The sequence below is a fragment of the Panthera pardus genome, unplaced genomic scaffold, assembly GCF_024362965.1.
Source record: "Panthera pardus isolate Hobbes unplaced genomic scaffold, ASM2436296v1 HiC_scaffold_25, whole genome shotgun sequence".
Classification (NCBI taxonomy): Eukaryota; Metazoa; Chordata; class Mammalia; order Carnivora; family Felidae; genus Panthera; species Panthera pardus.
The window spans coordinates 1,361,284-1,427,735 of record NW_026526821.1 but is presented as its reverse complement, the minus strand read 5'-3'; the positions used below and the strand labels follow the sequence as shown (position 1 = coordinate 1,427,735).

The 66,452-nt window shown below is 61.3% G+C and overlaps 4 protein-coding genes and 2 long non-coding RNA genes across 10 annotated transcripts; 3 read left to right on the top strand and 3 right to left on the bottom strand.

Moving 5' to 3' along the window:
* Positions 1-12,007: 12,007 nt before the first annotated feature.
* Positions 12,008-16,795, top strand: MRGBP (MRG domain binding protein). The gene is made up of 5 exons (XM_053890058.1): positions 12,008-12,217; positions 12,834-12,955; positions 14,922-15,003; positions 15,317-15,391; positions 15,822-16,795. Exons 1-5 carry the CDS (start codon positions 12,070-12,072, stop codon positions 16,001-16,003), a joined length of 609 nt encoding a protein of 202 aa, XP_053746033.1. The 5' UTR covers positions 12,008-12,069; the 3' UTR covers positions 16,004-16,795.
* Positions 16,796-16,829: 34 nt separating this feature from the next.
* On the bottom strand, positions 16,830-17,966 carry LOC128773434 (uncharacterized). Its single transcript, XR_008417668.1, has 2 exons — positions 17,294-17,966; positions 16,830-17,171 (listed from the first exon to the last, which is right to left on the bottom strand). It is a non-coding gene; the product is annotated as an uncharacterized LOC128773434 (long non-coding RNA).
* Positions 17,967-18,592: 626 nt separating this feature from the next.
* Positions 18,593-19,763, bottom strand: LOC128773432 (uncharacterized). Its single transcript, XR_008417664.1, has 3 exons — positions 19,696-19,763; positions 18,974-19,491; positions 18,593-18,846 (listed from the first exon to the last, which is right to left on the bottom strand). It is a non-coding gene; the product is annotated as an uncharacterized LOC128773432 (long non-coding RNA).
* Positions 19,764-20,432: 669 nt separating this feature from the next.
* On the top strand, positions 20,433-28,299 carry OGFR (opioid growth factor receptor). Its single transcript, XM_053890047.1, has 7 exons — positions 20,433-20,692; positions 23,114-23,182; positions 23,808-23,886; positions 24,713-24,791; positions 25,603-25,669; positions 26,191-26,339; positions 27,049-28,299. The coding sequence occupies exons 1-7, from the start codon at positions 20,519-20,521 to the stop codon at positions 27,971-27,973; spliced, it is 1,542 nt and encodes a 513-aa protein (XP_053746022.1). The 5' UTR covers positions 20,433-20,518; the 3' UTR covers positions 27,974-28,299.
* Positions 28,300-32,531: 4,232 nt separating this feature from the next.
* COL9A3 (collagen type IX alpha 3 chain) lies at positions 32,532-50,194 on the top strand. Its single transcript, XM_053890046.1, has 32 exons — positions 32,532-32,662; positions 33,205-33,273; positions 34,381-34,416; positions 35,018-35,089; positions 35,678-35,731; positions 36,429-36,464; positions 36,772-36,795; positions 36,991-37,044; positions 37,393-37,446; positions 37,777-37,818; positions 38,954-39,010; positions 39,398-39,451; positions 40,087-40,140; positions 40,428-40,481; positions 40,707-40,760; positions 41,144-41,197; positions 41,819-41,872; positions 42,609-42,662; positions 42,748-42,801; positions 42,965-43,009; positions 43,110-43,163; positions 43,251-43,304; positions 43,763-43,816; positions 43,926-43,997; positions 44,946-44,981; positions 45,432-45,476; positions 46,568-46,600; positions 46,745-46,891; positions 47,026-47,080; positions 47,522-47,704; positions 48,647-48,724; positions 49,426-50,194. Exons 1-32 carry the CDS (start codon positions 32,591-32,593, stop codon positions 49,614-49,616), a joined length of 2,049 nt encoding a protein of 682 aa, XP_053746021.1. The 5' UTR covers positions 32,532-32,590; the 3' UTR covers positions 49,617-50,194.
* On the bottom strand, positions 50,192-66,202 carry TCFL5 (transcription factor like 5). Of its 5 annotated transcripts, none has more exons than XM_053890050.1 (6): positions 65,436-66,200; positions 64,205-64,391; positions 63,777-63,852; positions 62,159-62,405; positions 59,914-60,055; positions 50,192-50,961 (listed from the first exon to the last, which is right to left on the bottom strand). In XM_053890050.1, the coding sequence occupies exons 1-6, from the start codon at positions 66,110-66,112 to the stop codon at positions 50,839-50,841; spliced, it is 1,452 nt and encodes a 483-aa protein (XP_053746025.1). In that variant the 5' UTR covers positions 66,113-66,200; the 3' UTR covers positions 50,192-50,838. The 5 variants fall into 5 exon arrangements, with proteins under 5 accessions (XP_053746025.1, XP_053746026.1, XP_053746023.1 ...); XM_053890051.1 differs by having other exon boundaries at positions 62,159-62,402; XM_053890048.1 differs by having other exon boundaries at positions 63,777-63,939; positions 65,436-66,198.
* Positions 66,203-66,452: the final 250 nt, after the last annotated feature.

Below are 66,452 nucleotides of genomic sequence, written 5' to 3'. Positions count from 1 at the left end.
CCAACACGCCGTGAGTGACACCGGCTCCGCGTGCCTGGCGCCCCGTCCCTCCCCACGGTCCCTGGCCCGTTTCCGGTTGAAGCTACTGAGTGGTTGATTCTCGACTTCCTCCCACACCCGCGACGCGGCATCTTCTCAGCGAAGAGCCCACGTGCCACTGGGGGGGGGAGTGATATGTGCTGCACCCCAAGATGCGGACGCCCCCAAAATTAACGGGGAGCCCGGCACAGCCCCCCTGCCCCAGGCCCGCCCCGGCACACCTCCCAGGCGGCAGGAGAGGCGAGCCGGCACGTAATAAAGCCACGCCGTGCGGAACCGGAGGGACGGTGACGATGGCCTCACGGCTGGCCACCCCGAACACCAGGCTGAATTCCCGTTCTTCAAAGGCAAGTGGCTGTAGGTGACTTTAAGTGACTTTCCGTTAATGACGTGCCAGGGAGCCCAGCGTTGCTTCCCAATCGGCGGGTCTGCGTGTGAGCCCTAACCCGTACTGACGGCACCAGAGAGGCCCTTGCTGCCCCTCAGGGTCTCCCCCAAAGGGCCCCGGGGCGGGGGCGCCTCAGCTCTGTGGGCGGGATAAGCCAGGAGCACAGGAACTCGGGCCAGCGGGTCCCCCTTCTGTCCGCACTCGGTCCTCCTCCGCATCCACTCGCAGCAGCGGGCCCTCTGTCATCACACCGCAGACGTGCTCATTCTGGGGAGGGCTGCTTGGTGCCTGTGGGAGGCGGCACGTCCACTCCCCTACCTCCAGAACCTGTGAGCGCGTGTCCGCGGCCTGTGGCAGGGCGCGGGACTTTGCCGATGTGTTTAAGGCCGTAAACGTCAAGGTGGGGAGACTATCCTGGATTTCCAGGGAGGCCCCAAATAGTCACACGACCTTTTAAAAGCACAGCGCTTTCTGCTTTCCGCTCTCTTGGGCATTTCCAGAGGCAGGCTGGGAAGTCACAGAGACTCGTGTGTGGGAAAGACCCAGCCGCTTTTGCTGGCTTCCAAGATGGAAACAGAGGCCCCCAGCCAGCGATGCTGGGGGCAACCCCCGACCACGGCCGGCGAGGAAAGGACACTCGGCCCTACGGCCGCAAGGACCTGGACCCTGAGCACAGCCTGGACGAGCAGGCAGCGCCTGCTTCCCGGAACCTCCGGGGACAAGCCCAGCTGGGGACACCGCAGCTTCAGCACGTGGGACCCCGAGCGGAGGACCCGGCCGGGCCCCCAGAACACGGGGTGCGAGTGGGTGGTACCGGACGATGTGCTGAGGCAGGAAAGCGTGGAGTGCCTGCCGTGCGGCTTTGCAGTACGTCCTCAGTGCCCCGGCCATACAGATGCAAGTTCTTGTCAGTCTTTCGCTTTGTCCCAGCACGTCTGTCTGTGTGCACGTGTGGCAGAGGGTAGCCCTGCTCAGGGACCCTGAGTCAAGCACCCCCCGCCCCGGCCGGGCACAGAGGCTGTGTCTGCACGCGGTCCTCTCCCACGGTGCTGCAGGACCTGGCTCGGCCAGGAATGCCCGGGGCCCTCCCGGCAGGCGCACTCCAGTCCCGGGAGTTCTGCAGCCGTCACCAGCCTGGTCCCGAGCAACTACATCCTGGACCTGAGCTGCGGGCCGTGGGTCACATGGGGCAGGGGTCTTGGATCCCTGTCGCCAAGGCATGGACAGGTCTGAGCTCCCAAACCAAAAGGCCTTGCTCTCCATGGCATTCTGAGCACTGCTCTTAGGAAGAAGGCCATAGGGCAAGATGGGCCAGCATAGCGTGGTCGCTGGTGAGTGGACAGAGAAGGCACGGGGCAGATATGGGAGGATATGCACTCTAGCCTGGCTGAGACCCCAGTGGGGGCCCCTGCCTTGCCATCCCCTTCCTTCTGCTGCTTCATACTGTGGCTGCTGGCTCACCAGTGCCCACCTGTTCTGGTGGCCGCCCCCGTGGAGCCTTCGGCTTCCCTGGAAGGGACCACTGTGACCCCAGGGTCCGGCTCTGACACAGGCTCGGGCCTGGGGTCACCAGAAGGATTGTGTACAGATGAGTTGAACGTCCCGCGTCTTTCTTACTCAAGTCCGGGAGGAAGGGTTTGCTTTGCGGAAAAACACTCCAGGTGATTTCTCATCAACACGGAGGGAGACTCCTCTGGTGAATACGCCAGGTCTCCGAGTCTTGGAACTGAGAGGTTATGTCAAAAACGTTAAGGAAACCATTCAGTCCAATGTCCCGGCGTGGCCTGTGCCCACCACGCCGTGAGGTTGGATTCCTTCCCTCCTTTGCTCAGGGTTTCCTGGACGCAGCATATGAAGACTGCTGGGCTGTCTGATTTAGACAAGGGTATGGCCCCAGACTCCACAGAGGAACAATCCCCAACTCTGCAAGCAGGCGGAAGAAAGAGAAGGCTTCGGGAGACGTCAAGCGTCGATTTCTATGGGAAACAGAATTCTCAGCGGCTGAGAGGGTGGTTGGGAAACAACGGCACACAGAAAAATATTAACGTCACTCACCATGCTGCTGCACTGAGACAGGCGAGCTGGGTCGTCCTGGACAGTACAGTCCCGACCAGGAGAAATAGCTGGCAGAGGTGCAGAACGGTGACACTGAAGAAGGACCCCACGGGAGTCCTGTATGGCCTCAGGGCAATGGGGCCTCCTACTGTTGCTAACACACCTGCCTCAACCAGAAAAGTCTCGTTACGCTTTTCTTCATTACCAGTGTATTATGTTCTCTGATCACCTGTCTCTCTTCTCTCTGGTGTGAGTTGTGTTCACTCCTCAGGGCCTGGTACATAGAGAGCAGGCACCCCGTAAATGTTCATGGGATGGATGATGGATGGGTGGATGGTGGGTCAATGGATGGATGGATGAATGGATGGATGGGGGGATGGATGAATCGATGGGTGGCTGGGTGGGTGGGTGGATGTGTGAATGGATGGGTGAGTTGATGGGCAGGTGGGTGGGTGGATGGATGATGGATGGTGGATGGATGGATGGATGGACGAATGGAGGGATGGATGGATGAATGGAGGGATGGATGGTGGATGGACAGATGGATGGATGGATGGATGGATGAACGGTGGATGGATGGATGGATGGATGGGTGGATGGATGGATGGTGGATGGACAGATGGATGGACAGATGGATGGATGGATGGATGAATGGTGGATGGATGGATGGATAGATGGATGGATGGATGGGTGGATGGATGGATGGATGGTGGATGGACAGATGGATGGACAGATGGATGGTGGATGGATGGTGGATGGATAGATGGATGGTGGATGGACAGATGGATGGTGAATGGATGGATGGATGGACGAATGGAGGGATGGATAGATGGATGGTGGATGGACAGATGGATGGTGAATGGATGGATGGATGGACGAATGGAGGGATGGATGGATGAATGGAGGGATGGATGGATGGATGGTGGATGGATGGATGGACAGATGGATGGATGGATGGATGAACGGTGGATGGATGGATGGTGGATGGATGGATGGATGGATGGATGGGTGGATGGATGGATGGATGGTGGATGGATGGATGGACAGGTGGATGGACGGTGGATGGATGGATGGATGGATGAACGGTGGATGGATGGATGGTGGATGGATGGATGGATGGATGGGTGGATGGATGGATGGATGGTGGATGGATGGATGGACAGGTGGATGGACGGTGGATGGGTGGATGGCGGATGGATGGCGAAGGAGACGTGCAGCACACTTCAGAAAGAAAACGATGCTCTTCTCATTGATCATCCTGTCCCTCTATCTGCAGAGAGGCAACCCGAGGAAACTTCCTGCCTGTAGAACCACAAAAGCAGCTAATAGCAAGCTCAGTGCCTGCCAAACTGCCAAGGAAATTTCCATTTGGAAATGAGGCTGCTGCTCAGTTTGGCGGCTGCATCGTGGAAATGGATTGAACAGCTGTGCCACGGAGCACACTGACAGGATGCGGTACCTGAGTGCACACCCCACAACCAGACTTCCTGCCGGCAGCCTCAAGTGAGGGTGGGACCGTGATATGGCCACAGAACGTGAGGGTGGAAAGTCAGCCACGGGCCAAGCCCCAGACTCCACGCGGTCCGCCATGACAGGGAGCCCCGAACGGGCCCAGCCCAGAGGCTGGAGGTCCAAGCCCTTCCCAGCACCCCATCTGCCTGCCGCTTCTAAATGGTTCCTCCCCCACTCAGAGGCTTCGCACGGGAGGGACCTCCCTCCCACAGGCCACCCGAGTGTGGAGAGAGTACGCACCTCAGGACCATGACGGGCAAGGAACGGGCACGAGCTCAGAGGACAAGCACGTACCCCTCAGCACTTGCGGAAGGAGGGGGTCGCGGGGAAGGGGAGAGGTGGGGTGGGGGGGGAGGTTGGCAGCAGCCCCGGCACCCCAACCCGGGACCAGGTGAGGAAGCAAGCAGCCCGCGCCCAGCTCTGGGCAGCACTGTCCTCGCTTCCTCTGGGGAAGCTCCTGAACTAGAAAATGAGGGACGCCGCCCCCCCAACTGAAGCCCAGGGGTGACCATGTGTCTGGCGATGACTTCATGGGGCCGCGTGATGTGTCAAGGTCATGTGCTTATAATCTCTCCCTGACACGGAGGAGGGAAAGGGCCCCGTGTCCCACACCGGGAATTTCGGGATCGGGAGACCCTGCGAGTAACCAAGCGAAGCCCGTGAGGGCAGCGGCCGGGAGTGGGCTACCCCGAATCCTCCCCTCTGGCCCAGACAGAGGCCCAGAGGCCCAGCACGCTGCAGGGGGGTTATCGGCAATCAAGTTCTGGCCCAGGGACGTCCGCCACGCTCAGACCGCGGAGGCTCCATGGGAGAGGCCGGCGCCGAGCCCCAGAGGAAGCACTTTCCAGACTTCCTGTCCACCTGCCCGGCCCCGTAGAGCAAAGCCAGGCCGCTTTACCAAAGCCAGAGGCATCAGCAACGCCGACGAGGCTCCCCAGGCTGAATTACCGGGAAACGGACCCTGCTCAGGTACCTGGCCGTGGACACGCAGTGCCTTCCCGCAGCTCCGCAGAGAGCAGATTGGCGCGGGGCTCGCGGGGCCTGTGCACCGCAGCTCGCGGCCCCAGGACAACCGCGGGGCTCTGGGAATCAGCTCGCCGGGCAGCGGCGGGCCGGGCCCCGACTGGCATTTCTGGGCTTGGGGTCGAACAGCCTGCTGTTCTGCTCCGGCTCGCAGCCCTCCACCCTGCCTGGAGCTCTGCTGGCTGAGGACAGCTCTTGGCTCTGGCCACCCGCTCCTCAGAGCCACAAGAGGCTCTGGGCTCGGAGCCCCGCTTGCCCCGCTCGCTGCACGGCTGGATTTGTCTCGGGAAGGGCCAGCGTGAGCATGAGCCCCACTGGCCCCGGGGACCCAGCCAGACCCACCGGCCTCAGCGATTAGCTAACCAGGGGCACTTGGCCCGGGCCCCCGCGGGCGCCTTCCAACCCGGGACCCGGTGCACAGACTTCAGGACAGGGAGCCCAGGTGGGAGGGCTCTCAGAGACGCCTGCTTCACGTGGGGACTATAGGGCCCTCCTGGGCTCCCCGGAGTGGTCCTGCTTCCCCTGCCCTTCAAGCCCACGTGAGGGCGGTGGGGAGACTCCTTCTCACGTGACCCGGAGTCATGTGGGTGCAGCAGGGCCCTCGGCCTCTCTCCCAACACCTCAGTTTTCCTTGAGGAAAGAGCTTCTTCCCACCAAGACCCAAGCAGCTGGGTGCTCATTCGCCCCCTTCTGAGCCCAGACCAGAGGGACAGAGTCAGAGAACGGGGACCTCACCTGTCCCAGGGTACCCCCGCTTGCCATCAGCATTGTGGGCACCAGGGCCCTCCAGTCATTCTCCACCCCCTAAGCCAGCCAGGGTCCCCTCCGCTGCTTGCCCCCCAGAGCCTGCCCGTACGGAAACCAAGGGAGAACGATTGGAAAGGGGGGCACATCCTTCCAGCCAGCGACAGGACAGGAGCCCGGTGCACACACGGGGCATTTTCAGAGCAGTGACGGCCATCGAAGAGGACTCTGGTCAGAACCTGTCCTGCCGGGGCCGTCCTTCGTCATCGCCTCCCCTGCCTCTCCCGGCCCGTCTTGGGCAAGAGCGGCCCCACGGATGCCAGTGGGGGCTGAGTGCCCAGAGCTGGACAAGAGTGACGGCCAGGTCTCCTGACGCGGCGGAAAGCGTGTCACCGTTGGGGGACAGCTCTCTGCAAATACTCCCTCCTGGGACAGACCGCAGTAGCGGCCAGGACTGAGGTGGCCCCAGGGGAGGACCTTCTGCCACTGCCAGAAGCTGTAGGGGGTCCTCAGCTGCCCCTGTCACGGGGCGACGGGGTCTTTCCCCTCCTGCTGGCTCTCTGTGAGTGCCTTCCTTCCGACCAGGGCGGAGCTTTTCTCTACACCAGTCCCCAGGAAGCCAGAGCCACACCCTGCCCCCAAAGGCCCCCAAGCCCCATCTCTGGGTCTATGTGGTCCCGGCAGAGACACCACGTCGCTCGGAGAAGAGCACGGAGGCGCGCGCACACCCTGACCACCACCTCCGTCTACCGGCTCTGCGGACCTCAAGTGAGATGAGGCTGACTTCATTTTCAGAAGAAGGTTTGGGAATTCGTTTAATCGGAAATGCTTGCTCTGGAGCAGCGAGAGAGGCCGGGACCCGGGAATTAATCCTATATGAAATTACACAAGTGCTGCCGGGAAAAAGCCACCGCTGTGGTGGGTTCCCTGACGCACCTGTCTTCCTCTGCAGTCTTTATGTATATCTTTAAGTTTTCACTTTTAAATAATTTGTGGTAGGACTTACACAGGAGCCCCGCGTACCATCAGGCTTATCTCTCGCTCACCTTACTTGCTTTCCAATCCCTCCCTCCACGAATACTTTCTCTGGATCCCTGGAGATAATCCCCTTTCTGTATTTTCAGGGAGTTTTTTGTTTTGTTTTTTCTTTTAATGTTTATTTATTTTTGAGAGAGAGAGAGGGAGAAAGCATGAGCAAGGGAGGGGCAGAGAGAGAGGGAGACACAGAACCCGAAGCAGCTCCAGGGTCCAAGCGGTCAGCACAGGGCCCGAAGCGGGGCTCGAACCCACGGGCCGTGAGATCATGACCTGAGCCGAAGTCAGATGCTTCACCGACTGAGCTACCCAGGCGCCCCTGTATTTTCCTCCTCTTCTTTTTTTTTTTTTTTAATAAAAGTAAAAGCGTCGGGAAGGGTTAGAGGGGGAGAAGGCACAGGGTAATGGTCTCCTGGCCGTGCACCGGGCTGCATCCTGAACCTCGTGTTCCATTCATGCCGGTGCCCTCGCAGCACCTGGTCCCCACACTGGATGAGGCCGTGGCCTGGCCGGGGGCTCTGGGCCCAGCACTGCTTTCCTCGTGACCTTTGCTGGTCTGAGCCCTTTGCCGGTCGGAGCCCGCCATCATTCTGGCCCAGAGTTGTCCTGGGGCCACTCCACTGTTTCTCCCGGAAGTTCGTGCCTTTTCTCCTTATCTCCAGGGCCTGAGACATCACCCGCAGGTGCACCCTCCCGCTTCAGTGCTGCTAGGCACACGGAGAGCCCAGGGGCTCACTTCCTGGTCCCCTCTCTGGTTCGTCCCCCCCAGGCTTCCAGCTGACAAGCCCCGCGTCTAACCTCCCCATGGGGGACAGAAACACACCGAGGCCAGAATGCAGCAGAGCCTGGCTCAGGGGAAGTGTGGGCCGTGGGGGGTTTCTTTCAGGATGACTTTTCCCATGAGCGCCCAGGAGGCTCAGTCGGTGAAGCATCCGACTGTTGATTTCGGCTCAGGTCGTGATCTCACGAATCATGAGCTTGATCCCCACGTCGGGCTCTGTTGCTGGCAGCGTGGAGCCTGCTTGGGATTCTCAATCTCTCTCTCTCTCTCTCTCTCTCTGCCCTTCCCCCACTCGTGCTCTCTCTCTGTCTCTCTCTCACACACACACACACACACACACACGCGCGCGATAAGTAAATAAACTTTTTTTAAAAAAGAATTATTCCCTTTTACAAAGAGAACATTCTCCACATTGACCCGATGAATCATTTCCTTCTGTTGTTGCCCAAGGAAGCCATGCTGGCCACTGGGAGCTGAACTGATGGGGAAAGATTCTATGTTTTAAAAATAAACTCAGCCCCTCATTGGTCCCCTTGAAACTGGCTCGAGGGCTGCCACGACCAGCAGCCCAGGCGCAGCCTTCGTGGCACTCGGCGACTGCCACGGCACGGTCCTCCGTCTTGAAAAGTACAGGGGTTGGGGCTGCAGGGGGCAGGGGCCGTGCTGGGTCGGCCCAGAGCCTTCTCGGGGGTGGGAGTCTGCTACCAGCCTCGGGAGCCAAGGGTCTGCTCCTTGTCCCCTTGGGGCTGGGCCACGTCTAGCCAAGAAGCTGAGAATAAACCCAGAACGTCCTGCCTGCGGTAGGGCCCCCTTCCCTGCGCCCCTGCCCACACTCCCCACTGCCCTCAGTGGTGACGCCCGTCCTGGGCGGGGGGAGGTTCCTGCAAACTGGTCCTCAGGCTCCCTCGGGGCCGTGGGAAGAGGAGGAGGGGCAGACTGGTCAGTCCCCGAAGGGGGAGAAAGAAATGAGTGTCCTCCCCCGGGACCCCCGCTCTCGGGGAAGGCGAGGACACAGGGTCAAAGCCAGCTTCCCAGCTGCTATAGCAGATCACTTACCCGGCGCTCCTGTGCCTCAGTTTCCGCGCCCACAAGGGGGATGATGATAGCCAGGGTACTTCCTGACTGCTTGGTCCCTGCAGTCACAGGTGAAGCCATCGGTTGTCACAGCCATGCTCAGGGCCTGGCTCTGATGCCCAAGGGCTGGGAAGGCCTCTTGTCCCCTGACAGGCAGTAAACTTGAGGCTCCTCTCCCCCAGGAAATCAGAACAAGAAAACACAATAGAGAGCAGCTCAGCCTGACCCCACCCCTCGTCAAGGCCACTTGAGAACTTGGAGAGAGGCTGCTGGGCGGAACCCCTCTGTGGTCCTCACGTGAACACCCTGGAGGGCTGCCCCCCACCCCTGGCTGACTCGGCAGAGCTAGCTGGGTGTCACGGACGTGTGCGTGGGCCCACCCTGCGGATTCTGCCGTTCTGATGAGCCCCCGTGTGACAGGAGCTGCTGGGAGGGGCCACGCCCTGACAAGGCCAGGCCGCCAGAGCTGACCCCTCCTCTTTGTGGCCCAGCGCCGAGCGCAGGGACATGAAGTGCACACACGCACAAGGGGCCTATCCCTCAAGGCAGAGGTGGTGAAATCGATTGTCGTGTGCTCTTACCTGGGGGCCCTCTGCACCCACAAAATCAGCGCCTGGGAAGCCAGGGCCTGGGGTCTGCCCTTGGCCATCACAGCCCAAATGGCTCACTCTGCCTACAAATCCTAATGAGCTCCCAGCGGTGACAGGACCTCCCTGTCTCGAATTCACAAGGCTCACTCCAGGGAGAGACGGACAGAACACTATGGCCCCAGCAGTCCCCATATTTCAAGACCAATCAAGCTGCTGACCAGGGGCGCCTGGGTGGCTCAGTCGGTTAAACATCCGACTTCGGCTCAGGTCATGATCTCGTGGTTTGTGGGTTCGAGCCCCGTATCGGGCTCTGTGCTGACAGCTCAGAGCCTGGAGCCTACTTCGGATTCTGTGTCTCCCTCTCTCTCTGTCCCTCCCCTGAACACACTCTCTCCTCCTTAAAAATAAACAAACACTAAAAAAAAAAAAAATCTGCAGACCAGAAAGTAATTCAGGCAAAAGGAGCGCGATCATCAGATACAATACAGAACATCCAGTTAAATTTGTGCTTTAAATAAACAAAGAGTAACTTTGAATGTAGGTACATCCCACACAATATTTGACACATACCTTCACTGCAAAATTACTCATTATTTATCTGAAATTCAAATGTAACTGAGCATCATCCTTTATTTTTTTATTTTAGGGAGAAAGCACGTGCGAGTAGGGGGGAGGGGCAGAGAGAATCTTCTTTTTTTAAGTTTATTTATTTATTTTGAGAGACAGAGAGGGAGAGTGGGAGAGGGGCAGAGAGAGGGGGGAGAGAGAATCCTAAGCAGGCTCCTGACTGTCAGCGCAGCCCCGATGTGGGGCTCGATCACAAACCATGAGATCATGACCTGAGCCGAAACCAAGAGGCAGACACTCAACCGACTGAGCCACCCAGGTGCCCCTAGTTTTATATGTCAAATCTGGCAACCCGACAGAGAAGGCGACACCCCCCTGACCAATCAGGAGTGACTGGCAGCTGAGCCTGGCACCCCACGGCTCCCCTCCTCCCCTGGACCAGGCTTAGCCCTGCAGGTGACATGATGGGGGCGGTAATGGTACCAGGACAGGATCTGTGAGGATCCACGGAGCTGACCACAGAGCCATGCGCCGTGGGCAGGATAAACGTCCTTGGGGTCATCACGGCGATGATGCCCATCGGAAGAATTAGACTTTCTTTTCAAAAGGCCGTGACTGGCCCTCTGGGCCAGCTGCCAAGGGAAGACGAAGTGCTTCCGTGTGGTTCCTGCCTGCAGGGTTCTGAGACAGGAGCCCCGGTCTGAGTCCAAACAATGGGTGGGAGACGCCCTCTAGAGGTGTGAGGCTTGGGAGGCCAAATGCATCTTTTTAAGATATGGACATCACAAGTGGCAGTGGGCAGTAGGGGGGGATCATTTAGCACTAGTGATCAAGAAAGTGAGTTGGTCAGTTGGTCATTGGGTCCACAAACGGTCACTGTCCACCTGCTCTGTGCCAGGTCAGCCCTGGTCCCCTGGGTCTGACTGATAATCTGGCAGGGAAGACCGACGCTGTCACCAATGGTTTGCAATGACAAGTAGGCAGGGAGCACGGCAGAACACCTGCTGAGGGGTATGAACATGAAGGAACAAGTGGGATCCTCTCGTCTGGGGGTCAGGGTGAGACACCTCGCCACGGTCCCTGGTCAAGGACTGAGTGAGGAGGAACTGACCTCCAGAAGCCACCACCCATGACCCACCCTAGCCTGCCAGGCCAGGCCCGCTCTGTTTCCAGCCCAGGGCCACACATGCCTCTCCTTCCGTCCCTTTGCCTGTCCCCCATGTCCAAGGTTGCCACCCCAGGGGCCTCTCCCGACCCCCGGACAAGAGGGCCACAGCTCCCATGTGCCACTGAGGGGACCGGTATCATCAGCAGCCCCCTTCACAGACAGGACTCAGGCCCCAGGCAACTGAGCCTGGACTCCTCCGGGCTGTCCCCGTGGGTGTGGCTGACCAGAGCCTGCGCCGGCCAAGGGGCAGCGCTCAGCAGTGTGACACCAGCAGTTAACTGTGAAGCCTGGGCGTGCGTCCGCGTCAGGCTCAGGTCTGGGGCACCAGAGCAGACAGCGGGAAGGGCCCCCAGTCTTCACCAGGACCCCTGAGGAATGCGCCGTTGTTGCTTCCATTGCACGGAGGGGGAAACTGAGGCCTAGAGACGCTTGGCGCCTTGCCCGGAAGGGGTCCCGGCAGCGGGACCGAGAGCCCACAACCCGGCGGGAGGGGAGGAGCGCAGGCCGCAGCGGGTCCGGCGCCTTGACAGCGCGGTGGGCGGGGCCTGGGGAGGGGCGGGGCGCGGTCCGCGGGACGGGGCGGAGTCGGCGGCCCTGATTGGGTGATGTCGGCTGCCCCGCCTTGGCCCTGCCCCCTCCGTGGCCGGCGGTGGGGGGGGGGTGGCCCCCACCGAAGCCCGCGGTCAAGGCCAGGTCTGGCCGGGGCAGCGGCGGTCGCAGGGAGCCCCCGCCGGCAGGCGCTGTCAGTGGCCCGTTCTTCTTCCTAAGCTCCTCAGACGGGGACGTGCTGCTGGCAGCCCCGCCTCGAAGAGCGCACGGCTCAGAGGAGCCTCACCCGGAGCCGCGCCGCAGGCGCCGCAACCTCTCCCCCGCGCTTCCGCAGCCCGCCCGCGCCGACCGCGCTGCGCCGCGGGGCCGGGCCGCCAGGGGGAGCCGCGGGGCCCAACCCTCCGCTGCGCCTGCGCCGGCGCCGCGCGCGAACCCGAGCGCGAGCCCGCCGCGCGCGCGCGCCCGCCCGCCCCGCAAGTGCGCCTGCGCCGAGGCCGTGGCCGCGCCCGCTCCCGCCGGGGGCTCGTCGCTGGGCGGCCGGGCCATGGGGGAGGCTGAGGTGGGCGGCGGCGGCGCGCCGGGCGACAAGGGGCCGGGGGAGGCGGCCACCAGCCCGGCCGAGGAGACGGTGGTGTGGAGCCCCGAGGTGGAGGTGTGCCTCTTCCACGCCATGCTGGGCCACAAGCCCGTCGGTGAGCGGAGCGCCGCCGAGGCCGCGGACCCGCGTGGGGGCGGGGCGGGCCGGGCAACGGCCGGGGCGCGGGGCGGGGCCTCCCACGTCCGCCCACCCACCTGCGCCTCCTCCGACCCCTGCGCCCACCCACCCCACCTCCGCTGACGCTACCCCCCTCCTGCACCCCTGCCTCCCCTGCGCCCCTCCGCCTTCCCGTACCCTCCCTATGGCCCTTCCTGCACCCCTCTGCCCTCCCTCTGGCCCCTTCTGCCCGTCCTGGACCCTCCCTCTGGCCCCTGCTGCGCCCCTTCACCCTGCCCCTGGCCCCTGATGCTCCCCCTGCACCCTGCCTCTGGCCCCTGCTGCGCCCCTGCACCCTCCCTCTGGCCCCTGCTGCCCCCCTGCACCTTCCCTCTGGCCCCTGATGCTCCCCCTACACCCTCCCCCTGGCCCCTGCTGTGCCCCTCCTGCACCCACTCTCCCTCCTCCGCCCTGCCCCCCAGTACCCTCCCTTTGCACCTCCTACACCCGCCCTCCTGCCCCCATCTTTACTTCTCCCCTGCTGACCCCTGCTTCCAGCTCCCTCACTGCCTCCCGCCTCCCCCCTCCTCACAGGTGACTCCCTCTTCCCACAGGTGTCAATCGGCACTTCCACATGATCTGTATCCGGGACAAGTTCAGCCAGAACATTGGTCGGCAGGTCCCATCCAAGGTCATCTGGGACCACCTGAGCACCATGTATGACATGCAGGCACTGGTGAGCTGGATCCCACCCTCCCTGCTCCTCAGGCCAGGGCCCCCCAGCCCCAGACCGAGCTGCTCCTCAGGGAGCCCTGTGGCCTGTGGCCCTCCCCGGGGGGGGCACCAGTAACCAAACGAGGCACCTCAAGCAGCTCACAAACGCAGTGGGGGTAGCTGGTTGCCCTCGAGGAGCCTTCCTTACGTGGGGTGCTTAGCAAAAGTCTCCCCGGGGAGACAAGTGCGGAGCTGAGGCCCGTGGAGGAGGCGTGAGGCCCCGGCAGTCACACGGGAGGCCCCACGGCGCGCCAGGCAGGAAGGTGACTGGATCTAAGTCACATTCAGGTGAATATGGTGGCCTCTGTGGGCACCAGGCAGGCCGGGGCCCTGTCGCCACAGAACCCCCGGCCAGTTTCATCGAAAGGCAGGCAGGTCAACTGGGAAGCCAGGATGGCCAGAGGAGACAGTGGACATTCCCCGCAGAGGAACAGCAGGCGTCAGGGCTCTGTGGCAGCAGGAGATGGGGGGTCGAGGAGCTCAGAGGAGGTGTGGACCCCTGGGGCTGGGGGGCAGCGGGAGCTCCAGGCAAGCAAAGGGGTAGGCACTTGTGCCGGGGCAGGGGTGAGTCTCTGCCCCCCTGGCTGACTTAGGGCCACGCCAGCCCTCCCACCTGAGGCCTTCCTTGCCCGAACGTGGTGCCACCCTTGCTTCCTGTGGGTTTGGGCAGGTGGTTCGCAGCTCCTTGTCTTACTCTTGGAAGGAGATAGCGGTGACAGCCGTGCTCTGGGGACTGAATGCCCGGCCTGTAGAAAGCACCCTGGAAAGTGAAGTCCCTGTTGCTGGGACCAGCTCATCACGGACAAGCTGTCATCCTGAAGGGGCCTCACCCCACACCTGTCACCTTGTGGGGTCACCTGGTCCCCAGACTTCCATGCCGTGACTCTAGGCCAGTGGGGACCCCAAGCAAGACACAGACATCAGGGTGGCAGGGTCCCTGGCCCAGTGCAGCCAGGGACACAGACACAGCTGGCACCAGGCCCTCGCTGCACTTGGGAGCTGCAGGGCGCCTCTCAGAGGCTGTAGTCCAGGGCAAGCAGCCGGTCCCCCCCTCTCTGCCGGAACTTCAGTCTGGCCTATTACTTGTGCGGGACCAGGCAAGACCTCGAGGCTGTCGCTCCGGACCCCAGTGCCCCTCTGGAGCTGATGCCAGAGTCACCCGGGACCCTGGCAGTGTGCATCTGTGGCCCCCACCACGGAGATACCAGCAGCCCCAAGGGCCACAGGGTTTCCAAAGCTCCAGGAGACGCAAGCACATCTGCGGGCTGAGCACCGAGCTTTACCATGCCCTGCGAGCTGCGGAGAGGAGGCCCTTCCCGCTGAGCCCCTCCCTGTCTAGACCCCTTCCGCCAGCTCACCTTCCTTTCCTCTGGTGGTCCCGTGCCTCCAGGGTCTCGTCCCTTCTGGCACATGGGGCCTGTGTGACGTGTAGGGCAAGCGGGACTCTGATAAGCGGTGTCCCTGGCACCACTGTGTAGTCCTCACCTGGTGTCCGAGGCAGTAGCTTTCCTGTCCGGCACCTCCGTGTCTGCGGGCTCCACTGTCACTGTCACCTCGTGGGGAGGGAGCGGGACAGGTCAGCAGGACAGCCGAAGCCTGCTTTGGCCCTGGGGGCAGGGACGGCATGCTGGGAAGTGGGGCTGCCCCAGCCTCAGGTCAGGTGACGACTCCTGGTGGCTGGACTCCTGGTGGCTAGAGCCATAGCCTTGCCTTCTGCGGCCTGTTGGAGAAGCCCAGCTCCCGGTAGACTGCCGGCAGAAAGAAGGAAGTGTCCTCACCCCGCTGGTGCCCTCCCCCTCGGCTCTCGGGGACCGGCCGTGTGCTTGCTCCTCAGGTGCTCCTAAGTTGGCTCTTACACGTTTTTGGTGACTTACTAAAATCACATTTTTTTCTTTGTTTCTTTAAAAAATCGCCCTACTTGCCGTCAGCACGAATCTGAGATTCTTCCATTCCCAAATCCAGAGAGGAACTTCGTCCTTCCGGAAGAAATCATTCACGAAGTCCGAGAAGGTGAGACTCAGGCGGGTCAGGTTCGGGAATTAAGGAGGACGTGGGCCGAGGGCGGTGGCGTCGGGTGAAGGGCACGAGCCTCGGGGAGGAGTGAGGGCTGCCGGCGGGGTGCTTCTTGGCCCAGGTGGACTGGGAGGTCTGGGGAGTCTTGGGGACTGGCGGGAACTTGTTCAAGAACAATGGGCTCTCTTTAAAAGCGGCCTGGCGGCAGCTGAGAAGCACACACACAGCCGTCCCCGGCCTGAGCCGTCCGCAGCGCTGGGCAGGGCCGCGTCTCCCACCGTTTTGGTAAACGTCAGCTGTCGCCCCACAGGAAAAGTGGTCATTGAAGAAGAGATGAAGGAGGAAATGAAGGAAGATGTGGACCCCCACAACGGGGCGGACGATGGTGAGTGGGCAGCGCCCCCCGACCCCGCCCTGGGCCCCAGGAGCAAGCCCGGCGGCTCTGCACCCCCAGCCCGCGCGTTGAGTCCGCCCGGGGCCGGAGCTGCGCTGTCTGGTTCCACCCGCCTGGGCGCGAGCTGCTGGGCAAACCTGGCCTGGTGCACAGCCCACACTGCGAGCGAGCCCCGCGGCGGCCCGGGGCACTGGCACCCGGGCCGCTGGACGTAAAGTGCGTGGTGCTGGGGGTGCGGGTGCAGGGGACACGCTCCACGCGGCAGGGACGGCGGGTCCTCAGGAGGACCCAGCCGCCCGCGGGCCACACGGCAGCCCAGCTCGGAGCGTCGTGTGTGTAGATGCAGCTTTTTATGACCGAGCGGGAAGAGGAAGTAAAATTCTGGATATTCTGTTTTCAGCCAAATGATTTTGTCTCCCAGTTTTTTCGTCTTCAGGAAGCTTGGGCAAAGCAACGGAAAAGGCCAGCAAAGACAAGAACCCCTCGGACTTGGGCTCCAAGGAGGGGGTGGACAAGCGGAAGCGCAGCCGCGTCACCGACAAAGTCCTGACGGCAAACAGCAACCCCTCCAGCCCCAGCGCCGCCAAGCGGCGCCGAACGTAGACGCCGCTCGGCCCGGGCACAGGGCAGGGGGACAGCGGCCACCGGGCCGGACGCGCCGCCCCCCCCCCGCCCCCCCAGCCCGCCGCCCCTGTGGCTCCCACAGGGCCCGACCGCGACCGCCTCCCGCGGGGGCGTGTCCTCCCGCTCCCCGTCCTCCTGTGACGCCGGGTCAGCTCCAGCCGTGCTAGTTCGCCTGCCGGGCTGCGGTCCAGGCCCCGCGGAGCAGGGTGAGGGGCACGGACAAGGAGACCTGGACCAGCGAGCAGGAAGTCCGTTCTTGCTGTGTCCTTGGGGAGCGCTGGTCTTGCCGGGCAGCTCAGTGCTGCCTGTTTGTCCGTCTGTCCATCTGTTGGCCGTTCTTCCTAACCGGCTGCCCCGTCGGGAGAGAGACTCAGGCCAGCCCGTGGCGGACCGTCGCCCCACCTGAGAAACTGAGAACTGGACGTTTTGCCTCATTCGCTTGTACTGTAACGATGTATATAATTTGGCGGTATTTCACTATTTAATTTTTAAGAAGCCTATTTTACTAGTGTTTTATATGAAAACAACACTGCAGAAGTGAAACCTGTGTTGTATTTTTCCCGAGATGTTTTGTGCTAAGGTCATGACTGCTGAGACACTTTTCGCTCAGTTTTTATATGCCAGAAACAGAGGATTTGTAGCGGCTATTTTTGTATCCTCCGGTAACTTGCAAACAGACCAAATGAGTGAGTGGAGGGAAGGGGCGCGGGGGCCCAGGGTTGCCTGAAATACTTTCGTTTGAGTGCGGAATATTAAAGCACAAAAGCAGCAGCCTGGAGTCTCGTGATTTTGATACCAAAGTAAGTTCCCTTTTCTTACGGTAGGAAGTGTTTATTTTTCCAAGGATTATAAGCACAGCCTACACTCAGTGGGCTTCGTAGCATTCCCTCGATACAATGTATTGACGACCAACAGGAAATCGGGCCAGAGTGGAAATGTGGTCGAGTGTGACAAGTCCTTCAGATACGAAATGCCCGGACGGCGGACAAGGCAGAGCCGGTGGCTGGCTGAGCCCGGACGTCCGGGAGCTCATCCTCTGGCAACGCGAGTCTCGGGGCCCAGTCTGTTCTCCGCACAGGAGCGTCCGGGCAGAGCAGGAAGGGTGCGCCCTCAGTCCCGGCTGACCTCTGTGCCCCGGGTCCTTCATCTGGACAAGTCACCAGGAAGCTGAATCCCCCCACCGTCTCGGAGCAGGAGGCCGGGCCTCGGCCCACCAGGCAAGGGCAGGAACCCGGTGCCCCACGCCCCATGCAGGCTGGCCTGCTCTACCCGGCCCGCCGTCTCTCGCGGGGCCTGGAGCACATCGCCGGCAGCCCTCCTTCAAGGCCCACTCTGCGCCGGCTTCTGTCGCTGGGACCCTGCTGCCCGAGAGGAGCCTGGTCCCTGGGGAGTCAGAACCGTCAGGGCCACGGGGCAAACGTTGTCTATGAAGACGGGGGTCTTTCCCTTACAGACGTAGACCCTGGTCTGGAGCAGGATCTTCAGGGACCTCAGAACATGCTGGAAAAGCCTAGTCAATAAGTCAAATAAGTCAAACCTGTTTCCTAATGACTGAACATTCGCTGCCCTTCCAGGAGATGTGGGGGGAGGGGCACGCAAGGCCGCCCAGCAAGGTAGATGGCCCCCCACCCCAGGTGCCGGTTTGGGGCCACTCCCCACGCCCTTAGGCCTGCGGAGGCCGGAGTCCTCAGCCGGGGTGAGGCTCACACAGGGGGTCCGGTTCATGTGCTGCGTGTGGCCTGTGCAGGTCAAGTTCACATCCCCGCACTACCCTCTCCTGGCCTAGGGGTCCACTCTGTGACATGGGGAACAGCTGTGCCCCCACCACGTAGGTAGACGGAGTGTGACAGAGGAGAGGCGCTGGGGAGGAGCCAGTGTGAGCGGCTGCAGGACCCTGGGAGACACAGGCGCCACTGACCCGGGACCAGAAACCTCCGGGAGGTGCTTCGCGCTGAGGACGCCGGGTCGTCGACAACGGGACGCCGCAGCCTCCCTGGGCGGGGACAGGTGGGTGCGGCCTCAGCCCTCCCTGCTCTGGCCCAGCCCAGGGCCCCCAGGGCTGATGCAGAAGGAGAGAGTGCTCCCAAGTGCGTACCGATAGGGCAGCAACGGGACGCAGCGGGGCTCCCTCGGGGCGGGGCGGGAGGGCGTGGGGCTTTGGCCAAACAACGAGGCTGCAACTGGTTTTGCCTGAGGAAAACGTTAAGGCAGGTCTAACCTGAACCTGCCCCCGCCCAGCTCCTGCAAGACTCCTCCACCGGGGGCAGGGCCACCCTGGGGCGCGCCACCTACTGCCGGTGCTCGGAGGAGGAACCGAGCGAGCGCGCCGCCGTCGCTCCTCTGGGCCCCGCCCCGGCCCCCCTGGCCCGCCCCCCAGTCCTGCCCCCCACCCCTGCTCAGCCCCGCCCCAGCCTGGGCGGCCAGCTGTCCAGAGCCCTGAGCCCACAGCGGGCGTCCCCAGGCTGCAGAGGGGAGGACACAGCACAAGACTTCTTCTGCAGCAGAAATCTGGGCTCCCGGGTTAACGCGCCCTGCGGGGCCCCAGGCAAACTGCACAAAAGCAGCCAGAGGTGCGGTTCGGGGTGACTCTTCCTTGTCGAGCGGAAGTCGGGCAGCGTCTGGGAGGGTCCGTCGTCCCGGCCCCGGTGGGAGGCAGCGGCGGGGAGGCTTGCCGCTCGGCCCGTGGAAAGGCACAGCCTCCCCACCGCAGTGCCCCTCAGAGCAGCCAAACCCCTGCATTCCGCCCCCGGAATGCAGACACCTGCGTCAGGGCCTCCCGGTGTCATCTGCCCGATGTCCTGGCCGGGGCCTCGCGGGGCCACCTGCAAGTCAGGCAAGCGGGAGGTGAGGCCCAGGGGGTGGGGGAGGCCATCCGCCCCGGCGGCCCCCGCCAGAGGCGCGGCGGCTGCCCGCTGCCCAGGAAACCTAGCCTGCCCACGGGTGGCAGACCTTTTACAGAAATGCCCAGATGTCCGTTCCGGAGGGGGCGGGGGGCACCTCCGTCCTCTTAGAGAGTGAGGTCGTGTGTACACAGGCTCCAGCCAGGTGAGACTGTACCCGGAGAATGGATGAGGACGGCCCGCATCAAAAAGGGCCCTCAGCTGTGCCCACAGCCAAGGTCGGAAGGTTGTGCTCCCTCTCAGCTGTCACAGGCAGCCCTGAGGCCCAGGGGCCGCTGGCAGATCTGGGAGAGGTCAGCGACCCCAGGGGGCTGGGTTTGGCCTTCACCTTCTACCCCGTTGACCCCGGGAGTTACCCTCCTGGCTAGATCTGTCAGAAGGCCAGACTTTGGTTTTAGCTAAAATGCTGTGAAACACCGAAGGTGCACGGTCGTCACAGAGTCCAAATACTACCTGGGCGGGCCACTCCCAAGTTGCATGTTGAGGGGCGGATCTCCAACTTTGCTGGAACTCCCGCGGCCACCAGCAGATGTGAGGGCACAGATTAAGGGAATCTGTGGGAGGTCACTGGGGAATTTGCAACTGCAGGTGATCTTCAGCTGTCTGACACACGCCAATGTGTGCGAAGAGGGCGGCCACCGCCGGCTGCCCCCAGCGCCCAGAGAGGCCCCCGAGGGGACGTTTAACCAGGGCCACCTGTGTTGAGCAGCCTCAGGATGACCCCAGTCACCCAGTCATTCATGCGTCCCCTCCCTCTAGGCAGCACCTTACCTTACCGCTGATAGGTTGTGGCAAAGGGGCAGAGGCCAGGCCCACAGTGACGGTGCAGACGACTCCCGGCACACTGGAAAGAGACCCTCCTGCTGGCCTTTGTGAACCGTCTGTGAAGGGACACGCGGATCCGTGTCCTACTGGCCGAGAATGACTTCTGCCCACAGTCTGGGGGACCGTGGAAGCAGACTGCTCTCCAAAGGAGCCTCTCATGAGACCACAGCCCCAGCCTACACCTGGAGGGCATCCCGCGTGGGAGCATCCTGGGGGGGCCTCCCTTCTGGGGAGGACAGCTCCCAGGGGTTATGCTCCTGGGGTCAGCCCTGTGGAGGGACATCCTCCTGTGGGCATCCTCCAGGGGGTGGGTAGACTTCCTCCAGGAGAACGTCCTCTGGGAAGAGGGATATTCTGGAGGAGGGGGTTTCCAGCAGGTAGGCGTCTTCCTCTGGGGGGAGGTTGTCCTCAGGGGCATTCTGGGGTGATTCTCTGGGATGAGCATCCTCCAGGGACATACCTGTAGAGCGGGTATACTCCAGAGGGCATCCTGGGGGAGGTGTCTTCTCCCAAAGGGAAGGGATATCGTGTAGGGGGGTCCTGGGGGGACACCCTGGGGGCAATCCCAGCGAGGAAGGGGGCGGGCGTCCTCCGGAGTGACGTTCTCGGGGAGGGGCTGTCCTCGGAGCGTGGGGGGCCTTCTCGGGGCGGACGGCGTCGGCGGCCCCGCCCCCGGCCCCGCCCCGGCCCCGCCCCCGGCCCTCCCCCGCGCTTCCTCCTTCGCTCACTTTCGCTTCCGCCGGAGCGCGGGTCCCGCCGCCGCCCGAGCATGGACGACCCGGACTGCGACTCGACCTGGGAGGAGGACGAGGACGAGGACGGCGAGGGCGCGAGCGCTGGGGGCGACGAGGACGGCGAGGCCGGCGCCCCAGGGGACGCGGACGCGGAGGACGAGGACGAGGACGAAGAGGACGCGCCGGCGGCGCGGCCCGGCGCGCTCCAGGTGCAGCCTCGACGCGCGCCGGGGACCCAGCGCCCAGCCCCGGGTGGCGCCCGCCCGGCCGCCGCGAGGTGGGGGTGAGGCCCCGCTCCGGGAAGGCCGCCCCCCCTCCCGGTCCCCGGACACCCAGCTTGGGGCCTGGCTCTCCCTCTCCAGCTGTTGCCCTCTCCCCGACCCAGGCCCGCTGGTGCCCCCCTCAGGATCGCCCCGTCCCGCGCCTCCCAGCTCCGGCCCAGCCCGTGGGGGGACCTTGCAGGGAGATCCAGGGCCACCCTCAGATCCGTGCGGTGTGATGATACTTCCTCAAGCGGATGCCCTGGGCACATTCTGGACTCGCCTCTGTCACTTCCCGCCTCCGGGCCCTTGGCTCTGTCCTCTGAATAGATCCCGGCTCTCCGTGCTGGCCGCCTGCTTCTGCCTGCCTTTCTGCCTCTGGGTGCCCCCTGCTTCTGCCCCGCCCTGCTCCCTCCCACCCCCGGCCCGCCTCACCCCCACCGCTCCTCGCTGGGTGCAGCGCCCACCCGCTGGGACCTCCCACCCTCTCGAGAGTGGCCTTGGAGGCCACATTTATGTGACCTGCCTGAGCCAGGGCTGCTCGCCCCAGCTACTGGCAGTTATGGCTGCTGATTTGTCATTATCAGCTGTTACTTTTGTTACTACTGATTACCTAGGTGACCAGCAGTTACTTTTGTCTTCACTGGTGATACTCCTTGTTACGATCCGTTACTTTTGTTGCCACGGATTTATTTTCTTCTCATTACCACTGGTTACTTTTGTTACTAGGGTCACTCAATACCAGGGGCCGGTACTCCCTGAGCCTCACATTCTGTCCCAGTGCAGGGTGGTCCCAGCTGGGGTTCTAGGTGTTATCGGGACTTAGGTGACAGCTGTCACTTTTGGAGGATGATGTATTGGCATCGTGTCTGTGGGGCCTTGAATTCCATCCCGTGTGATCTCTGGGTTGCATTCTCCCCCAGACAGATGAGAGCTCTGGTTTGGGGTTTAGCTGGCTGTGTGGTGAAGTCTTGGTCAGGGAGAGGGACCCAGACGGGCTCCTGGGCCTGCCAGGGAGGCCAGAAGGCGGAGCACATCTATGGTGTTTGGGGCAGGCATGAGTTTCTGGAGGCAGCAGGCTGGGCAGTGGCCAGGGGTCACCGGGCAGGGATCTGGCTCTTCTGTGGCAGATGCCCGCCGGCTGGGGCACGTATTGAGAGAGGATGCTGTCCTTGCTGTAGCTCTGTGAGCCCCACTCCTACAGCAGTGCGCTGGCCCCTCGGCCACTGAGAGGCGCCACAGTCGTTGACTTCTACACGGGGCCCAGCTGTCTGGTATTTGTCCTGGGCTGTGTCTTCTGTGCACCCGTGGGGTTGACCTGGGGATGGTGAGTGGGGCCAGCTCCTGCTGAGTTTCGGTGTCTCCTCGGGCCCTTGGCTGGTAGGCAAGAACATCACCAGCAGGCCCTGGTCTATAAATTGGGCAGAGAGGCACCCCCAGGCCCCTGCTGGAGCTCAGAACCATTTGGAGCATCTTGGGGAGTGGGGAGGGGGTCAGAGCCAAGGGACACAGTGACAGGCCTGGCCTCCTGACTCCCCTTGCAGTGCTCCTTCCAGGATCCTGGACCCAGGTGTTTCCCTGGGACGAGCGGTCGGTCTCCTGTGGAGTCATGCCCAGGAGCCATACCTGCCTGGGCCCTCTCTCCTGCCCCGGCTTCTGTCGGACCTCAGGCCAGGCTCAACCTCGCTCACGCCTCCCACCCTATAAGAGGGTGGGTGAAGCCACCTTTACCCAGCATCCTAGCCGTGAAGTTACCTTCTATCCCTCCCAGGACCCGGGGAGCTTGGCCTGCAGAGATAGGGGCTGCAGGTGTTGGGGGGCAGCGAGGAGCCCCTGTGTCTCCCTGAGCAGGCTCTCGCGTAGGGCCGGAGGCCCGGAGACACGGGGTCTGGTCTACGGCGTTGGGCGGGGGCCAGGCTGGTTCCCTGGGCCTTGGTCATTCATCTCTTCGTCAGGCAAGTGTTTGGGGCCCCTCCTGGGGCTGTAGGCCGGGAGGCCACGGCCCTTCGAGACACAAGCCTTGTGACAACTTAGAGCACCGTACACAGAGAAAGCACTGGTGAAGGCAGGGGGACCAGGGGCAAGTCCTGGGGCTGCGGTCCAAATGGACTTAGCCAGCAAGTACCGGAGGAGGCAGTGAGGCCAGGGCCCGGGGACGGTGCTGCACCCCAAGAACGTGCCGGTCAGCCTGGGATCCTGGGAGCGGGGGCGGGCCGCGGGGGGCTGAGCAGGGGGCAGGGCTTGTTCCTCCCATTCTGGTCCCTTCCGGTTTTGTTGCTAGCTGACCCCGTGCGTGCTGCCCTTCCTGGGACAGGGGCTGGCTTGGGGTGGGCCTCCCCTAGGGGTCTCACTCATCTCCTCTCTCCCCAGGCCAGGACGACGGGGTCCCGAAACTGGCGAGCGGCGCGCGACACACGCAGGTACCGGCACCACTACCCGGTACGTAGCCACCTCGGCGCCCACACACCTCGGCAGCCCGGCCGGGACGGAGTCTCCCGCCCTCCACCGGGAGAAGGCCATCGGGACAAGACGTCCCGTCACCCCCCTCCTCAGACGAGGTCCCAGGGCCCACCTGGGACTGCGGCTCCTTCCCCCCCGGGGGAGGGGGGTGATGAGGACCGCCTCTGTCCCGGAGCCTTTAGAGCAGGGGGAGCAGTGCCAGCTAGTGGCGCAGCCACACGTGGCCCCGTGTGTCGGTCCGCGGGTCGGGGCCCATGTCGGTGGCGTTCCGTGGCCCTCGCCCCTGCCCTCTGCACTGTGAGTGTCAGCCAACCCCTAGGCTACTTTAGGGGTACAGATGGAGGGGACCTGCCGCCCGGCCCGCGCTGGTGAGGAGGGAAGGTGGCGGTCAGAGGGAGCTGCTGTCCTCCCAGTGCGGAGGCTGGTCCTCGCCTGCGGGGCGAGGGGCCCCGGCCGGGGACTCGGGTCTTCGCCAGCCTTCAGGATGTCGAGGCTCACGGGCCCAGGAGCGGACGCCCGCTCCCCGAACGTTCTAGTGTGAGGGGCCCTCGGAGGCAGCCTATTTCTGGAGATGTCTCCACCGCAACTTTCTCTGGCTCTTCAGGATTTGATAGAACGGGATGGCAACGGTGACATGCCAAACCTGAGTTTCTACAGAAACGAGATCCGGTTCCTGCCCAACGGTGCGCGTCTGCTGGGCCGCCTGCGCCCTGTCCCGGGGGGGCGTCTGTGGCCCCACTGGGACCCTGTTGGGGACGGCTTCCTGTTGGGCCCGCGGTTTTCGGCTTGCCCCGCAGCGCCCCCTGCAGGCTGCTGCGGGGACGCCCTGGGAAGGGCCGTGTCGCTCACTACTGCTGCCTTGGTGGGAAAGCCGCACGTGTAAACTGGCGAGTAAGAGTGATTGTTCCATTTCCAAGTGGTTGGAAACAACTCAAGGTGGAAAATGTTCTGTGCTGTGAAAGTGACACGAAATTCAACTGTGAGTGTCCATAAGGGAGAGTCCGTGGGAAGCCACCCACGCGCATTCGTTCAGGCGTGGCCGCCTTCCCACTACAACGCAGCACAATTGCAGCAGAGGACACGTGGCCTCAGAGAGTCACTGGCCCTTGGAAACAGTGGCCGCCCTACAGGAGGCCAGGCCATGGGGGGGGTGGGGCTCCGCTGGAGGTTCTGTCTGAGGTCGGGTTCCAGCTAACCAGCTGTGGTTTGGAGGGGGCGGTGAGGCCCCCTTTCTGCAAAGGCAGGTGGGGGTCTGGGACCCCATGTCCTCCTGGGCCCTCCGGCCCAACGAGCCCAGCGTGGCCCTTCTCACTCGGGTCCGTGCTCAGGCAGCAACGGAGAGCCCGTGTCGGACTGCAAAGAAGCCGAGGGCTTCGGCTGGGGGGGGGGGTTACGGTCACATGACACAGACACAAGCTTCAGAGCCCCGAGGTCCTCAACAGAGGAGGGGAGGGAAAGTGGGGGGACTTCTAGCAGCTTCTCACTGACTTATCCCCGTGGGGCCCCCAGGCTGTTTCATTGAAGACATTCTTCAGAACTGGAGGGAGGACTACGATGTCCTGGAAGAGAATCACTCCTACATCCAGTGGTGAGTGGGCGGGGCTTACCGAGCAGGCACTGTCGGCGGGGCGGGGCTTACTGAGCAGGTGCCCTCGGCGGGGCGGGGGCTTACTGGGCAGGCACTGTCGGCGGGGCGGGGCTTACCGAGCAGGTGCTGTCGGTGGGGCGGGGTTTACTGGGCAGGCCGCCTCGGCGGGGCAGGGCAGCGGTGGTGCGCAGCCTCTGAGGCTGTAGGTGGGCGTGGGGCGCAGGAAGAGCCTCAGACAGGCCGGCTTGCTGGGACGGGACGGCCCCGGTGCCAACAGGCCTCGTGGGCCCGCAGAGTCCCTTGGACACTGACAGTGACAGGCCTCGAACAGTGGCCTGAGGTGATCCTTGCCGGCATGGCTACCTTGGAGAGCCTTGACACTGCCCCACAAACACAGTGTGCGTTTGAAAATGGCACGTCGGGGGCCTTTTCCTGGGCACAGCGCATCGTGGGGGATAGTTGTGCAGCACTGACGGCTAGATGCAAGGAGAACCTAAGAATTAGGAGGACTGCCTGGAACGCCCTGGGCAGCACTGGCAGACCGGCTCGCTGCCGAGCACGCGCACGACTCTTCTAGTCGTGTGTGCACCCATCGGGTGCCCTGGCCCGTAACAGGTTCCCTGCAGCCTTCCCCCCCCTCACGCCTCGGCTTTGCCTTGTGAGAGCGCACACACATGTTCATCCAGCCAGGCCCTCCTAGAGTTGAGCCGTGAGCCCAGAGAGGCTGGTGAGCCTCCCGGGACCGCGGGTGTGCGCCGTGGCTGGGAGCCCGTGCCTGCCGCCGACGGACCTGTAACCGTGCCTCCCACAGGCTGTTTCCTCTGCGTGAACCTGGAGTGAACTGGCATGCCAAGCCCCTCACGCTCCGGGAGGTTGAGGTGAGCTCTGATCGCTGGGAAGCCGTCCCGGGGAGCCCCTCCCCTCCGCGCTGGCCCTTGCCTCTGCCCCCTGGTGCTCTCACAGGCTTCTAGAGAAATTTGCCTCCAATCGGGGAGCCCAGAGCCAGGGCTGTGAGCAGAATCATGGTGACTGGAGTTTCATCACACCTGGTTGGGGCTGGAGCAGACGCTCCTGGAGGGACAAGAGGGTCTGGGGAGGGGGGGGGACAGGACGTGTTTCCTGCCACGTGCTCAGCCCTGGGGTGTGGGGTGGGGGCGCATGATTCCCAGGAGCTAGATTCCCCTGGGGGTGAAGCCGGGGCCTCAGGCCCCAGTGAGACTCTGAGGCAGCTTAGAGAGGTTCATCATTCACTCCTATCCGGGCTCCTGCGCCCTGGCGTTTTACCCTGAAAGTCTGAGTCCAGCCCTTTAGAAGAATCAGGGCCCGAGGGGGCGTTGGCCGGCCGGATGTATGGGTGACGACCCCTGGGCTCCCCACCGGCCTCGGGGGTGTGTTTCAGGCATTTAAAAGCTGCAAGGAGGTCAGGGAGCGGTTTGTGCAGGCCTACGAGCTCATGCTGGGGTTCTACGGGATCCAGCTAGAAGACAGGAGCTCGGGTCAGGTGCGCCGAGCACAGAACTACCAGAAGCGCTTCCAGAACCTCAACTGGTGAGGACCGCCCCTCCCCCACCACGGCCGAGGAGGATGGGCAGCTAGGTTTCAGACAGGTGTGGGGGGAGCGCTTCGGCGGAGGAGGGACTCCAGGGCCACTCGGGCAAGTGACTAAAGGCTCTCTGAACACCCTCCGTGTTTGCAGGGTGGGGGTGGTGCCACTGATAGGGGCGTGAGAGCCGGTCAGTTTCACTCTTAGCCGCGCTGGGTCCGCCTGGGTGTGGGCCAGGATGCCCATAGCACCCTCACCTTGGCAGGCACGGCCCTCCTCCTCCCTGGTGAGAGGCACCGGATGGGGAGGAGGTAAAGGGGGTGGGTCTGCTGTCTGCTGATGACACCAGTGCCCCTGCATGTGGGTAACAGGTCCTGTGCTGGGGGGGGGGGGGGGTCCCCCTCCGGCTCTTCTCCAGCCATGCGGGGGGGTGGGGGGAGACCTTCGGGGCCCAGGGGGCAGCCCCCTTCTAAAAGATGCATCAGGATCCCCACCTGCAGGGTCCACACAGGCCATTTTCTCCAGGACTGGGGTGGGGCACAGGGAGGGGGAGGGCGCCAGGGGGATGAGAGGGTGGGACGGAGCCTGGCGGAGGGAGGAGGAGGGGAGGGGGGGAGGGGGGAGGGAAGTGAGGAGGAGGGGAGGAGGAGGAGGGAGGGCCCTGGCGGGGCGCCCCGCCCCCCGCGCCAGCGCCCCTCCGCTTCCCGGCCCCAGGCACAGCCACAACAACCTCCGCATCACGCGCATCCTCAAGTCCCTGGGCGAGCTGGGCCTGGAGCGCTACCAGGCGCCGCTGGCGCGCTTCTTCCTGGAGGAGACGCTGGTGCGCCAGGAGCTGCCGGCCGTGCGCCAGAGCGCCCTGGACTACTTCGTGTTCACCGTGCGCTGCCCGCGCCAGCGCCGCAAGCTGCTGCGCTTCGCCTGGGAGCACTTCCGGCCGCGCCGCAAGTTCGTGTGGGGGCCGCACGACAAGCTGCGGAGGCTGCGGCCACCCCTGCCCGCGGGGGAGGGGGAGGGGAGCCCCGGGGCCCCGGACCCCCTCCCCGGGGCCGGCGCCGCGGGGGGCCAGACCTGCGCGCCGGGGCGGGCCGGGGGCCAGGAAGGGGAGGCGGGGGGCCGCGGGGAGGGGGGCCCGGAGCCCCCGAGCCCTAAGGAGAACAAGAAGAGGAAGCTGGACGCCAGCCGGCGGGAGCAGGCCCCGGGGGAACGGGGCGGCCAGAGCGCCTCGGACGTGGAGAAGATCGCCCTGAACCTGGAGGGCTGCGCCCTCAGCCAGGGCGGCCTGAGCGGGGGGACCCAGGAATCGGGCAGCCGGGCCCCGGGGGAGGCCGAGCAGTCCTGCCCCCAGCCTCCCCCGGGGGCCAAGGTGGTGGAGGAGGTGAGGAAGAGAAGGAAGGTGGACCAGGGCCCCGGGAGCGGCGACTCGGTGGGTGCCGGTGGTGGGGCCGAGCCCCCAGCCCCCGCCCGGCGCTGCGCCCTGCCAGGGTGCCCCGAGGCCAGAGAGAAGGATAACGGGGTGGAGGAGGCCGGTGGCCTGGCAGAGCTAGAGCAGGGTGCCCCTGGGAGCTCAGCCCCCGCGGGACCCTCGGTAGATAGGGAAGCAGAGGCGGGGCCTGAGGCCAAACCCAGAAAGCCTTAAGGGAATGGGCCGCCTGGGCATCCTGCCCTCCGTCCTGCCACTGCCACGGGTCTGGGGAGCCACGTGGTCAGCTGTTGTCAGCACGGAGCAGTACTGGTCTGTCCCTCCTGGTCACCGCAGCCGTTGAAGGAGCAGATCCCCCCTCTGGGAAGGCCAGGGACTTGGGGATCCTTACCTCCAGCTCACTTCCTGCCTCCCTCCTCCAAGCCACCACCCCCCCCCCCATCTTTGTAAATTGGCCCTCAAGGGTCTGGGGGGTGGGAATGGGGGCTCATTTTCTTAGTCTGGTGCCGAAACCTTTTCTGAATAAACTCATTTGACTTTGAGTGTTTGGACATGGGCAGCAGTCCCGTGAGTGGGCAGGGGAGGAGCACTGCTCTTCGGGAGTCCGGGGGTGGTGTCCCCTGGGCACCCCCCAACACACGAGCACCCTGACCATGCAGCCTCCCGGGGCCTCTGCAGCCGGGCGCTCTGTCCCTTGGCTGCCCTTTGTCACTAGTTTAAGTCTGGGGACCCACGCGCAGCCCCCTTGGGTGGGTTGAGCGGGAGGAGCAGGGGCGTGGCGTGGCCCGGGTCCGGACAGGACCTGTGCCCACGCTGATATGGGGCACAGTGTCGTGCCTTGGGGAGCAAGGTCGGCGGCGTTCTCTGGCTCCGTGCCCTCTGTCCCTACCCTGGTAGCCCTTTGCATCAAGACACAGCCTCCCCGGGGCCTCCGGACCCTCTGCCCTGGCGTGGGCACAGCACACCTCCCGCTCCTCGAGTCGCGGCTGGCTCAGGCCAGGATCCCCCTTCCTGACACGCTGGCTCCTCTGCGCCGACACCAGTGGGGTGAGGAGACTGCCGAGGGCCACGCGCTTGCCTTTGAACAAGCGAAGTGACAAAGGTCACAGTTCTCCTGGGGACGGGAGAAGGGAGCATGGTTCACCCCGAGAGTTACCAGCTGTGACTTGGGCTCCATTCTCACAAAAAGCGCTGACGGTCCGCTCCCGTCCTGGGGAGGGGGCTGCACAAACTAGAAGTCATTGGGAGGGAGGGCCCCTGAGTTGATGTTCCCCAGAGCTGGAGTTGGGGAGGCGTACGTCCTGGGCTGCTGGCTCCCCTCCCCGCCCCCCCCCCCCACCCCTGATCTGCTGGGAGGGGTAGGACCCCAGGTGCCTGAACTCCGGTTTGGTCGGTGATGCTGTTTCCACCACAGAGGGGAGAAACTAAGGCACCAAGATGAGTGTGAGCCCATAGCGGTCAGAGTCCTCAGTGTAGACCAGTACGGAGCAAGGTTCGGTGGGGCAGCTGGAACCCCAGAGAGGAAGGAAAATCCCATTGGAGCAACTCTGGGGGGACGGGTCCGTGCTTGGCTCTGACCCACCAAGCATCACGGAGAGTGATGGTCCGAAACACGGGTAATGCTTTGGTTCTGCCTGGTGGTACCAGATGTGAGGCACCCCCTGCCCGGCCTCCTCCAGCCCTAGCCCACTGCGGCTGTTCAAGCTTCAAGGCAGGAACAGTGGGGGGGGGGGGGGGGGGCTGAGTGGAGCTAAGGATGGGTTGGGGGTGAAGGGTGGAGCAGGGTTTCATTCCCTTGCCCCGGTGAAGGCCAGCTGGGCTGCCTCTGAGTCTGGTCCAGCAGGGGCCAGGGTGGGGGGTGGGGGGGACTGGCCCCAAGCCCCACCCTGCTGTCTGAGGGGGTCCTAGGATGACCCAGACTCTGCTGGGGGGGGGGGACAAGAACTCTTGTGAGCGTCTCTCGGCCCTTCTGGATGGAATTCACACACACCCTCGCACCTGAGGGGCGGCCGGTCCACCCCAGCGGTGAGCAGTCATCTTGCCTCGCTGCTCTATCCTTTTCGCTTCCCACCTGCTGCTCCCGGGTAAACCGACAGCCCCCTGCAAGCCCTGAGCTCCCACCCACAGAAATGAAGCTCCTACAGGCTGGGCCGGAGGTTGTGAGTTTTCCACATTGTCCACGGTCAGTTACAGATGGAATTCTGCATGCCACTCTTTCCCCACCGCTCGCATTGACTAGGAAAGAAAGGAAGGGAGGGAGGAAGAAGGAGAGGGATGGCACAAGAACAGACACTCAGATCAATGGAACAGAACAGAGAACCCAGAAATGGACCCACAAACGTATGGCCAACTGATCTTTGACAAAACAGGAAAGAATATCCCATGGAATAAAGACAGTCTCTTCAGCAAGTGGTGCTGGGAAAACTGGACAGCGACATGCAGAAGAACGAACCTGGACCACTTTCTTACGGCAGACACAAAAATAAATTCAAAATGGACCTAAAACGTAAGACAGGAAGCCATCAGAATCCTCGAGGACAAAGCAGGAAAAAACCTCTTTGATCTTGGCCGCAGCAACTTCTTACTCAACACGTCTCCGGAGTGAAGGGAAACAAAAGCAAAAATGAACTACTGGGACCTCATTAAAATAAAAAGCTTCTGCACAGCGAAGGAAACAATCAGCAAAGCTAAAAGGCAACCGACAGAATGGGAGAAGATATTTGCAAGCGACATATCAGATAAAGGGCTGGTATCCAAAATCCATAAAGAACTCCTCAAACTCAACACCCAGAAAACAAATAATCCATTGGAGAAATGGGCCAAGACATGAATAGACGCTTCTCCAAAGAAGACATCCAGGTGGCCAACAGACACACGAAAAGATGCTCAACATATTCATCACCAGGGAAATACAAATCAAAACCGCCATGAGATACCCCCTCACCCCTGTCAGAATGACTAACGTTAACAACTCAGGCAACAACAGATGTTGGTGAGGATGCAGACAGAGAGAGGATCTCTTTTGCATTGTTGGTGGCAATGCAAGCTCGTGCAGCCACTCTGGAAAACAGGATGGAGGGTCCTCAAAAAACGAAAAATAGAACTACCCTACGACCCAGCAATTGCACCAGTAGGCATTTATCCAAGGGATACAGGTGTGCCGTTTCGAAGGGACACATGCACCCCCATGTTTATAGCAGCACGATCGACAATAGCCAAAGTATGGAAAGAGCCCAAATGTCCATCGATGGATGAATGGATAAAGAAGAGGTGGTATATATATATATATATATATATATATATATATATATACAACGGAGTATTACTCGGCAATCAAAAAGAATGAAATCTTGCCATTTGCAACTACGTGGGTGGAACTGGAGGGTATTATGCTAAGCGAAATCAGAGAAAGACAAAAATCATACGACTTCACTCACATGAGGACTTTAAGAGAAAAAACAGATGAACATAAGGGAGGGAAACAAAAATAATATAGAAACAGGGATGGGGACAGAACAGAAGAGACTCACAAATATGGAGAACAAACTGAGGGTTACTGGGGGGGGGGGTGTGGGAGGGGGGATGGGCTAAATGGGCAAGGGGCACTAAGGAATCGACTCCTGAAATCATTGTTGCACTAGATGCTAACTAATTTGGATGTAAATTAAAAAATAAAATAAAATAAAATAAAATAAAATAAAATAAAAAGAAGGAAAGGGAACAGGAGGAGAAGGGAGGGGAGAGGAGGGAAAAGGAGGGAAGGGAAAAAGAAAAGAGAAAGAGAAGCCGAGCTCATATAGCACACCCTAATCCTAAAGCAGCATTTCCTAGGGGATTCTAAACATTCAGACACCTGGGGGGGTGGGGGGGGGTGTGAGATCCTGCAAATTCAATGGGCCTGTAGGTGACCTGGAGTTCTGAGAGTCCCCTAGGGTGGCCATGGAGGCCCCTGGCCCCAGGTGCTGCCCCCTACCTTGCTGTTCCTGTGCCTTCCCAGGGGGAAGCAGAGTTTGCCTAAATCTGGCGAGCCCTGAGCTGCCCAAATCTTGTGAAAAACGGGAACAGCCAACACCAGCCTCAGGGTCCCGTCCACCACTCGTGCTCAGGCCCGGGCTCATGGTGGGGCTTCCTTCTCGGCCGAGGCCGCCACTTTGCCCTCTCTTGGGGTGCGGAGCGCTGGGTAAGAGTCTGCCCTTTGCCAGTGATGGGCAACATGGATGGGCCACTCAGGATTGCTCAAGTTTGGGGTGAGGCCCCTGGGCATGGGCGGTGCCCCCGGCAGAGCAGGCATGGCCCTAGACTTCTGCCCATGGCAGGACATGGCGCGGGAGCCAGAGGCGTGGCTTGGTCTGGCCCCCGGCACAGGGACGCTCGCCCTCGCTGGGGGTCTTGCTGGGCCTTGGGCAGCCTCGGTCGCACTCAGGATCCCGAGGAGGTCGCCCTGAGCTGGGGCTGGGGCTGGGGCTGCCCCTTCTCGGAAGGAGCCCTTCAATGCGGGACTGTTCCCTCTCTACGCCCTGCTCCGGGCTCAAGTGGTGAAAAGAACTTCTTTCTTTTTTGCTAAAAGGTATATGTGTGTAACTCATCGGTCTCGGGGATAATTTTAACTCCGAGGCTGGCCAAAAAATGCCACTGGGTCTCTTTTCTTCCCCCTGGCCGGCTCGGCGGGAGGCGTGGGGCGGCGCGGAAGCCCCAGGTGGGCCCTGCTGAATGGGGGGCTTGTGCTCAGCCGGCGGGGCGGGAACTGGCGTCCAGCCCGCCGCCCGCCCCGCCCGCCGTCCGCCCCGAGCCCAGGCCGCCGGCGCTGCCGCTGCTCAGAGCGCGAGTGCAGCCATGGCCGGAGCCCCCACCCTGGCCCTGCTCCTGCTCGGGCAGCTCCTGGCCGCGACCGTGACCGAGGCGCAGGTGAGCGCGGGCCGGAGAGCGGCGGCCAGGGTGGGAGTCCGGGGGCTCCGAGACGGGGCGTCGAGCAGCACAGCCGGGGGACCGACCTGCCCCCTCCCCGGCCACCCTGGGCCAGTGAGTGAGCCCGGAACCCGGGACGCTTGGGGACCGCCTGCGCAGCCTCGAGGCCCATCGCCCACCTCGCCGTGGAGCACGGAGACTGGTCGCCCCACGGAGCCCTCGTGGATGGCGCGACCCTTCGTGGATGAGCCCAGGAGTCGCCCTGTCCTCGCCTGGCCTGGTCGGCTGCTGCTGCCACCAGACGGGCACAATGTCGCCTTTGTTCCCCGAGGCTCCCTGCGGTGCAGCCCCTCCTGGAGGATCCAGGCAGCAGACGCTGCCAGCCCCGGGCTTTGGGGGATCTCTGAGGCAGGCCTGGGGGGGGGGGCCGGGGCCAGGCCCCCGGTGCCGTTCCCGACCCAGGAACAGGGGACGCTCTGTTGGGCTGACCCGTGGGAGAGGGTGGGAGGGGTCAACTGCATGATGACACTTCTCCGTTTCAGAAAGTGGGACCCCAAGGCCCCCCGGGCCCCCAAGGGCCACCTGGGAAACCGGGCAAGGACGGCATTGATGTGAGTTTGCGGGCGGGGAGGGCTCCGTGGGGTTCTAGTCTGGCTGCAGCCTCCCTGAGCCTCTAGACCTGATGGAGACAAAACTAAGTCCCACTCGTCGGGGCTGGGGCGAAGCGGGGTGTGGGGTGTGAAAAGGGACAAAGACGGTCCTTGTTCCTGTTCAGGGTTCAGCCCGCAGGGATCCCATCCCCAGAGCAGGTGGGGGGTGCACGGTAGTCTTTGGCCTGGGAATGTGGGCACTGATGTGCGTGTCTCCAGGTCCCCAGGGGCCCTTGCTCCTGTGTCCTGAGGCCCTGGGGGTGGAGGTGCAGGGCTGTCCCCTGAGGGTCTTGGGCTGGAGCCAGCTTTGGGGGGCTCTGGAGCTGGCTCTGCCCCAGAGATGCTGTGTCCAGGGGTGCCCCAGGTCAAGTGTGGCCCAATCCAAGCAGCTGAAATCCCGCGGCCAGCCTCCCCCAGGACCGTCTTGGGTGAACCCCCCCCCCCCCCCCGATCCAGCCACCTCCATGTAAAGCAGAGACCTGCCCCAGGACCTCCTCACCCGCGAGAGCCCCCCTTGACCAGTCCTCAGTCTCTCTCTGGGCCCCCAAGGCCCTAGATGGCCCTGAGTCTCATATCCACACCAACCCTGGTTGATCTCGACCCGCAGGGTGCTCGGCGACAGCCCCGCAGGGTGGGGGCAGGGCGGGTCATGGTGGCCACATTGGGCCCTGGACCCAGGGCCCCCACACCCCTCCCGCTGGGGCTGGGCGCCCGGCCCCCCAGGAGCCCCAGGCTGACGGGAGTCGTGCCGTTCCTTCTGGGGAGGGTTCCACTTAAAAGCCTGGAAGCCTCACGCCAAGGGTCTCGGGCCTAGTGGTCACGGGGGTGGCGTTCCCCCTGGGCCTCTGCAAGTCTGAGGGGCTGTGGCCCACCTTCTGAGGCTTCTCAGGCTGGTGGAGGGGTGGGGGTATGTCCCTGTGCCTGGCCCCAGAGAGGAGGGGGCCCCTTAGATGTGGATGAGGTCGCCTGTGGGAGGGGGGGTCCCGTGTCGCCTCTTGGGTCTCTGCTCCCCTGGGCCGGGATCTTCAGGGGACCCTTGGTCACATGTGGGTGTCTTCCCCTCTACAGGGAGAAGTTGGGCCTCCGGGTCTGCCAGGGTCCCCGGTGAGTGTCCAGCTACGGCGAGGGGAGGGGTGGACCTAGAACCGAGGGGTCAGGACATCCCCTTCCCACCACACTGGGCCCTGGGTTGCCGGCCAGGCAGGAGGCCTCAGAGGCGGGAAGGGGGTGGGAGGGGAGCGTGTGGGATTCAGCGTGTCCCTGGGTGGCGGCTGGCTTTGAGACGGTCTTTGGGCCGGTGCCAGCCAGGCCAGGTGGCTACAGCCGGCGAGGGGGCCCTGGGCTTTCACAGAGCTGTTCAGGCCCAGGAATTGAGGGTTCTAGGGCACACCGGGGGTCCCACAGAGGGACGCACAGACCCTTAGCCCGGGCGGCTGACGAAGCATCCAGGTGAACTTCCTACAGAGGTGACTAAGCGGGGGGAGGCGGCTGGAGAGGGCGGCCAGCTGGGGCCAGTGAGGGTGGGCGCCGGGCCCAGCTGGGTGGGGGTCCGCAGGAAAGCCGGCAGCTGGGCCTCCGGTGGAGAAGAGCCAATCTCTAATTGCTGGGCGGTGCCGCAGCTGGAAAACACAAGCCTTATTGGTGAAGGCCAAGGCTCTGGGCTGGACCTGCCCTCACGCCTCTGCCCTCCCCCTCCTCCCTCCAGGGACCAAAAGGGGCCCCAGGGAAGCCAGGGAAACCAGGGGAGGCTGGGCTCCCAGGACTGCCCGGCGTGGACGTGAGTGTGCCCGCCCCTTCCTCCCCCTCCCCCCTTCCCCTCCCGAGAGCCCCCTCTCGTGAGCCCCCTCCCTTCTCCTCCCCTGAGCCGGGACCGGAGGGGTTGTATCCCAGGAGTCAAGTTTAATTGCAGTTCTCCCGCTGGGGGTGGGCCTGCGCTGGGCCTGCTCGGTCCCAAGAGTCTCCGGATGTCCCCCAGCGGGGGTCCCTTGGCCTGCATCCCAGACCCCTCAGCCCAGGCAGAGGATGCAGCCAGCTCCCGGCAGGGGTGAAAATGCTCCTAGCTCTCGTTTCTCTGGCTACCTGGGCCCCTCTGAGCCCCAGGCTGGCTGCGTTTGTCCTCGGGGCTCGAGGCCTTGGCCCCAGGACGCTGGGGGCCGCGGCAGGGCTCTGAGAAGGGATTTCTCCCACCTGCTGGGCTTATCAGCTCCTCACCTCCCCCAGAGGCTCCGGGAGAGGAAGGGGCCGCATGCAAGGTTCTTCCCAGTGTCCGGACCCATTTTAGTTAGGAGAGTGCCCTCTGGGGGGGAGGCGGGCCGTCCTCCCAGCGTGACCCCTCGAGCCCCCCCTCCCCTGCCTCTCTCCCCAGGGTCTGACAGGACAGGACGGACCACCGGGCCCCAAGGGCGCACCTGGAGAACGGGTCAGTGCCTGCCCCAAGTTGAATGGGTTCCGCTTGGGAGTGAGGTCCCCACCCCACCCCCAGTGCTGAGCACTGTCCACAAGGCTGGTGGCCCTGAGGGCAGCTGGGACGTCCTACCGCGTGTGCGGTGAGGTGGAGGCCACAGAAGGGCAGGTGGGCTCAGGGGGACGACACACGGGCCCCTGCTTGCAGCCGTCCTAGCGTTCAGACCCAGCGGGGGCGACCGGCCTTACGCGCCAGGGCGGCTGTCTCCGGGTTTCTGTAGGGAGTCTCTTGTCGGGGGCCCCCCGGGCCAGGCCTGCGTCTTCGGGGTACAGGGGAGCGGCAGAAAGGGCAGGGGCCAAAGCTCTCGTGACCTTTGGGGGAGGGGGCTACCTGGAAGGCTTCTTGGAGAGATGGGCACAGGGCCCTTCTGTGTGGCTCGGGTCAGCCCTAGCGCCGGGCCTTCCTGGGGGCGTGTCCTGCCTGCTCTTGGCTGCTTCCTGCGTCGTTTCCAACAGTCTGGATGGATTTTCCTCAGCGGGATTATTGGCAAAGACCTGTCCGGGCCGCTGGGCCTCAGAGGTCCCCCCGGGGCCTCGATCTTCTGTAAAACGGAGAGCTCCCACTTCAGAGGGGGGGGCGGGTGGGACAGGTTGGCTCACAGAGTCCTGGGCGCCTGGGCTCAGCTCACTCCTGACCCTCTTTCCTTCTGCAGGGAAGTCTGGGCCCCCCGGGGCCCCCCGGGCTGGGGGTGAGTGTCATTTCCCCCTCTCAGTGGGACTTTGAGGAGCGAGAGGGTCTGACCGGGGCGGGGTGCCCTCGGGAGCCCTGAGAGGCAGCGTCCAGCCCTCTTGCCTGCTGTCCCTCCGGGGCCGAGCCAGCCTGGGCCGGGGTCCTGGGACACCATCTGGGCTGTGTCCTCTCTCCCCCAGGGATGGCCCCCTGCCCCAGGAGTCTGGGAGTCCCCCCCGTACAGCCCGCCTGTCTCGGGGGTGGGGGATGGGGGTAGGGGAGTGGGCTGTCTCCAGCGCCTTCTGACCCCGTGCTTGTCACTGCAGGGCAAAGGCCTCCCCGGACCCCCGGTGAGTACTGACCACCCTCGCGGCCCCACCCAAGCACGCCCACCACACTCCGGGCCAGGCGGGCTGCCAGGTCCCAAACTGGGGTTGGGGCCAGCCGCCCCCCACCGGACTTCCTGTCCCTCCAGAGGGGGCAGACGAGCCCTGTGTGGGTCTGTGGGTGCAGACCCCTGTTTCTCACGTCCTTACCCCCTCCAGGGAGAGGCAGGAGTGAGCGGCATCCCTGGTGGAGCTGGCCTCCGGGGCCCCCCGGTGAGTGGCTGGCCCTGACCCTCCCCCCTGCTCAGAGCAAGGGCCCTGCCCACCGGGACACCCCCAATTCAACCCCCAGGGCTTCCTCCCACCTCTGCTCCTTCCCTTCCCTTCCCTCCCTCTTCCCCTCACCTCTTCCACCCTTCTCCTCCCCCATTTCCTTTCTCATGGCCCTTGACGGAAACCCCAAGTGACATTCAGGGACAAGGACAGGCTAGGCCTTGAGATGCTCTGTGGGCACATGCACAGGCCAGGCTGGGGGAGGCGGGCAGGTGGCAACGTCCCCGTGAGGGCACAGGGAGGGAGACCGCTGGTCACCCTTACCGAATGTCATAACCCACCCCCCAGGGACCCTCTGGACTACCGGGCCTCCCTGGCCCCCCGGGACCTCCTGGACCCCCTGTAAGTACCAGGCAGGGGACCCCAGGGCTTCGCTGGGGTAGTGCCAGGCAGCGATGACGTGGCTCTCCTGTCCCCGGGGCCCCCAGCCGCACCCACGTGGACTCCCATCCCCTTTTCAGACACGGGCGGAGTCCGGGGCCAAAGCGGCAGCCGGGTCGGCTGACCTGGGGACAGGCAGGGCTCAGGCCCAGTGGCTCAGGACAGGTGGTTTCTGTCCTTGTTAATGCCCAGCACTGGCCACATGAGGGATGAAGGGACTGAGTCCGGAGTGGTGGGTGACAGGGAGGGCGGGGGACGGCAGCATCCAAGTCAGCTGTCTTTGTGTCCCAGGGTCACCCAGGGGTCCTCCCTGAAGGCGCCACTGACCTGCAGGTAGGCACTTACAGCCATTTGTGAAGGTTGCCCGTCTTGGGGGGAGGGGGCACGAGCCCAGCCCACCGCCTCGGGGACCCCGTGGCTCGTTCCCTATCCCCCGGGTCCGCGTGGGTGGCACCAGCTCTGGGCGCGGCCTCGCCACACCAACTCTGCCCACTGGCTATGAGCTGCTCCCTCTCGCGCTCCTGCCCCCGGGTCCCCTCACCCCCACCCCCACCCCCACCCCCACCCCCACCCCCTGCTCACAGGAGCGTGAATGTGAATCGAAGTGAAACAGAATCCAATTGTAGCCTGGCGCAGCCGGGCGCTGACCGCTCAGCCACACTCGGCGGGTGTCGGCTACAACGGGTGGCACAGAGGGTTTCCCCAGCAGAGAAGGCTCTGGACTAGCGTCTGGGACTCACTCTTACCTGTGAGCTTTGTCGCTCCCGTGAAAATGAAGACCGCGTCTGGGGCGGCCCCAGGTCCTTCTCCGCTGTGTACGCGGAGGGGTCGGCGTCCGGTGCTCCTGAAGGATGTGACCTGCCCGCTGCCGGCGCCCTTGGCTCCACCCCTGCGTCCGGAGTGTTTGACCAGGGCATGTCCCAGAGGGAGGGTTTAGGGACCTTCCAGAACCTTCCAGAACCTTCCAGAATCGGGAGGATGGCTGGGCCCCTGGCGATGGGCCAGGCAGGGGCAGAGATGAGCTGCGGAATGATCTAGGAAACCCAGCGCCATCCCTTGGCGTTAGGGTGCCCTGGGCGCGGAGTGCCCCATCCGTGTCTGCAGGACACCTGTCCGTTCCTAGAGAGCATTTGTGCACTGACAGGAGCCCCGGCCCGAGGTTTGCTGCGGGAACACGGGATGAGGGCCCCTTTGTGAAGCCGCTGCGCTGAGTACGGAGAAAGGGGAGCTTGGCTCCCAGCGCGAGCCCGCGAGGGGCCAGGCAGCCGCCATCCTGCTCCGGGCAGTGCCTTTCTGCACCCCCCCACCCCACCCCGGGCGGCCACACTGAGCGAGGGCCCATCCGGGCTCCCCGGGAGGCCCTGGTGTGGCCTGAGGTCCCTTCACTCGTCTGGAATGGCCCGTCTCAGGGCCCCTGGGTGTTGACCTGAGAGGCAGGTCCCGCTCTGACCACTCTGCTTTCCAACAGTGCCCGGCCATCTGCCCCCCAGGCCCTCCCGGGCCCCCAGGAATGCCAGGGTTCAAGGTGAGCGGCGGCCACAGGGTGACTCAGACCCGAGCCTCAAGGTCCGGAGGGGACTCGGGGGGAGGCGGGCTTCCAGAAAGCCCGCCCTGGTTGTTCCAGGAAGAAGGGAGAGCTGGCCTCCGACCCAGCCTGGGGGCCTTGCTCTGTCCCCACCCCCCTGTTCAGCACTGTTAACGGGCTGGGCACCGGTGTGGCCCCCGGGACCGGGCGGCATGGCGACAGCTGCAGCCAGGGAAGCTGGCGTCAGGCCACCAACTCCCTTCCCTGGCCCGGCCTTGCCCCCTCTTGACCGGACCTCAGTTTCCCCACCTGATCTGGCGGCCACGCGGGCCTCTGTTCAGGGCTGCTGGGGGTGGGCTGTGACTCCTCGCCCCCACTGGCTTTCAGGGGCCCACCGGCTACAAAGGGGAGCAAGGAGAGGTCGGCAAGGATGGCGAGAAGGTGAATATGGGCCGTTGGCCCGGGCGGGGGTGGGAGGAAGGGAGGGGCACCTGGTGGGGGGTGGGGGCCAGGGCCCCGCTGGCGGTGGGTCAGGGAGGGGGTGCCGGCCGCCTCTGGGGCGTGCTATGCACGCCTCCTCTGTGGGGCCCGGCCAGTCGGAGCCAAGTGCTTTGGGGCAGGGTCCCTGGACGAACCCCCCACCTGCCTGGTCTCACGTGGAAGTTCCCTGAGCTCAGGCGGCCCCGCTGGTGGCCGGACAGGTCTCCTGGAGGCCCCTGCCACCCCCCCCACCCCCCGTGGCCCCTGGCCGCGGAAGATTTTGGTTTGCCCTTACCCACAGGCACCAGGTGAGGCTGGGTACATGTCCGGCACGGTGAGGTCGCCGCTCGGGCAGTAGACGTGCCCACGCCAGCCAGGCAGAGGCGTCTGGGAAAGGCTGGGGGCCTTGCAGGAGCAGAAGCCACAGGGACCTTGCCCTCCAGAGGAAGGCCAGAAGCCCCCAACCTCAGAGGCTCAGCTGTGAACAGGGCCACGGCCCCCGCTGCACGGGCTCATCTGGGGGGACCAGTGGGCTTGGACAGGTGCTGGGAGGGCTCAGGCCTGACCCAGCTCACGGCACCTCATCTCCATTGCAGGGTGATCCTGGGCCCCCCGGGCCGGCTGGCATCCCAGGCACTGTAGGGCTGCAGGTGAGCGGGGGAAGGGGCCAGACGTGGGTGGGGATGTGGGGCCAGAGCCCCTCGACTGCTTAGGACTGCAGGGGACGGTCCACCGACACTCGTAAGAGGGACCGGGCCAGGGTCCTGCCTCTGCCAGGCTGCAGATCCTAGGAATTGTGGTCCTGCCCCCTCCAGGGCCTGGCCCGAGGTCAGGTGCTTCTAGGGAAGCCCCTAGGGCCCTCCGTGGCTCCCGGGGGGCGTGCGGTCCTGGGGGTGCTGCTGGCCCAGGCCCTGCCTTTCCAGCTTTCCTCTTACAGGGGCCTCGGGGACTTCGAGGTCTGCCGGGGCCGGCCGGGCCCCCCGGGGATCGGGTAAGTCAGCCCCGCATCAGGTGGAGAGGGGCCCTAGGCGAGCAGAGTGGAGGCCTTGGAAAAGGGGGGTGGGGGACGGTTTGGGACCCCTGGGCAGCTGACTGGGGAGGGGGTGTCTGTTGGGGGTGCTGGAGGCAGGGTCTCTCTGGCTGGAGCCACGTCCTCCAAGGGATGCTGGCCAGGCTCCAGATGAGAGGCCCCAGATGGCCCCCCGCCTCCTTACAGGGTCCCATCGGATTCCGAGGGCCGCTGGGGATCCCAGGAGCCCCTGGGAAAGTGGTATGTGTGTGTCTGGGGGTGGAGGGTGGCCCCCCGCAGGCCTGGGCTCTCTGTACCCTTCCTCTTCCTCACTCAGACGCCTCCCTCAGTCCCCTGGGCTGCGCCAGGCTGGCCCTTCCGGGAGCAGAGTCCTTTTGTGGGCACGCACCCCTGGGCACACCTGGGCAGGTGCCAGTGGGCACACCTGGGGGCAGGAGTGGGTACACCTGGGGGGGGTTGAGTTCACCGCGAGGGCCTGTTCTCGCTGGGACTTTGGTGTTCTTCCCTCTGGACGTGTGTGAGGTGTGGTCAACGTCCCTCTGGCCCCTGTGACCCTCCATCCAGCCCTCCCACCTTCTGCAGTTGACTTTTTGTTTCCATACCTCCACCCCCCGTCATTTTAGGGTGACAGAGGCGAGAGGGGCCCAGACGGGTTCCGTGGCCCCAAGGGTGACCTTGTAAGTAAAGTGACCTTGATTCTCTGGGTCCTTCCTCCAGACACGCCGACCCCTGGGGAGGGAGGGTGGGGTGGCCCCTGGCCAGCAGCTGGGTCACCGGCAGTTCTGGTGGCTCTGACGAGCTCGTGCCGGGAGCAGCGGGGCGGAGGCTGTAGGACCAGACTCCTGGGGGCGCATTCCGGCCGCTACACTCATCCCGCCAGAGGCCCTGGGCCCTGCGCCGTTGCCCAACTGTGAAATGGAATAACAGAGAAAATGACTCTCAGGTTGAGCGAGCAACCGTGAGTAAAGCTGAGAGATGATCGAGCAATGAGGGGACAGCCCCAATCTGGCGTCTGCCTGCGGACGCCTTCAACCTCGTCGTCCCCCCGACTGAGTCCCGTGGCCAGAGGCCCGGGAGGCGGCCGCGTGATGCTGAGACAGGTCCCGAGTCCACAAGCCCTTCCGCCCGTGGTTGGGCATCCCCCAGCCCTGAGCACAGCCCCTGGTGCCCGGGAGTCATGGGCACGGGGCGCGTGCAGGGCTCCTGGCCTGAGCCTGCCTGGGGACCAGGGACACAGTCTGGGGGGGAGCATTCCTCTTCCTCAAGGTCCCAAATGCAGTGGCTTATGTGTCTTTTAGGGCAGACCTGGTCCCAAAGGAGCCCCTGGAGTGGCCGGGCCGGGCGGAGAGCCGGTGAGTGCCCGCGGCTGCCGCGGTGTCAGACAACGGCCGGTGTCCCTGGTGTCCCTGCACAGAGCAGGCCCCTGCTGCCCCTGCTGGCCTCCCATCTTCTGCAAGTGTCTCCCCCCCCCGGGAGAACCCTTCTTCAGCCGCCTGGGGCTGTCCGCGGCCGGCGTGTGGCCCTCACTTGGCCGAACGCTGCTGTCGCCGTCCGGAGCCTCCTACCAGTGGCTGAGCAGGGCACGGGGCCACGTGTTCCGGGCAGCCCCGACCGTGCGGAGGAGGCAGAGCGTCTGCCGCAGGGGACAGAAGGGTGGGCTGGGTAGACCGGTGGGCACAGGTGTGGGGCATTCTGAGGGTCCTGGGGCACCCGCACCGCCCAGTCCCCTGCTCAGCCCCTCCCAGCCCCAACCCACGCAGACGAGGACAGGCCCCTGGGGGCCTCCTCTGAAAGCTTGCCCTCCTGCTGGTTTCCCAACACTGGGCCGTGCTCTCTGTTCCCACATCAGTCCAGAGCGTGGGATCGGGAAGGCCCACATCCCAGCCCCCAAGCCTCTGTCTTCTCATCTGCAAAACGGGCCGCAACAGAACTTGGCTGTGGGCGTGGTGAAAACCCCGGGCAGACGCGGAGGGCGGCGTCTTCCGCCCCCCCCCTCCCTGCAGGGACTGACACACCGGCCTGGGGAGGGAGGGTGGGGTGACGGGACACGCACCGCGCCCCAGGCCTCATGTCACCCCCCATCCCCAGGGTATGCCGGGCAAGGACGGGCGGGACGGCGTGCCCGGACTCGATGGCGAGAAGGTTGGTATCTGGCCTACAGGGGAGAAGGGGTCTGCGGGGGTTGGGCCTCCCGGGCCTCAGCACCCTGTCCCCTGACCTCCCGCAGGGAGAGGCCGGTCGCAACGGTGCCCCAGGAGAGAAGGGTCCCAACGGGCTGCCGGTGAGCCTGTGGGCTTCCCTCGGTGGTGCCGGGGCTACGCCGGTGGGGGCTCGGGGACGGGGGTCTTCTCCTGCGCGTCCCCGAGTGGGAGTTTGTGCAGGGGAAGCCCCGCTTTGGGGGTGCTCTGCCACGGGCTCACAGCCCGGACCTCTGACGTGCGCAGGGCCTCCCCGGACGAGCAGGGTCCAAGGGCGAGAAGGGAGAACTGGTACGTGGCTTCTCCGTCTTGCTGGGGGTGGGGGTGGGGGTGGTGTCCGGGCCCCGGAGGGAGGGACGAGCGCACACTCGGGGGGCTCTCTCTCGTGCAGGGCCGAGCCGGGGAGCTGGGTGAGGCCGGACCCTCGGGAGAGCCTGGCATCCCGGTAAGTGTCCCCCCTCCCCCTCCCCCCCCCCGCCCTAAGTCCACGGACCCTGCTGACCCCTGTCCCCCTCCCCCTGACCTCGTGCAGGGAGACGTTGGCGTGCCTGGGGAGCGCGGTGAGGCTGGCCACAGGGGTTCAGCGGTGAGTGAGGCGGGTGTAGCCTGGCAAGCGGGGGGAAGGGCAGGGAGGCACCTCCATGTCGCCGTGCGGGCTGGGGAGGCATCTGGGACACGTCGGTGAGCTGAGCCCGCGAAAGCCGAAAGACACCGAGGGCCAGGCCCAGCCGTCCCATCCTTGCCGAGGGAGGAAGTCACAACGCCCGTCGCAGGCTCCGTGAGGTGCAGTGGGGGCTTCCCACCCCTCACGTCCGAGTAGGTGTATAGATGGGATCGTGGGGACACCGGCCACAGGGCCCCAGGCAGCCGTGGGTGTGGGTGCCTGGCTCCCAGGGCTGATGGGCACGTGGGGTCTGAGGGCATGCCTCACCCCAACCCCCAGCCGCCCCCCATCTCTGTCCCCGGCGAGTGGCCAGCTCCCGTGTCTGCCCGGCGTCCCTGGGGGCAGGCGAGCTGGACCCACACCTTCCTTTTGTCTTTTAGGGGGCTCTGGGCCCGCAAGGCCCTCCTGGAGCCCCTGGCGTCCGAGGCTTCCAGGTGGGTGAGACCTGGGGCGGGGTTTACGCCCAGAGGGGCCAGCTGAGCAGGGGAGGGGTCCCCGCTGGGCTCCTTTGTGGGTGCTGACGAGCTGGGTCCTTGTCTGCAGGGCCGGAAGGGCGACACAGGAGACCCCGGCCTGCCGGGCCCCCAGGGCCTCCGAGGTGTCACGGGTGACCGGGTAAGTGGCTGTCCCAGCAGGGGGTGCCCTACCCCGCCCCGCCCTTGCTCACAGTCCCTGGGACCCACGGGGGAGGACCACATGCTGCCGGTGGCCCGGCCGGTGCTCCTGGCTCCGTGGGGGCCCGTCGGGTTTCAGCTGAGGGTCGGACAAAGGGTTACGTTGCTTTAAGACAAGCGTGAAAACCACAACTGCTGTTAACCGTCACTGCTTCTAACTTTCCTAGCGGTCTTGTGACGGTGGGTTCAGTGTGGGTCCCTGTGGTCCCGGGACGGTCGGGCCAGAGCGCCCAGGCGCCCGGCAGGGCAGGACCAGGCCCCACTTGGACGCGCGCCCCAGGCCCTGCCAAGGCCGCGCTTGCCTCTGCCATCACCCCTGCAGACGGGAAGGCCCAGGAGCTGCCGTCCAGACCTCGCTTCATTCCGGGGAGGCGGGCAGGGCGGGGGCCACAGAAACCACTGGCCGAGAAAGCGGCCCTTCGTTAGCCTCCAGGGAGGCGGGAAACCCCAGGGGCCGGGGCCTCTGCGGGGAGGGGGGGGGGGCCGGGGGGCTGTGCTCACAGAGGGTCCTCGCCTTCCCCCCCACCTTGCCCACCCCGGCCTCCTCCATCCCCTCCCAGGGCAGCTCTGGCTCCTGCTTCTGTTTGAGCAGACGGACAATTGTTATTTTAATGTTCTCTGTTCTCGGGGCGACCCCAGCCTGCACCTCCCCAGACACTTCCGGTCCCACTCGGGACGCCACCCGAGGGTTACAGGTGCCAGCTGCCCGCACGGTCACTGGTGGTACAAGCAACACCCAACCCAAAGAGGCCCATTAAACACCCACGGCACCCCGCGTGCTGCGATGCTCTGGCGTCCCTGAGACACTTGGGGGACGCGCCCGGGCCCCTGGGCTCCACCCCCCCGGGGGCCCTGGGCTTCCTCTAAGGCCGAGCCTTCTCTCTGCCAGGGCCCCGGAGGAGCCGCAGGCCCGAAGGGAGACCAGGTGAGTGGGTGCCCGCTGGTCCCGTCGATGCAGGCTGGAGCTCCTCTCTCCCTCCCGCTGTCTTCATGACCGGCTTCTCCTTGCTCCCTCTGAGTGGAGGTGACCGCTCTGGACACCCAGCCCAACTCCCCGGCTCGGCTCCTGGGGCCCCCGGGGGAGGGGGTGTTCCTGCGGACCTTCTGGGAATGTGAGCTCGTCAAGGGCGGCATCTGGGCTCCAGGCCTGTTTGTAGGTCAAAAATTTGTCCTCTCTGGAAAGGCTAGGGAGCTGGGCCTGTGACCTCCAGGTGGCCCCAGGTCCTTTTTATATTGGTTGAGGATTCTGCTTGGCAAGAAAGCCTCGTGTCAGGTCAATAAGGGACGTCAGCCTGCGTCCCCCTGGCCCGGGGTCTCGCGAACCAGCTCCCGAGGCTTGAGAACGTGGTTTAACGTTGGGGCGTGTCGTTCCCAGGGCATTGCAGGTTCTGACGGCCTTCCTGGGGACAAAGGAGAGCTGGTGAGTGTGACCTAGTCGGCCTCACTTGTGTTAACAGCTGAGTGTGAACGAGCCGCGTCCGGGGGAGGCCAGTCTCTGCTGGTCCTGGGAGTGGGGGAAGCCGCGTGGAGGCCAGGGGCTGGGCCCATGTGTCCCTGTGGGTCCTGTGGGCTCCTGTCCACGTGATGCTGCCTGCAGTCACGTCACCGGTGACTTTCGGCGGGAACTGGGGCACGGTTCAGATAAAACTCCAGAAAACTCTGCCTCCACAGAGCTAAAAATCAAGTTATGTTTAGAGTAAAATCCTTGACTGAGCTCATGGACAGGTGGACCTTTTCCTGGAGGCTGGGGCACGACGGTCGTGGGGTTTCGGGGGGAGGGTCTTTGCCCCGTGGCCAGGGTTTCAGTTCGGTGACTAAGGCTGTCGAGGTGTCTGGGGGAGATGGCAACGACCCGGCCCCGGGGACCCTCGTCTCTGGCACAGCCCACAGCCCTGTGACCGTAGCCAGGACGTGGTCAGGGCTCTGTGTGTGTGTGTATGTGTGTGTGCGTGCGCGCTCGAGGTTTATTTTGGGGGATTCCCGGATGACCTTGACCCAGCAGGACCCTGGAAACCCGTCCCTGATAATCTGATGGGGGTGGCAGTTCCTGCCGGCTGCGGAGCCCAGAGGCGTCTGCTCTCGCCGACGGCGGCATGGCAGAATGGGTCCTGGGCCATCTGCTGTCTGGTTGGGACCACGTGCCTGTTCACAGGCAGCCAGGAAGCTTCCTGAGGAGGACACAGCTGGGGAAAGGGAACCTTAGGGACAGACTGTCAGCTTAGCGTCATTTATTATAATGATAATAACGTCCAGGAGCAAAGTCAACACATGTGAGAAACAGTACAAAGCAGCTACTGAAAACACCCTTTAGGAAAACTAAGTCACAAAAACATCAGTGGTCATAACACAACCCCAGCGAGATAAAAACGTACTTACGGGATATCCTGAAGCGGTCAAGTTGTAGTTTCCCGGCTGTTCGAGGCCATCCCTGACCAGTAACACGCTGGCCTGGTTCTCTGGAAGCAACTGCCCGCCTGCCTAGCAACACACGCAACGGCTCCTCTCTCGCAGGGTCCCGGTGGTCCCGTCGGTCCCAAAGGAGAGGTAAGTGGCTGGCAGCCGTCCCGACAGCAAAGCCCAGAGGAGACACAGGCCTGCAGGTCGCGAAGCTGGCTCTGCCCGGAAGCGGGGCAAGAGGGAGGAGCGTGCGTGGCGGGGCTTCTGGGCACTGGTCCCGTTCTCCCCTAGTCCGGCAGTCGAGGGGAGCTGGGCCCGAAGGGCATCCCGGGCCCCAACGGCACCAGCGGCGTGGATGGTGTCCCAGGCCCGCCCGGCCCCGTGGGTTTCCAGGGCGTCCAAGGCGTGCCTGGCATCACTGGGAAGCCCGGAGTCCCGGTACGTGCTTCTTTCCCTGTGTTGAGGTCGGCGTCCGGGGGCGGGGGTCACCTTCCCGAGAGTGATGGCGGGGTGCCCCTGGAGGTGCCGGCCTGCCCCCCTGTCCGCTGACCAGCTTACGGGGTGCGTTTCAGGGGCGAGAGGCCAGCGAGCAGCACATCCGGGAGCTGTGTGGGGCGATGCTCAGCGGTGAGTGCCCTCCCACCCCCTTCCCTGCCCAGCTGCCTGGGGTCCTTGGGGGTCCGCTCTGTCCATCTGCACCAGGTGGGGGCTCCCTCCCCCGGGATTTAATACCAGGCCAGGCGCTCTAAACGTCTGCTCAAAGAATCAGTCACGAGGGACGGGGACTGGGCCCTTTCAGCCCTTCCGAACTAAGTGGCATCTTTCGGCCACTTTGATTCACAGGGCTTTTAAGGAGCTCGCGCAAAGGGAGCGCCTCCTTCTGGGCCTTGACTCACTGCTCGGTACTCTGGCAGCACTAGAGTTTCGTGCCCTGACACCAAGCTCGGGCCACTTTCAATCTGTGAAACTTCCTCCTGGAAGGCGGGCAGCCCTGACGTGTTAGCCGCGGCATAGAACACTTCCGCTAATCCGCTTTGAATAAACGCGTGCCCCTTTGTTTTTCAAAAGAACAAATTGCCCAGTTAGCAGCTCACCTGAGGAAGCCTTTAGCGCCGGGATCCGCGGGCCGGCCTGGTCCAGCCGGACCCCCAGGTCCCCCGGGGCCCCCCGGCTCCATCGGCCACCCCGGTGCGCGAGGGCCCCCTGGATATCGTGGTCCCACCGGAGAGCTGGGAGACCCTGGGCCCAGAGGTGAGTGGCCCCCGCACTCCTTCTCTCTCCCACGAGCACTGCCACGTTTTTGTAATGTGATGTTTTTCTCAAATACCGTCAGAACATCTGGGGGGAAGGACAGACAAACGTGAGAAGCACACAGAAGCCCCTTTATACACCATAGGATGTGCCTTCGTAAAAACCGACACACGTGAACGTTTCTGTGGCAAAAGGCAAAAGCTGTACGGAGCTCCCTTTTAAAGGTCGACGATGCACTAGATGTAATTTAGGAACCAGCTCAAGTCACAGACGCGCCCCCCACGGGCCCCGGGGCCAGCCTGTGCTGGCGGCGGGGTGCTCGGTGCCCGTGATCGGAGCCTCCCGTGTGTGAGTGGGCGGGCACTAACCTTTTCCAAAACGGCCTCGAACACTCACCCCATTTCCAACCTCTAAGCTGCGCCACCGTGGCCGGCTGGCCCCGCCAGCGAGCCTCACGGTCCAAACGAGGGAGATCACGCTCACGATTCCAGTCCCTTCCAACTTACCGATCCAATAATTTTGTTTCTGAAAAGTAGCCTAAGAAAAATACTTCCAAGGGAAACTTAAATCTGTAAATCCCTTTCTTCATCTGTGAAGCGTAAAGTATTCCAAAGTTAGCAGCGCCATTTCCCATATCCTCACGCCCGAACCACCTGAGCCCCGGAGACGGACGCACACACCTCCTCCCCCCTCCCAGACGCCGTGCCGTCCATCCGCACCGATGGAACCCCCGAGGTTCCCTGCGGGCGGCCCGGAGTCCTGCCCCGCCCCGTGCCGGTGCCCTTGGTCCCCAAACCGAGATGCATTCAAGCGTCAACCACCTTGACTGGTTGTGACGCTTGGGCTGTTTTCCTGAGCGTGTCGCTTTGGGGAAAAGCCTGCAAAGTGGGCGTCAGAAGGTGGGTCACGCACCTGGGGCTCACGTCCGCTGCTTTCCCACAGGGACCCAGGGAGACCGAGGAGACAAAGGCTCGGCGGGCGCGGGTCTGGACGGGCCTGACGGAGACCAGGGGCTCCAAGGTACGTGTGCCGGCCGCTGTCGGCTTTGCTTCCAACTCTGCGCGGGGCGTGCTTGGGCGACGAACGGCCTTCTAAAGGAACGAGTTCTCTCTTGGCAAACTCTCTTAGAAGGTCAGGAACTGTCTGAATCACTTTGTAGAACCGCTTACTCGAGAACCCATTCAGGAGAATCTATTTAGTGCAGGCCACCCACCATCTATTTCAGCTAAATTCTAACACAATCCCTTCACTGGCCCGTATGTATCCTGGACGTTTGAATTGACATCAATATACATGTTTGTGGAGAGACAGGGGCTTCCCAGGCGGCTTTCCGGGCCTGGTCTCACCTGCACCCACGCCCTAGGGGCCGGGGGCCCGAGGCCCGCCGGCCCCCACACCTGGGGCTGCCCGCGAGGCAGCGGCCACTCTGCCTCCACCTGCTCGGGGGCCCGGTCACCTCCGTCCTTGCTCACCAGACAACTCCGCACACCCCCCTGGCTCACCACAGACCGAGCTCAGCTCCAGTCCGAGCCGCCACCCCTGGGACAGATCCCGGACCTCCACGCACCTCTCGCTGCACCTCACCTCCTTCCCGCACCCCCTCCCCTCCCCTGGGCCCTTCCAGAGTGGGGAATAGCTCTAAGACCAAAGTGGGGGGGCAGGTGGAATGGCTGTCCATTCCCACCGTCCACACTCACCTTCCTGCTCCGACTCGTCTCCAGGACCGCAGGGCGTACCCGGCGTGAGCAAGGACGGCCGCGATGGGGCCCAAGGCGAGCCCGGGCCTCCGGGAGATCCCGGCCTCCCTGGTGCTGTTGGTGCTCAGGGGACCCCCGGCATCTGTGACACCTCTGCCTGCCAAGGAGCCGTGATGGCAGGGGGCGGGGAAAAATCCGGTTCTAGAAGCTCCTGAAACGCAACTGAAGGAAGTGAGGGAGAAGATGAGGCTGTGCTGCAAGCAGGGAGCTCCAGAAGGTCCCAGAAGAGACCTCGGGCCGCGCTGTGACGTCCCCCGAGGCCCTCCCGGCCTGGCCCTCGTGTCCTCGACAGCAGCGACTGGACACTGGGTCCCTGAGAGCGTCCTCCAATGCCCTGTCCTCGTGTTCTGTCTCCCATGTATTTACAGCTGAAACGTCGTACCTCAGCCCAGCCCTACGTGACGTGGCATCTGGGGGTACAGGCCGCACACGCAGTTCTGTACGATTCCACAGATAGAAAATATTCAGCTTGTTTACACAGCATTTGTGGAAGGACAAAGACATGGTCCCAGCGAGACGATCTATGAAATCTAACGACCACAGTGTAACAAATAAAGAAGTTCACGTACGGCATCCCGACTACACATGGTCTAGTCTGATTTTCCCGCCTTTCTTGTGTACAAACTTTTACCGTCTCCAATTAACAGTATTTATTGAAGGTGACTTTGTACTGCACGAAAGTCTACTGCTATTACCTGTTGTGATAAATAAAGCCACTCATTTGAAAAACTCAGTTCCAAACACTAGAGTTTATTACACAGAAAGTAGGGACTCTCAATATGGAAATCAGGGTGTGAAGTAACCCACTGTGACGATATTTCATTTACGGACAAAAATGGCTTCAAAGGGAGTCTGGAAAATGTCCAGCAGGAAGGCTGGAAATGGACCACATCTCACAACATGGTCCTGTGTGAATGGAGTCGGTACAAGGGGAGGGAGAAACAAAAGAGTGAAATTTCCAAACTACTTCTAATTAAGAAAAATTTAACTTGTTCCAGTTGCTAAGCAGGCACATTTAAAATGCAGATAAAATAAGTAAAAAGCAATATACCTTTTAAGACTAAGGAAATTACAAAGGATGGTAATTTTCAAAGTTATCATGTTAAGAAACATGATGGAATCAGGCAGGTAATTGAGAAGTTTCTTGTCAATTGGCAACGTCTTCATCCCCAAATGGTCTAAGAGGACACGAATGACTAGTAAGTATTTTGTTCTAGACAAACATCTTTACACAACGTGCTTTAACGTCCCCACTGGAGGCCCATCAACTTGACCTGCGTCCCCCTAGAGTCAAACCGCCGGGGCTCCTGGGTTGCACAGACGCTTGGGGGCCCCGGGCGGCAGCCGCCACTGCCGGGAACTCGCGGTCGGTGCCGGTCACTTGACGTCCATGGCTGGGCTGCTCTGTAGGCTCTCCTGTGCGGGACGCGTCACCAAGGAGTCCGGTCTGGTCAACTTGAGCCTTCTGCCAGTTTTACCGCAAAACACACTCTCAAATTCCTGAAGTTGAGAAATGACCGTTAATGCACTGAATTTACAGACACGGAAACTATCTCCACAACACAAAGGTTGTGTGTTGGGGGGAGCATTTGGCCGGCTCAGTCGGTGCAATGTGCACGGCTCTTGATCTCGGGGTCGTGAGTTCGAGCCCCGTGGTGGGGCGGAGAGAGTACTTACAATGAAAAAAACCTTTAAAAAATTAAACAAAGAAGGTTGAAATTATGAGCTAAATTACTTCAAGATATGTAGGCGTCATCTACAAATTCATGTCCCATCTCGTAAGGGGGTGTACAAGATAAAAAGGATTCAAACATTCTTCTCCGTTACATTTACATGTATTTTTAACTTTCCAATAGAGTCTCATGATGCCTGAATATAGTATAAAGCCTTCTTTATTTAAAAGCAGCAGCCATACTTACAGATTTTCTGTCGTAGCATAATATACCACTTTACCCCTTTAGTGTCAGTGTTCCATCAGCCGCATTAAGGACATCAGTGTTTCAGAGCCATCACTACCATCCATCTCCAGAACTTTCCATCACCCCACACAGACACCGTACCCATGACCTACCCCACACACACCAGCAAGTGTTCCGGGGCAGGCCTGGGGTCAGGGGTTACCTCCGCACCCGTAAGACTAAAATCTGGCTCCCGTGGTACCGTCGGCACGGCCCTTGCTCACGCTGTCCTGCCTCCAGGAACTTTTCAAGGCCTCAGCTCTCGTGGCTGGGCAGGCTGGCTGTCCCGAGCACAGGGTCAGCCCCAAGCTCACAAAAGAAGGCAAGTGCAGACAGCCAGATCTTTGTCAGCCTCTGGGAAACGGGATCGTGGGTCTGCACAACGCAGAAGGCAGACGTCCTATGGACAAAGTGTTCCGTCTCTTCAAGAAATAAAGAGCAAGGAGCAAATGTCCACCGAGGGATGAATGGCTAAAGATGTGGTATACATACAATGGAGCATTACACGGCAATCACAAAGAAGGAAATCTTGCCATCTGCAACTACGTGGATGGAACCAGAGAGTATTATGCTAAGCGAAATTAGTCAGAGAAAGACAAAAATCATAGGACTTCACTCATATGAGGACTTTAAGAGACAAAACAGACGAACATAAGGGAAGGGAAACAAAAATAATATAAAAACAGGGAGGGGGACAAAATGTTAAGAGACTCTTAAATATGGAGAACAAACAGGGTTACTGGAGGGGGTGTGGGAGGGGGGATGGGCTAAATGGGGAAGGGGCACTAAGGAACCTACTCCTGAAATCCTGGTTGCGCTACAAGCTAACTAACTTGAATGTAAATTGAAAAATTAAATTAAAATGTTAGGTCCGCAACTGCTTTAAAATAAAATAGTCCCGCAAGGGAGGCAGGACAGGAGTACAGACGAGGCGATCTTGGCCCTGAAGCAGAGTCACAGGAACACAGGAGCTCGGTATTCTGTTCTCTCCATGTTTGTGCACGGACACATTTCCACGAGTTTTTTAAGCATAGCATTCTTATGCCGCTGAGTCTAGGCTTAAAGGTTTTGTTACAGTAAAAAATACATAACGTGACATTTTGTTTTAACCGCTGTATGTGGTTTTATCCGGCGCACGAACTGCCTTCACAGTGTCGCGTGATCACCACCACTTTTCATCTTTCCACACGGACACTGTGTCCCCCGTCAAACATGACTCTCGTCCTCCCGCAGCCCCTGCCCACCATCCCGCTTTCCGTCCCTACGAATGGAACAGCTCCAGGGGCCACACAGAAGTGGACCCAGGGGGCGTCTGTCCTCCTGTGACTGGTTCACGTCACTCAGAGCGGCGACGAGGCGCGCCCGTGCTGCGGCAACCCTCTCTGCCTACGGCTCTCTCTGGCTACGGCTGAGCAAGCGCCCTCCGCACGCACGCTGCCAGGCAGCGGGCCCGCCTCCAACATCCTGGCCTCTGAGACCAGAGCTGCTGTGAATGCTGACATACAGGCGTCCATCCGGGTCCCTGCTTTTAAGTCTCTCGGGTGCATAACCCCCAAGAGGGATTGCCGGATCGCGCGGTGATCCTAGGGCTGCCTTCTTGAGATGCCGTCAGACAACCGTCTACAGCAGCCGCACCATCTGACATTCCCACCAGCAGCCCCGAGTTCCAACTCTGCACCTCCTGCGAGCACCTATTTTGTCTGTAACAGCCACACGCGACGGTGAGAAGTGGTACTTGCACGTGGTTTTGACCCGCATTTCCCTGATGGTCAGAGATGGCGAGCATCTTCTCATGCGCTTGCTGGCCATTTGTTCACCTTCTTTGGAAAAAGGTGCTCGAATCCTTTGTTTTTGTATTGTGTTGCTTTTGTTGCTGGGCTGTAGTGGGTTTATATTTAGTTCACGTCCTGAAAGGGAAGAAGTACTCTGCTGAACGAGTTTAACTTCGGAACCATCTGGAATGGCCGGGGCACGCCACCTGTCCGCCTTCAAAGTGGCATCTGACCAAGGCCACCTGTCATTTCTAACGACTATCCCACTCAGCCGCTACATCTGCACATATCTCTAATTTTCTTCCCGAACTTTAACAGGTTTTAGGGTCTCAATGCAATTTAAGATGAACCCTATTTTGACAGTTTCCTATATCCTGACACCCAAAGCCCAAATAGAAAATATCTGCCTGTACTGAAAAGGCAGAATTTCCCTTGGGAATAATTAAAGCCACAAAGAAGGAAACAATCATTTCCGATGTAAGAAAGCACTCCAGAGATTTCCTGACCAGTGTCCACGCTGCGAGACTGGTGCCGGGCCTCCGCCTTTGTGCTGGGCATCTGTGCGGGCGGCGGGTAAGCTGGTGTGGCCTGGATGCCCACGGGGTCCCAGCTCTCAATCACGAGGCACCGGGGTGGCTGCGATCGCCAGGCCTCCTTGTAGGCCAGAAGTTAGTGGGCGACTGCCACTCTCCCCTCTCAGTCGGCATCTACTTCAACAAAACCTAAGTGAAACGGCAGGAGTTTCAAGGGAGTCTTACAGCTCATCAAGACACCTTGATGATATCTGGCCAGAGTGTGCTAATACAAGAGAAGCCAAACACAAGAAGTGCATTTCTCAGGGCGCCCGGCTGGCTCAGTAAGGAACAGCCAGTGACTCCTGACCTTGGGGTTGTGAGTTCGAGCCCCATGTTGGGTGTAGAGATTACAGAACAAAAACAAAAATAACCTTACAAAAACAAAGCGTATTTCTTAAGAGGAAGGAGGGCGATGGTTCCCAGCACCCATCAGGAAGCTGCACCAGGAAGTCGGGAAGGGAAAGTACCGGCCGCCTGTCTGGGGCAGGGACAGGCGTGCCACACAGCAGAGCAGGAGGGGAAAGTCTGAATCGCCACAAATAGTCTCAACCTAACAAACACAGAATTCACCGAATGGAGTATACACATTCTTTCCAAATAAATACAAAACTTTAAAAAACTGACAACAGAAGAGGTCACGATGGAAGTCTCAACAAACTTTCAAAAATGGTTTCTTTGTACAGACCATCTTCATTGATGACAACGGAATACGAAAACGTGAAAAACAGGGGCGCCTGGGTGGCTCAGTTGGTTGAGCATTTGACTCTTGGTTTCGGCTGAGGTCACGATCTCACATTTTGTGGGTTCAAGCCCTGAGTCAGGCTCTGTGCTGGAAGCATGGAGTCTGCTTGGGATTCTCTGTCTCCTCTCTCTGCCCCCCGCCCCCACTCTGCCTCTCTCAAAATAAAGAAAACTTATAAAAAATTTAAAAAAATAAAATAAAGGGGCGCCTGGGTGGCTCAGTCGGTTGAGCGGCCGACTTCGGCTCAGGTCACGATCTCGCGGTCCGTGAGTTCGAGCCCCGCGTCGGGCTCTGTGCTGACAGCTCGGAGCCTGGAGCCTGTTTCGGATTCTGTGTCTCCCTCTCTCTGACCCTCCCCCGTTCATGCTCTGTCTCTCTCTGTCTCAAAAATAAACGTTAAAAAAAAAAAAAATAAAAAAAAAAATAAAAAAAATAAAAAAAATAAAAATAAAATAAAATAAAATGAAATACAAAGTAGCCAGAGACCTCTGCTTTAAAAACAGAAAAAGTAAAAAGCCAAATGCTTTTACCTCAGTGTGACAGAAAAAAATAAAACCTTAAAAAAACGACAGAATAGGTAATGCTTTGAAATAACGGACATAAAAGCAAATTATGATAGAAGAAAACATGATCAGGTGCCTGGGTGGCTCAGTCGGTTGTGTCTGACTTTGGCTCAGGTCATGATCTCGCGGTTTGTGAGTTAGGGTCCTGAACTGGGTGAGCCCCGCTTCTCTCTTGCTCACTTGCGCCCCTTTCTCAAAAAAGAAAAAACGAGAAAACACTGCCACTGACTCTGCCCGCCCCCCAAATGCTGACAGAGCAGCAAGGCTCACGGAGACTCGGGCACAGGCACCCAGGTTCAGAGTGACAAAGGAGCAGAGGGGGGACAGAGCTGCAACGGGGCCACCAGGGCCCACCCACCAGGCCAGGTGATTGTCCTCGCCTTCAGAACCAAAGAGGGGGTATGTTCTTGTCTGGAAGGTTGAAGGAGGGGTCTGTGTGCGGGGGGGGGGGGGGGGGGGGGACACTGCGCACCAACTGGGGAGACCGTCAGCCTGTCAGCCGTCACCCCCAGGGCCACGGACTAACTCAGGGTGCCCGTCACTGGTGAAACAGGAACCAACCAGTCAGAGGCTGGCGGACGTGGGGGCAGGAATTCCCGCAGCACCAAGTGGTGGTGCTGCCGGGAGAGTGGGCAGTGGGGGGGGGGGGGGGGGGGCTGTGAGGGGGCGGGAGGTGCAGAGGGAGGGGCCACCCGCGGCTGGGCTGAGATTCCCGGTCCTCTCTCTCGACGGCTCCTCATAACCAGTGGGGAAGCTGCAGAGGACATTATCGGGAGAACAGGCAAATCCAGGCAAATCCAGAGGTTACCCCTGAGCCGGACAACAGTTTTGGACGGAAGTGACATTTCCTGAGTCTGAGCACCGTATCCCGGTTCCGTAAGACGAGGCTTTTGTTCTTCAAAAATACACAAGTCCTGAGGTATCTACGAGTCGTTATTAAACGGTTCAGGAAAGTATATAACGAGAGATCAAGCACGACAGAGCGAACGGGCTATGACGTTAGCAACTGGTGACTCTGAGTGAGGCTGGTGGGCACCCGCCGAGTTCGGTACAAATCTTGGAACTTTTCTCAAAGTTTGAAATTCTATCAAAATTCCCCATATAAAGTGAATCATCTAAATTCAGAGTTCTACAGACACCCGACCTCATCTCCCCCAAACCTCAACGTCATCGTAAGCAAACGTGAGGTGGGGCAGAGTGGGTGCAACTTAAGGAGACTTAAAAGCGTAATTAAACGCAATACATAATCCATGGGTGGGTGCGGGTTTGGAGGAAAAAAGGAAAACCGCTACGAAAGTCATTTGAAACATTCCGGGGAAACGCCAATATGGACTATTTGATGCCAGCATGGCGATCAGCCTCGTGAGGCACAGTAACGGCACGGGGGGTGCGCGGGAGAATTTTCCAGGAGACGCATCCAGAAATACCTAGAGGTGAAGAGACGCGACGCCTGGAAGCGTCTCTGAAACCGCGCGGCCAACACGCGAGTGCGTGACGTAAACACGGTAAACGCTGACCCGGGTGACGGGTGCGGAGGTGTTCGTTGTACTGTGTGTATGTTCGTTAGAAAAACAACACAAACTGGCCTGAAACCAACACAACACCGTATGGTAACTACGCTGGAAGTGAAATAAATTAACGAAGAAACAAGAAAGGGCGCCGAGGGAACCAGGTGTCTGCTGACGGAGCCCCAGACTCATCTCCCCGTCGCCCTCTGGACACGGCTTGGTGCCTCCTGGGCGCCGAAAGCCTCGCACGTCTGCGCCAGATGCCGGAGGCCGCCCCGGCCGCCCCGTCCCCCCGCCCCCACCGGTCCACGGCGGGCCCCGCGCGAAACATCAATCAGATGGCGCCCGTGGGGACGGGCACAGGAGACCCCCCCACCCCCCGAGACGGAGCCGGGCGCCTTGGCGGGGGCTCGGGCGCCACAGCCGGCCGGCGAGACCAGCCTCGGCGCGGGAGGCCTCGGTGCCCCCGCCCCCCTGCCCCGGCAACACCGCCCCGGCCACTGCCTGCCGGAGCCAGAAACCGCCCCAAACCCTGACTCCCCCTCCTCTCCGGCACACTGCCGCCCCAAACGACCCGCCCCGATCTCCCCCTAAAACCTAAGAGAGCGGGCCTTCCCTGTGTTCCCCGCAGCTTGCGTGTCCTGCGTGGCGGTTCCTCGTTCCCCCGAGACTCACTTTGCCAGTGAAACCACCGGCTGTTTTGCTTTTAAGGCTGACATGCCACTGCTGCCTACGACCCTCCAGACCCCCCGCCACCCCTGCTGCAGGCAGGGCCCACAGAGCAGCTCTCCTCGTGACAGGACCGACACGCCCCTGCATCGTCCGCTCGGCCAGCAGGCTCTTGGTCTCATTCGAAGGGCGACCCCCCGGCACCCTGAACAAGCCTGGGTGCAGTGACCTGCGGAACGAAACGTGTACTAAAACAACTCGGGAAGGGGCGCCTGGGTGGCTCAGTCGGTTAAGCGTCCGACTTCAGCTCAGGTCACGATCTCGCGGTCCGCGAGTTCGAGCCCGTGTCGGGCTCTGGGCTGACGGCTCAGAGCCTGGAGCTTGCTTCCGATTCTGTGTCTCCCTCTCTCTCTGCCCCTCCCCCGTTCATGCTGTGTCTCTCTCTGTCTCAAAAATAGATAAACGTTAAAAAATTAAAAAAATAATGACTCTTGATTTTGGCTCAGGCCACGACCTTGTGCTTCATGAGATCGAGCCCCACATCAGGCTCTGCAGTGAGTGTGGAGCCTGCTTGGGATTCTCCCTTCCTCAGTCTCTCCCTCTCCCTCTCCCTCTATCCCTCCCTCCCTCCCTCCCTCCCCCCCCCTCGCTTGTAAATGTGCGTGGGCTCTCTAAATAAACAAATATCAATTTTTAAACACACATATATACACATATGTATGTATGAACGTACGTAAGCTTTTTCCAAAAACGACACACAAGTGGCCAACAGACACGTGAGGCCCGACATCACTCCTCATCAGATCAAAACGACACTGAGATACCACCACCTCACACCTGTCCGAGCGGCTCAGACTCACAACTCAGGAAACAACAGGTGCCGGTGAAGATGCGGAGAAAGAGGAACCGTTTTGCACTGCAAACCGGTGGAATGCAAACCGGTGTAGCCGCTCTGGAAAGCAGTGCGGAGGTTCCTCAAGAAGTTAAAAACAGAAGTACCCTACGACCCAGCCGTCACACTTCCCTGTATTTGCCCAAAGGCTACAAGAATGCTGATTCGAAGAGGCAAATTCACCCCGATGTTTACAGCAACACTATCGACAATAGCCAAACTATGGAAAGAGCCCAAACGTCCGTTGACTGACGAATGGATAAAGATGTGGTGGATACACACACACACACACACACACACACACACACACAGTGGAACAGTACTCAGCCATCAAAGAGAGTAAGAGCTTGCCATTGGCAACGACGTGGATAGAACTAAAGTATGATAGTGAAACATGTCATTCAGAGAAAAACACATACTGTATGATATCAAACAAATGGGCAAAGGAATAAAGAGACTAACCAAGAACCAGACCCTCAACTACAGAGATCACATCACACCGACGGTCGCCAGAGGGGAGGGGGGTCGGAGGACGGGGGAAACAAGTGAGGGGATGAAGGAGCGCACCTGTCGTGACGAGCACCAGGGGACGTGTGGGAGTGCCGAATCCCTACGTTGTACACCTGAAACTGGTATCACGCTGTGTGTTCACTAACTGGAATTAAATAATAACAAAAATACATAAAAGCTTTATTTTATCAAAGTTAACAGTCGATCTCCAACACGTAATGTCAAAGAGTAAGTGCATCATAAACAACCGTAAGTGATCCAGTTAGAAGAGACGGGACGTAAACGCTGCTCTACAACGCGTACAACGGAAGGACGGAGCCTTGCCGTGCGGAGACACGAGGGAAACGGAAAACCGCCTGCGGTTCCGGGCCCTTCCGGGATCTAGACACGAGAGGCTCTTTCTAAAAGGCTTCCACGTTTCCGCGCCAACCTCAGCTCAGCGCCTAACGGGTGCTGAGCCCACAGCGGCAACCACACGACGGCTTCGACAAGGAGCGGGGCCGGGGCGCTGGGCTTGCCTCGTTGAGGCCTCGCCACCACTCCCCCTGGCCACCAGCATTCTGAGGCCAGTACCTGCAGCCGCGGTCCCCCCGAGGCAGAGCACTGAAGCCAAAGCCGCGAACGCCTCCGTTCTTCCATCTGAACCACCAGGGAAGGGGCGGCCGGACTCCCATTCACACCATGCGTTCGGTCCTACCTGGAGCCACGCTCGCTCGCTACGATTGCCCCTGGGACTGGACAGACAGGGTCAGGCAGCGCTGGCTGCAACAAGGAGCCAGATGCTTGGGCTCCGAAGCCCCCAAGTCGTCCCCGGTCACGCGGCCCACCGAAGAGTCTCGCTTCTCCGCCTTCTGAGCGCACGTGAATTCCAGACTATTTAACACGTATCTGTCTCTCCCTTAACTATTCTTGCTTCATCCCATCATAAAGTTTTCAGAGGGTAACGAAAGACCACGTCTCCCAGGTCTCTGACACCCCTTCAAGCCCCACAATCCACTGCACACAGCAGGCGCTCGATCTATGACCTGACAACCAATACTCAGTCACTCACACCGTGCGTCAGTGAACGGACCCCGGCCGTGATTCTCATTTCGATACACGAAGAGCTACATCATTAACGAGCGGAGTTCTGTTCTCAGTGAACTCAGTACCTGACGCTGGATTCCAGCAAGAACAGTCTGGGATATCTCAGGGAAAGAAGGATAAGGAAGATCTCTGGTAAGTTTATAAAATTCGAAAAATCTACCTGCTCCGAATACTGACCTTCTTAAGAGAATCTCCGTGTCTCTCCTGAATGTACTTCAGGAACGCTGTGGTCCACTGGAGCGTGGTTGCCTTATCTGTCTCGGCATTGCAGAAGGGGACTAGAAGATTCAACTCATCGCAACAAATGCGGATTCTGCGCCTACGGTCAAAATCCAAAGTGATCACCCAGAGAAGCAGAAGCAATACCAAGCAGTAAAGCAAATGTCTGAATGTGTCGCTTGTGGCCCGGCCACCGAGTGCGTGCTCAGGACCACGCTCCGCCACGACCGTGCGGCCCTCCTCCACAAGGCCGACCTGCTGCAGGGGTTTCCACGGACTTCTCGTGGGTCAGGAGCAAGGGCCAGTTTCCAGTCTCCAGACCAAGCATGGACCCAAGCCCCGGAAACGCGAAGCAAAATTTTGTGGGGGGTTTTCTGGGTGGACAGCTCTCCTTGGGCCAAGGAGCTCACCCACAGCTCAGGGTTGCAGCTATGATCGGCAAGGGACCCCGGGTCAAAAGGATCACCCACGACCAGTCTGATAATGCCCCAAAACCCAGTCATTTGAGAGATCATTCATTTTTTGGAGATCGTTTACATCCCAAGTGGTCTCATGATTTACACCATTTTTAGCTCTTCCCGATTACCAGCTTATACAACCCTCGTTGCCCATCTTCCCAAGCATACGCTCAGAATCTGTCGTAGCGATCTCATGAGGTCAATGTGACAGCTGGCATTTACGAGATGCTAACTTCTACACAGAGGCAGACACGTGTGACGTACACACGTGTTTCATCCTGTCTCCAATCCGTGTGGTAGCCAGCTCTGCTTTGTAGATAAGAAACTCAGATGAGAGGTGATCCCTCTGCAGGCTGTTAAACTACGAAAAGGCAGAGTAAAAATCTAAGCTCTCGCTGTCAGCATATGGTAGAAGGGTTTTCACATAGTAGGTATTAAATAAATGTTTATGTGATAAATATCAGAATAGGAAAAATGTCCTTTCTGGTTCGAAAGTCCTTGCTGACACAGCGCTTCAAGTAGAGTGTGTGAGTGTGTGTGTGTGCCAGTGGGTGTGAGCGCACCTGTGTATGAAGGAGATCTAGCTGGGCAGCTAGCTCTAATATATCCTTTTAAAAGGAAAGAAGTCGCCTTGGGTCAACATTCGCCCTTCATAGTTGAACGTCTGCCTTGCCGCATGCTATAAAAAGGAAACTGGTACAAAGTTCTCAATGAATGACTATGTTAATTATGTTAGGGAAACATCAGGTAAAAATCCAGCTGTAATAGAGAAAAACTAGCCACCTTTTGATTCTACATAAAATTGCAGATTCAGGGCGCCTGGGTGGCTCAGTCACTTAAGCATCTGACTTCAGCTCAGGTCATGATCTCATGGTTCGTGGGTTTGAGCCCCGCATCGGGCTCTGTGCTGACAGCTCGGAGCCTGGAATCTGCTTCGGATTCTGTGTCTCCCTCTTTCTGCCCCTCCCCTGCTCATGCCCTGTCAATCTCTCTCTCTCTCTCTCAAAAATAAATATTCAAAAAAATATTGCAGATTCTAAATAAAACCTGCAGATAGAACGACAGTTCTAACCCCTTTCTTTCCCAACATTCTTAAAAGAACCAGGCAAAGCGAAGTGCCCCACTGTGCACCCTGGCCATCTCCCAGCAGCCTACTCACAAGGCGGGCCCCTGATGGCATCTGGACACTCAGATTCCAGGGGTTCCCAGCACCGTTAGTTAGGAGGGGCTCCCTGCACCCACAACATGTGCGTAAACATGGCTTATGCTGTGCATCGGCTCTTCTCCTGGGGTCCTGGGACTGGCTGCTTGGCAGGTAGGAATGCCTCCATGACATGCCCGCCAAGAAAATCTCGGGGCCCTGAGTCCCTCAGGAGCTTTCCCAGCTGGCCACAGCTGGTGCTGGGGTTGCTGAGTGCATCTGGGAGTCCCCTGGGAGGGGACACCTGGGAGCCTACAACTAGCTCACTGGACGCCCATCCCCCACCCAGCACCTTTGGTAATTTTGCAGGTTCCTTTCTCTGTAATAAATCAAAGCCCTAAGTCCTAAAGAATCATCAAACCTGGGAGGTGGTCCTGGGGACCCCGATCCCCCCAGCAAAACAAAGTCAATATTCACTCTGGCCAACCTCTCTCCACTTTGAACACATTGTGAATCGACTAAACTGCTGTCTCATCAATAACTTGCCTATTACCGCTAATAACTGGAATAAAGTTGCGTGCTGATGAACAACCACACGAGTTACCTTCTATCTCTTTCCATGCGGTTATGCCTCTCCCTGCGCTGCGACCTTCCTCCCTGGGGCCCGCTCTGGCTCTGCTCCCCGAGGTTTGCCTGCGAGGACTCCGCGGGTGGCCAAGCGCCCTGTGCGGCGGTGGAAGCTTCACCCACGTTCTGAATCTCTCCAAGGGCTCTTCGTTCTACGTTTGTGTCCAGCTGACGAATTCTACTCCGGTTCCTCTTATTTATTGCTTGCTTACATAGCGCTTCTTCTTTGCAAAAGAAGAAAAAAGTGTATTTTAATTTTTTATTTTACTTAACTTCTTCCCATTAGTGCTGAATACCTTTGGTGCCATTTTCAACTCCAGACATACGCATTCACGAGCAAGGGACACACAGAACTCAACAGGAAAAGCTGCACCTACTCCAGGAACTTGTACACAAAGCTCCAAGGTTCAAACCACAAACCTGAACATGAATCTGTAACCAAACGAGAACACTCCGAGTATTATGTAATCAATACAACCTTGTCAAAGGTCCCCTGTTAATCAGCAGATGTTAACTACCACCTACGAACGGAGAAACCAAGAAGTTATTGAACTTCTCTGACGTTCAGAATGAAAAAAGATTTTTTTTCTCCAGAAGATTTTCTTTTATGCAATTATTCTAACGTGACGGCGGATACTCTAACCGCAGTGCCCAGAAGACAAAACATAGGTGGCCTACGGTTAAACATGCCCTCACCTCACAAGTGATTCTGCCCACACGAGGAGTGACCACCTCCTAGCTTTGACTTCTGCTGGAGGAACGCGGCAAATTTCGTCACACGCAGAGCGGGAGGCCCCCAGCTAACACGTGCGGGGTGTGCATTCTCAGGATGCCAAACAAAAGCCAAATAAATCTGTGGCACAGGAGTCACCACCACATCTTTCAGAGCGGGGGACCCGGTGGGGAGCTCAGTGCTGGGAACGCTTTGTTCCTGAAGCTGAGAACTTAGCACACGGTCTGACTAGCAACCTTTAACTCTGCAAACGGTAACATGCGCTTCTGCACGGAGACGCAGAACCACGAGAACTGCCCGCTGCCTCGGCGACTCCGCCGCTCCTGCCCTCGCCGGCTCTGGAAAACCTTGGGGTTATCTCGTCCAGTGAGTCAAAAAATAGTTGGCTCCCAGGGAGAAAGGGATTGCGAGCTCACTCTCAAGATGAGCAAGGTTTGCCTTCAGCAGTTTATTTCTAAACCCTTCTGAATCACCTTATGGCCTCTTGTCCCCAACTCAATCCTCTGCCCATCTGTAGATTGTCTCCTAAAGCTTTTAGCAGGTTTCAGACTCCTGGCTCACTCATGAAATATAAAATAAGAAAAAAACAAAAACAACGCTATTAAGTGCTTTCGGCAACTTGCAGGAAACGGTAAGTTTACGGAAGCCCGTCATTCTTCCGTTCACGGAGATCGCTAGCAAGAGGAGCCTCCAAACTCAATGTTTCCACACTAAGTACAAATATGTTTGGAATTCGAAAGAAAGTTCAAAGTGAAGAAAAGTCCCCCACGTGGAAATTCACTTCCAAGACCATGTCATGTTTACAAACCTCCCCCCCACCAGAATGACATCAGGGCAGCGCCCGCTCCCCTTTGTGGCTTACCTCCTACTTTAATCCAAACCTGCTCAGGCAAAGCTTTGTTTCTACCGCCCAAAGTCTGTTTAGTGGATTCAACTTCCTGCTGGTAACAGAAAGAAAATGCTCTAGGCAATCCAATATCCTGATGCTTGGCAGCTTCGAGTATAGAACATGGGTTACTAGAGCTCTGGAAAAACGAAGCCACAGGAACTTTATCAGCATGAGACCCAGTCGGTCCCCTCGATTCCACACAAAGCACATGCACTTCCACAGAAATCACGCCAAAGACATCATGCGCTACACAGAGGATTTTAAGACATTCCCCGACCACATAAACACTCTCGACGTTAAGGATTATTAAGCTCGGCGAAAGAGAAATCCTTCAGATCAAATGAACTCAACTCAGATCCATTCGCTACAAAAGAGCAAAGCGGGACCAACTGTCCCCTTACCTGCACCTGCGACGGGTTCGAGCCGGCGTTGGCCGAGCAGGCGTTGGCCGTGAACACGGGGTACGTGAACTGCAGGGCCGTGGCCGCGGTGGCAGTTTTATTTTTCACTAACGTCGTGCATTTGTTTTGTTGCTGATGAAGAGGGACGTTCATTAATTCGGAAGGATGTCGGATAAGAGTGACCAAACTGCCGAGACAAAAAAAAAACATGTGACGAGTGTGTTGCGGGAAATGTCCCGAAGCGGTACAATCACCTTTTCTAGAACGCGCAAGTCTGTTAGGGTGAACGAATGCCCCTCATCACAGAAACCTCTGGCGAACAATCACCGACTGGTGCCGCGGCGCACAAGCTCAAGCTTCTTCCTCACGGAGGATCGGGAGGCTGTGTGTCACTGACAATCTCTCTTGCTCTGTTGTTTTGGCCATTCTCCAAACTCTGATGACTGAGGGCGAAATGGGGACCACCACTGGCTAGGGACGGACAGAAAGCCGAGGAGCCGCCGCAGCACACGGGCCGCTCCTCTCCAGGAGTCGCCCCTGGGGCAGGACTGGCGGGCTGGCGGCCTGGCTGCAGGAGAAGCTACGCTCTGTGGTCAAAGCCTCAGGACAAGACGCTTTCCTTCCACAAGGCTGCGTCCGTGCGCGCAGTGAAGACACCGCTAACCTGAGTCAACATGGGGGAAACACACCTCTCCTGACACGCAGGCGGGTAATTCGGTGCTCAGAAGCACTGGCACACCGATCTCAACTGGAACTTAGCCCTTCCGCGTGCAGACAGCGCTGACCACAGAAGCCCACGCTCTGGGGTGTGTACTCAGTACTCCCAAGTGCTTGCTCACCGGCACCTGCACAGGGCACAGAACCTTGCAAGTCGGCCCCCTGTTAAGATGCCAGCCGGGAGGAGGCTGGGGGCTTTCTAGCGGCTGACTTGACCTGCGCCCAGACCCAGCTGGGCCCAATCCCTATTAAAACGCAAGCTGCGGTGGCGCTGGCTTTGCACCAGATCACCTGGTCTCTACCCAGACCCGGCCACGCAGATACCAGTCACAGCCAGGCCGGCGGCCTCCTCACCAGGGGTCCGCATGTGCACCCAGACTGAGACTTCGGCCTCTGCACGGGACCTTCCGGTCCGCACCCCGACGGAGGCTGGCGGCCTCCTGTGCGCGCAGACCCGGCGCGGCCCGCCCCCCGCGCCCTCCCCGCGCCCGGCCGCCCCGGGGTGGACACCCACTTGTTGAGCGCCACGCCGGGCTCGGGGGGCTCGGCGCCGCGCGGGGCGGAAGGCGGCTCAGCGGGGATGCTGTTGAAGCGGTCCTCCAGGCGGACGCGCACGGCCGACTTGGCCCGCGCCTCGGGCGCGCCCTCCGCGTTCTCCTTGCCGCCGCCGCCGCCGTCGGGCGCCTTGGGCCGCGGCGCGCCCGGGCCGGGGCCGTCGGCGCCCGGCGTCTTCTCGGCGGCGGCGGGGGCGCCCGCCTCGCTGAGCAGCATCATGCGCAGCTCCTGGAAGTCGACGTGGCCCAGGCAGGGCGCGGCGCCCGCGAAGCCGCCGTCGGCCAGCGCGGGCGGGCACAACACCGGGTACACGGACGCCGCGCCCCCGGCCGCCGCCGCCGCCGCCGCCGCGCCCCCCGCCGCCGCGAAGCCGCCCGCCGCCGTCGCCGCGCCCGGCGCCGTGGCCGCCAGAAAGGCCGAGCTGAGGCGCGCGTCGAGCTCGCCGTCGGCCGCCGCCGCCTCCATGTGCGAGTAGAGGATGTGCTGCAGCTGCGTGTACTCCACCTCCGTCATCTCCACCAGGCTCAGGTCGGTGGTCGTGAAGCTCAGCCCCGCCTCGCCCGGCGCCGCGTCCGCGCCCTCGGGGCCCGCCGGCCCGCCCGCCTGCGGCGGCTCCCGCGGCCCGGGGCCCGACATGCCGGCGCCAACGGCGGGGCGCGCGGCGGGGCCGGCGGGCACCGGGCCGGCGCGGCGTCGCCGGGCGACGTTGGGGGGGGCGGGAAACCGCTGGGCCTACGGCGCGCCTGCGCCGCGCCGCCCCGCCCCGCAACGGAAACCCCACCCCCTGGGCCGAGGCCCCGCCCCCTGGGCCCCACCCTCGCCAACCGCCTGGCCGGCTGCCCGCCGCGCCGCGCCGCGCCGAGCCCCGCCCCCGACGGCGGAGAGGGCGGTGGCGGTGCCACGGGAGTTGCGCGCGCAGGTGTGCGGGTGGGTGGGGAGCGGCTGTGGTGGGCTGCGTGCGCAGGTCGGGGGCGGG

Coding starts and splice junctions, on each gene's coding strand:
- MRGBP (XM_053890058.1), top strand. CDS start 12,070: ATGGGGGAGGCTGAGGTGGGCGGCGGCGGCGCGCCGGGCGACAAGGGG. Junction 12,218..12,833: donor GCTGGGCCACAAGCCCGTCG/GTGAGCGGAGCG, acceptor CTCTTCCCACAG/GTGTCAATCGGCACTTCCAC. Junction 15,004..15,316: donor CATTCACGAAGTCCGAGAAG/GTGAGACTCAGG, acceptor GTCGCCCCACAG/GAAAAGTGGTCATTGAAGAA.
- OGFR (XM_053890047.1), top strand. CDS start 20,519: ATGGACGACCCGGACTGCGACTCGACCTGGGAGGAGGACGAGGACGAG. Junction 20,693..23,113: donor CGCGGCCCGGCGCGCTCCAG/GTGCAGCCTCGA, acceptor CTCTCTCCCCAG/GCCAGGACGACGGGGTCCCG. Junction 26,340..27,048: donor CGCTTCCAGAACCTCAACTG/GTGAGGACCGCC, acceptor TCCCGGCCCCAG/GCACAGCCACAACAACCTCC.
- COL9A3 (XM_053890046.1), top strand. CDS start 32,591: ATGGCCGGAGCCCCCACCCTGGCCCTGCTCCTGCTCGGGCAGCTCCTG. Junction 35,732..36,428: donor AGGGCGCACCTGGAGAACGG/GTCAGTGCCTGC, acceptor TTCCTTCTGCAG/GGAAGTCTGGGCCCCCCGGG. Junction 46,601..46,744: donor CCGTCGGTCCCAAAGGAGAG/GTAAGTGGCTGG, acceptor GTTCTCCCCTAG/TCCGGCAGTCGAGGGGAGCT.
- TCFL5 (XM_053890048.1), bottom strand. CDS start 66,112: ATGTCGGGCCCCGGGCCGCGGGAGCCGCCGCAGGCGGGCGGGCCGGCG. Junction 63,940..64,204: donor CGAACCCGTCGCAGGTGCAG/GTAAGGGGACAG, acceptor TCGTTTTTCCAG/AGCTCTAGTAACCCATGTTC. Junction 50,962..59,913: donor ACGGAGATTCTCTTAAGAAG/GTCAGTATTCGG, acceptor TCTCAACTTCAG/GAATTTGAGAGTGTGTTTTG.